This window comes from Cibotium barometz, chromosome 43 (assembly GCF_041138505.1).
Source record: "Cibotium barometz isolate CiBa-2024 chromosome 43, ASM4113850v1, whole genome shotgun sequence".
Lineage (NCBI taxonomy): Eukaryota > Viridiplantae > Streptophyta > Polypodiopsida > Cyatheales > Cibotiaceae > Cibotium > Cibotium barometz.
Window position 1 is genome coordinate 4,286,201 of NC_141088.1, and position 72,089 is coordinate 4,358,289.

Consider the following 72,089-nt stretch of genomic DNA (forward strand, 5'->3'; position numbering starts at 1 on the left):
GGCCATTCGGGATTGTTAAGAGGGGGGTTGGGGATCTCTTCTAGCTTGCCGAATAAACCTAGTTTTTTATCTACAAAATATGAGTGAGAAAAGAAAAAGATATTGTTCTATGTACAAGATCACTTGGGCTTTGAGATACAAACATTGCCTCTCCAATGGATGCATGCATAGCATAGAAAACTCCAGTGAGGCTTTGGAGTGGTTGTTCCTCAACATAATTAGAGGGGAAAATATCTGCAGAGAGACATAAGAAAATGGAGAATCATAAGAAAATTTGAAACAAAAAATCCAATATTAGCATGTTGTTAAAGCTGTGTTTATGTTACACTGACAATTTGAAGGAAACCTTGGTCGTTGGCCTTAAATGTACAGATCTCCAAGGGTATACACATGTTACACTATGGCAACCAGCCCTTCCTTCTTAGTATGCTTGAAGCCTTGTAGCGGCCCCTTCCAATGATGTAGCATATTCCCTAGTTGTTGACACACTCAATGTGGTCCCTTAGAGCTTGGCTGCATGTAGACCCAAGCCCCAACCCTGAATCTTGTTGGAGCCCAAACTCCATTCTCATCTCTTGTGTTATGCAGCACAATCTCTTCCACCTTCTCCCTAGGTCTTCTCACATTACTGGAAGAGGCCATGGTGGTAGAAAAAGAGAAGAAGGAGGGAAAAAAAAAGCTTGTTTTACAACAAAAGAGTGGAGAGGAGAGAAAGTTCAGGGTTTTCAGTGCAGCAATGGAAAGCTTAAAAGAGGGTTAGAGTTTGAGAATGGGCTTCCTGAAACCTAGAGTAGACTAAAGAGGGATAGAGTTTCTACAGCAATGGAGAGGGAGGGAGCTTGAGAGAGAGAGAGAGAGAGAGAGAGGGAGATTGAGAGGGAGGGAGCTTGAGAAGGAGGGAGAGCTTGAGAGGGATGGAGTTTCTGCAGCAATGGAGAGCTTAGAAAAGGAAGAAAGAGGGAGAGGGAGCTTAAGACTGAGGGAGCTTGACAAAGAGGGAGAGCTTGAGAGGTATGGAGTTTTTGCAGCAATGGAGAGCTTAGAAGAGGAAGAAAGAGGTTCAAAATGAGCTTTCCAAACCTAGAGTATGTTGGGGGGAAGTTTGAGAGGGAAAACACACTTTTGGGAAAAATTTAAAAGTTTTCAATTTTTAGGGTTTTTCATCTACGCGATTCTAAGTGGGGGGACCTCTAAGTTTGGGCCCAAGAGGTAGGGGGACAAGAGTAGTAAGTGTTGAGAAAACGTGGTGCTCATGCTAGATCAAGTGTGTGGAGAGGAGAGACTCACAAAATACAAGAATAATATCTTGCTTATTAAGTTGCTTATACATACAACTAGGCCTTGCTCACATACAAAATGCCTCATGGCCTCACCTTTAAATAGATGAACAAGTGGACCTCAAGTCCATTCACACTCACACCCTTCTCTCACCCTTCTACATAACCTTAGTCTCTTAATACCCCCCCTCAATACCAACTATAGAAGGATGGAATAGGTGGTATTGGACATAGGATGCCTTTATAACATTAGGCGTACAAGGCTTGGAATATAGGTGTGGTAATCTAGGATTTACAACTTTGTTCCTAGAGCCTTAGAGGCTATTACATTGATGCCATCTAAGTCTTTATTTGTTGTCGATGAAGATGTACACCTCAATGATGGTGCACCCTACTCTTTGTGTTTGCTTGGCTTCTTGTAGATGACATGCTTGAGAGATACATGCCATTGCTTCCACCATATGCTTTCCACCTTGATCATTCTCACACAATGATCATAAGTAGGCTACCACCATTGCTTAAGTGGTTTGCTTTTAGATGGTCCTCCAACATGCTTTATTCTTCCTTGAATAATATATCTCCTCCATGAGTAATGAGGTAGATTTAAATAGGGAAGGGAAAGGGAGGGTCTTACCACTTGCCTTGTGGATTGGTCAAGGGCACTGTCTACTCCACAATTACAATAGCTTTTATGCATGTTGGTTAAATGATACCCTTTAGGGTTTGAAGTTACAAGCTTAATGAGTAATTGGTTGAGGTAAATACTCAAACAAATAAGGTTAATCATTTTTGGCTCAAGAAGGAGAGGACATGGCTCATAATGTTGCCAATGCCTCTTACAAAAGTAATGCCAAAAAATGCTTAAAATCATGACAACCAACAAGGTAGAGCATTTAGGGATTCTATGCTCAACCTTACAACTCATCTTATACGATGAAAATGCAGAATATGCAACGGAATGAAGTGCCTTGGGCTTTGGAAACGAGAACATATGGCTTATGGCATGCCTATGCCTCTTACAAACAAGGGCCTCAAGGGTAATACACATAAACATTGAAGATGAACACTTAGTGTACATGTGTTCAACTATAAGACCACTCAAAAATCTGAGTTTGATGATGAAAAAACCAGAATTCTTCAACCTCTTTAGCTTATGAGATGAAGACAATTGGTTCATGGTTGTACCATTTCTTTTTAGAAGAAGCGGTTTGTCTCGATGAAGACTTGAATGTGGCACTTATGGTGTGTGCCCGGCCTCCATGTTGGTGAAGAAGAGCCTTCTTAATGTAAATGACCTCCTCCTTTGATGGTTAAGACCACCTTAGTGTTGAGCAACACTTTAGTTGATGATTAATATCACCATTAGTGTGTATAAAACACAATTAGTACTAAAAAGCATATTTTTAGTGTCAAATGATACTTATTTTGGTGATTAACCTACCATTAGTGTTTAATAACACTATTAGTGTTTAAGAACACTTTTCCTTTGCTAGATTAATAGAGTAATTAGTGTTAAACAACACAATTAGTGCTTAAAAGCACACTTTGAAAGCTTTGAAAGCTTAAAGTTTGATGTTGATGTTGAAGCTTGACGGGCATAAGGCTTATGGCTACCTCATGTGGATGGAATCTCTTCAAAACCAAGAGAAATCTCAGCAACAAACATTTACTTCATCATATGATTAATTAGAGCAAAGGGGGAGATGATATGAGCAAGAAAAAACCTCCAAAAATCAAGCTTTAATGGAGAGCTTGAGGGGAAAAAATGGCGCCTGGTCTTTTAGCCGACGCTACAGTGGATGGTTGAAGCTCAAAGTTGAGCTGTGAGTCCTCCACTCTATGTGCTACCATAGCCCTAAGAGAGATTAGCCTATTGTGGTCTACAGCCGGGCTATGGCTGTACGACCAGCAGCAGGCGCAACAGAAACTGCAGGCGACTCCTTCCGTGGGCAATGCCATCGCAGCGCCAGGATAAATCATGCAATTAGTCGTACAAATGGTAATGCCCGGGTGTGCTCTCCATCTCCCATGAAGAAAGTTTTGAGAGAAATGGCTTCTACAGGCTGCTATAGCTCCTCCACCATGAGAGGGTTGAGCTCCACACAAGAAAGATAAGGAAAAAATGGAATTTTTTTGACCTAATCTACACCACAAGTGGTTCAAGTCACCTAGGCTCTAATACCATGTTGAGAAAACGTGGTGCTCATGCTAGATCAAGTGTGTGGAGAGGAGAGACTCACAAAATACAAGAATAATATCTTGCTTATTAAGTTGCTTACATACAACTAGGCCTTGCTCACATACAAAATGCCTCATGGCCTCACCTTTAAATAGGTGAACAAGTGGACCTCAAGTCCATTCACACTCACACCCTTCTCTCACCCTTCTACATAACCTTAGTCTCTTAATAGTAAGTAGGCCCCATTAGCAAACCAAAGCCTAGGCCCCCTAGGGTCAAAGAAGTCAAAAATATGCACCCAGCCCTCTTCCTATTGGTCCATTCCTAATCAAAAGTTAATCCAAGAGGCCCTCTTTGGGTCCAAAAAATTCCTAATGTACCTGTAAGAACTTATGCCAGTCGTTATACTTCAAGCCACTAAGTTTATTATTTTTTATGAAGGAACTTTTAAGATGATGCATGTGACATGTTGGTGCACAAAAGGATGCAATCACCTTCTTCACTTTCGTCTCCTCACTCTTAAACAAAATACAAGCTGTTGGCAGAAGGATTACTTTGTCGTCTCGATGACCGATTGTGGCCACAAAGCTTCCATCTTCTCTACTTCTTTCAAATCATCTCATGCACTCTTATTGTATTTCTCACCAACCAAACGTTCTCAAAAAGTACTTCCCACATATTTAAATATGTACAAATGATCTAAGAGATGATTAGCTAAAGGACCGTTACAATTGATGAAAAATAGAGAGTCTCTTTGTCCTTTGCAATAAGGCAGTTGATGAAAAACCGAGACTCTCTTCATCCTTTACATATCTTCTAAGAAGATGATTAGTTTCCTCTCCCAATGACATTGTCTAGCATCAGTGATGATGATTGCACCAGTCTTATATTGAAGAGAACCTTCAAATCATAGTCAGCTGATTGCAACTGATTGACTGTAGATTCCTCTTGATGTTTGGCATATACTAGACAACTTCTTAGTATCACCATTACTAAAGAAATAGAAGTAATAATACATTAACCCATAGCTCAGCGTTTGGCATCATTCTTGACCATTACCAGGATGGACAAAAAAATTATAAAAATCCACTGTCCATCTTGTCAATCTTACAAAATTTCCATTGCTCTATATATGGAATACACCCATTGATCTACTATCATGCTTTTGTCCATCCAACCAATATATTGTCAATCCATTTCTCTTATGGTGTTCAGCTCAACGTTTGTGTTTTCAAACTTTGGGAAAGACATTAGTGAAATAGAAAGAGACCCTGTTAACAAAATTAAAATTTTGGCACACTTGCCAAGGACTTCCAATTGATCACAAAAGTAGAATAGAAGCAGATCGAAATTTGCTAGCACTACAAGTTTATATGGCTAAATCTATAGATCTATGATTGATTGCATGATGAAGAGATTTCTATGAAATGAGTTCAACATTGGCTATGTTCCAAGGTGTAAGGTGCCTAAAAACCCAAGTATACACTTAGGGAAAGCCCACAAGACAAGGTCTCTTATAAAATATTGAAGTTGCAAGCTTCTTCCCAAAAAAAAAAATTTGTGCTTATCTTTAAGCGACGCTGAAGTTTTAACCCGTAGTTCAAAGCTCCAAGCTTTGAGTAAAACCTAGGACTCATTCCACTCACAACAAAAGAACATCTTGGCCGAATGTTTAACAATAAAAAACTCAAGCTTAAGCAATTAAAGGCCAAAGTAATGGGAATTTAACATTTTCTTGGGAAGATGAAAGGAGAGGAGAGAAAATATAATATCTTTATGCATTCTTTTTGGTTCAAATATAAAAACTTTATGTGTTCTCCTTTGTGGCTCGGTCCAATTGATTTATTCATGCCAAACTTTTATTAAGCAAGAGTGCTTGGAAATTAAATGTTAATAAGGACCACTCACTTTTTTAAATAGAAAAAATGAAAAGTTTGCTCCTCACATAATGATAATGAATGTCAACTTGTTCTCTTATTCTCAATCTTGTAATGTCCATTACTCTTGTGTGGTGTTGAGTTCCAGGTTTCTATAGTCAACTATAAATAAGATACTTGCAAAATCCAAAGAGAGATCGAGTTGGAAAAAAAAATTGGTACAGTTGTGGTTGATTACAAAGGTAGAGTAGAAGAAGCTTAAACTTTGATAAAATTACAAGTTGAGATAAATTTAATATGGCTAAATCCATAGATTTATAGTTGATTACATGCTAAGCTCCCTTAAAGTGAATTGGAAAAAAGCTATAAAATGAGCTCCATAATGTTTGGTAAGTTCCAAGATGTGTGAGGCGCATGAAAATCTCAAAGGTAAACATAGGGAAATATCACAAGACAAGGTCTCTTAAAAGATTAGCTCTAAGCTAGAAGCTCTTAGCTTTAGGAAAGAGAGCAAAGGACATCTTAGCCAAATGTTTAACGATACAAGACTTGGGCTTAAGCAACTAGGAAAGAGAGAAAAGGGAGTTCAACGTTTTGTTGGGCAAGGTGAAAGAAGAGAAGAAGGAAAACAATACCTTCATGCATGCTTCTTTGTTTCAATACCATCGTTCCATGCATTACCAAATACGTAGGAGTTCATTTGCAAGATCAGTAAAGAGAAGATTATGGTTTCTAGTGTGTGCTAGTGAATTTAGACAACTAGTAGCCTTCTTATGGTTGCTAGTGCTTGCTAGTGAATGTATACAACTACTAATAGCTAGAACCAATAGACCTAATATGACAAAGTGTGTGCTAACACTACAAGAGGTTCGACTGATTCCGATGCTTTACACCAATGGTTTTAGAGAGAAAATTTTAATTCTTGATCAAAAGTTAGGGGCTCAATACAGCATAAACCTTCTCCTTGTGGAGGGTCTAGTAGCATGCCTCCACTTTCTCTCATCTTTATAAAATGCAGTTCTCCATTTGTCTTCAAACCCATATGTTGGCAAGGTATCTACAGGGGGGCAATCTCTCAGGTGGCAGCAAGGTACTCATCCTATATTTCACAAGTTACTACATTAGTATGACAATATATAAATGTTAATCATATATTGCAAATGTTAGAAGATAGGAAATTGTACCTAGAATACTATTTGGGATAGTTATAAAAGTTCACAGTTGTACCAAGATGGGCGACCCTTTTTTTTCATCGAGGCATGCTTCTCCATTCATGCCTTCTTCATCACCCTTGTGTGCTTCATAATTGTTTCTTTATTTGTTGATCTGAGCGCCCTAATGAGGCACACTTTATCCACAAGAGACGACAAAACATAGCCCACTTCATTCATCTTATGACAAACAAATTATAAGTTATGATAAAAGATAAAAGATACTGCACTTGGACCATCCTAAGTCAAATAGATTTAGGACATATATCCTCATAATGTGTATGTTCCCTTACCTGTTTAAGTGAGCTATGACTGTGAGGACCTCCCCCTCGCTATCCTCATTAAATTCAATAAGGATAACATGAACACATGGATATCTTGATACAACATTCTTAAATACTACATTTAGTGCAAATCTAATTAGTTCATTTTTATATTTTAAAAAACTTAACATGGCATTCACACTCACATTTACTAATCTCCTCCATTCACGCCACAATGCGATGATTGCCATCCCACACATAAAACATCTTATTGGATAAGAATTTCCACTCCATGTCTTAGATCATAGTCTCGAACTCCTCATTTTTCATTTGCCATATATCATCCCATCTACTAACATCATCATCTTGTGATACTTCTCTAACAGGATTGTGGGATGAGGAGATAGAGCAAATGAACCTACATTGATCGACAACATAGCCATTTGTGTATAATTCCCTTGCAAGCTTCTTATGCCTAAATTGCACTCTTCTTATAGAGGGGGTTAGGCATAAGTTTGCACAAGGAAATAGGTGGCAAAGAAGTTGATCTCTTCACTTGCAATGTATACAAAGAGGTTGTGCTTGCCACTCGTAAAAATAAGACCTTATGCAAGATTACTAAAAAAGTGGATAACCTTAATTACTCTATTTAGCCTGTCTTATAGAAGTTCTAGTCTCAAACGAGTTGCATTTATGACCATGTAGTGATCTTCATTCTCACCTTCTTTTTTAGTTCCCTCTTCCACCTCTTCTACTTCCCTTATTTATTTCATGGATTTCAAAGAAGCAACTTTTTTTATAGACTTAGAAGATCAACTTGGATTTCTTTGTGGAGGTACCCAATCGTCATCTTCATCTCCTTGCATTGTTTTTCTCATCTTCTTCATGCTTTGTTACTTCCTGGCTTACTTGTCTGGTAGCGGTGCTCTTTAAGCATTGTCCACGCTTTGGAGATTTAATTACATATTAGGTTTCCATTGAGTGTGGGTCAATCTAAATACAAAGAATTATACAAGATACATTAATTTAAGTAAAACAAAAAAATAAACAAAATTACCAAGGAAACAACAGATATAAAAAACACTTACCTAATCTCTTACTGGCCATTCAATGCTGTAGCCTTTACTTTAATGTGGAGACATAACCATCTTCAAGAGGAAAAGAAAGTGGTACTTCTCTCCCACTTCGACATCTTTCATCAACATGCCAACATACCCAGATGGCAAAGGAACTCCATGCATAGTATCAACATTGGAGTTTACATGCAACCCGATGCCAGTAGCTACCTTCGTATCATTAAATGTTAAAAACAACTATGCCCCTTTTTCGAGTTGAGAAATCACCATATCCGAGAGAAACGAAAGAGAAAAAAGCAAGAGATGAGAAACAAAAGGGAGAAATTTAAGAGATTGATAAATAAAATGGAAAGGAAGGAGATTGAAAGAGAAAAGAAAGAGGACGAGCAAACAAAGTGAACAATAATAGGGAGATCAAGAAAAAGAGGGAAGAGAAATATATAAATAAAGAAAGTGAAAGACAAGGAAGAGATATAAATAGGGAAGCACAACAAACTTTTAGGTTTTTGAAAAAAAAGTTTTTTTTTAAGAGAGAAAGATATAAATAAGAAAGCAAGACAAACTTTTAGGGTTACTTATATAGACAAAAGATAGAAAAGAAAAAGAGGAGAGAAAGCGATAAGATTTGCAAAAGAAAGAGAAAGAGAAGGGAAAAGAAAGAGAATAGCTTTTCAACAAGAAAGAGGGGAGGGAAAAATAAGGAAAGACAAGGGAGGGGAGGGGGGCGAGAGAGGAGAAGCTAAAAAGGGAGGCAATATTAGGCTTAACATCGGATGGATACAGCTCTCTGGCTTGTTTCTAATGCAAGACTAGACCTATGTAGTGCATGTGTGGTGCTACAATGTACTATTGTATGCCTGATGACCCACATATGACTAGATTGATGATACATCAAGGAGGGGAACATTTGCATGAGATGCAAAGGGGCACATCAAGGCAAGCATTGCAAAAGATGAGAGAACTTGTGCAAGAGATAGTTTTAGAGGTGGCTACAAGTGGTCTAAGGAAGATACAAATGGATAACACCAAACAACTTGTATTGGATACAGTTGTTTAGGAAGCATATGAAGGATGGATCAAATATTAGCAACATGGAGTTGTCACTATTATTGGAACATATGCATCCCCTAATTCAATGTCAAAAGTAATTTTAACTCCATATTGATTTTATTTTATTTTTATTGTGCTTTATCAACTTAATTTTACGTAGATTGTTTTATTTGTATTGTGCTTTATCAACTTAATTTTACGTAGATTGTTAAGTTGTCCAATTTCTCTTGCAGATTCAAAAGGATGGTAAGTGCTTCTAGAAACAACAGTACAATGTAAGGTGTAGAGTCCAGTATCCTAGATTTGAAGAAACAATGTGCTTTTAAGTTCTTCCATGGTAGTCATTTTTCTCGGGGTAAGCTTTGGACAAGTCGGAGTGGTGTTGCATGCTTAAAATGTCAACCACAGTGCCCACATTGGGCCTAGACCTGAACCATATGTGTCAAATAGGAGACAGTGATTTGAGAAGGGCTTAAGTTTGTTTTGATCACATTAAGGCATGTGCAGGGGTGGACAACAATAGCTGCACATGTATATGATCAAAGGTATAGTTTGGTCTTATAAAATTCCTTAAAAATTTGAACTTCTTTACAACTGTTTTGCAACTATTATATGATGGCATGCACCTTGCAAGAGCTTATAACAATTGCTTCTTGCAATGTAAAGTCGTTGTGATACAAACTTACCAAGGATAGATTGTTGGCTTAGTTAGTGGCATAGTAGATATCCCCATTGGAGGAAACACCTTGTAGGGGTAAGTATTTCTTTCTTGGTTTTGAAAATGCGTAGCTTGCATTTGGATTCTCAATTGTTAAGTTAATCTTTTATTATAGAATGTGGTTAGAGCTTACAACTTGGATTCTCATCAATTAACTTAATCTCATGTTATAGGATGTCGATGATGCCACTTTGTCACACATGCCAACCACCAATCTAGCAAAAACTAAACATGCAAGTTGGTTAGAAGGAGAGGGTTTCAATGGAACCATCTCTTTATATGATGCTACTGTTTCAAATCTTGCTAATGTCCTCATGCAATCCACAAAAAAGCATGCATTCATGTAAGGTAAATCACAAAGTAGACCCTACAATAACAAAATTGATAGAGAAGGCTAGATCATCAAAAGCTCCAAGCCCGTCAACCACTAGCAAATTGGTAGGGGAAGCAGTGAGTGGCACACCAATGCATAAACAATATTGGTGATAACATTACAGTTAGCCGGTGTCAAAAACCCATAATTATATACCTTGAGGATGACAACTCATCACATCATCTGGAATATGTCACAGAAAACCAACCACGCAAGAAACAAGGTAGAAGATTAAAATTTCCACCCACTATTCCTAAACTTACAAAAGGTGGTTAGCACAATGCAGAGGGATTTGCAACTGAAGCAAATGTGTAAGAAATTATGCATAATGACATACACGACTCAATGTGGGCTATACATCAAACACATCTACACAATAAGGTCACTTGCCCAAGGATGGTTAGGTGGCCAAGATGGCAAGTGTAAGAAGAGCATCAAGAACTGCAACCAAGGTGTTCCTGGTCCATCTTTCTATGGTATGAAAGAGTGGCCAATCAGGGGACCAGAGGCATCAGTTCATGTAGTTTTGTAACAACATGGATCATACTTGGAGAGTATGTAATACTATCTGTCAATCACCTGTTGCTGCTAGACCCCCGTTTGTATGGCTAGTTGAACGAGGTACAAACCTTGCTGTGGATGAGATCTGAGCATTGGAGGGCTGGTGGATTTGTGTTGCAACAGAGACTGCATGAAGAAGCTAATGATGCATCCCATCGGTCTCAACAAGTTATAGAAATGGCATATCGGATATGGTAGCAGCCAAGAGAATAGATTCGACAATTTCAAACACAGCTTACTGTCTTTGAGCATTTGGTCATTAAGGCTAGGCAGATGGAAGTGTTTGTAATTGAGACCGCGGAACCACTACTACATAGTGAAAAATATAGGGTGACTATGGAAAAGAATCCATCATGCACATGTCCCGATTTTCAAATCAAGGTAGGGGCTGATATACCATATTGTGCATGCAAGCACCTTTATATTATTTACTTGCGTATTTTTAGGTTAGATGCAAACCATAATATGTTTAAATATCAACCTACTCTAAAATAGAAGAACCTAATGAGAATGTTCAGTGTAGGAGAACAATCTGAAACGGACCTCTAGGTTGACGACATTGTATTGCTGTTTTGATAATGTCCTTCATTTTGTGATAGTAAAATGTTCTTTATATCATGGTCCTATCAACTCTCTATGAAGGTCTTTTTATTTTTTATTTTTTATTTTTTTTCGTGCAACAATCAATATGGTTATGTGTCAATGGTTGGATTATTATTTTAAGGTCTTCTCAATGTTGATGTCAACATCGTATTATATACTATCAATTATTAGAATTGATTTTCTTAAATATAGCATTTATTCATGCAATTACTTTTCCTACACAAACCACTTATCCATACTATCACTTTTCTAAATTTAGGAAATATCCATGCAAATCACTTTTTCCTTTTAGCATGTTGTATCTATATATGACCCCATGGCTCCTACTCTATTCCTCACTTCCATATCTCATTGCCTCCCTCTCTCACACTATAATTCTCTCCCTTCCTTTTTATCCTTCTTTACTTCTCTCTCCTTCACCATCATTCTCTACCTCACCTACCCTCATTCTCACCCTCACCTTCTCCCTCATTCTCTATCTTTGTCGATCTCATCATGTCTTCATTAAATGCCCCCAACTCTCAAGGATACAGCATGCAATGATATGTCACATGAAAAGGAATCCAATGACACGTAAATGACATGTGCAGATGCAATACTCCTAAAGTGCATACGATGACATGAAATCACATACAACACTATGCATTATAAAGTAGTACCATGCAATGAAATGCAATGACATGCATATGTAATAACATCCCAATGCTATGACATGACATGAAATGCAATGCATTATAATGCTTCATACATGCATTGGCATGTAGGATAGAGTAAGTAGACAAAGAGATAAGAGCGAGAAAGTAAGATGAGGAGAAAGAGAGAGGGAGGATGGGAGAGTGAAAGAGGATAGTGGGAGAGTGATAGGGAGAGGGAAAGGAAGGAGAGAAAAAGGAAAGAGGGTGGGAGAGGAAGAAAAAAATGTTGGGAGATAAGGAGAGAGAGAGGGAAGGAAAGAGAGTGAGAGGGAGGGTGGGATAGGGAGGCAAAGTGAGAGAGAGGAAAGGAGAGATTATGTATAGAGAGGGTGCAAGAGGGAGAGGGCAAGGAAGGATTGACGGTAGAGGATGGGAGAGGAAGGAGAGAGAGAGAGAGAGAGAGAGAGAGAGGGAAGAGGGTGGGAGAGGGAAGAGGGAAGAGGGAAGAGGGAAGAGGGAAGAGAGGGAGAGGGAAGAGGGTGGGAGAGGGGGGAGAGAGAGAGAGAGAGGGAAGGGAGAGAGAGGAAGGGAGGGTGGGAAAGTGAGAGAGAGAGAGAGAGAGAGAGAGAGAGAGAGAGAGAGAGAGAAGGAGACATTATGCATAGGGAGGGTGAGAGAGGGAAAGGGAGAGGGCAAGGAAGGAGAGAGGAAAGAGGTGGAAGAGGAAGGAGAGAGAGATGGAGACGGAGATGGAGACGGAGAAAAAAAAAAGCGAGGTTAGGAGAGAGAGAGAGAGAGAGAGAGAGAGAGAGAGAGAGAAAGAGAGAGAGAGAGAGAGAGAGGGAAGAAGAGATTATGCATAGGGAGGGAGAGGGAGAGATTATGCATAGGGAGGATGGGAGAGGGAGAGAGCAAGGAAGGAGAGAGGGAAGAGGGAGGGAGAGCAAGAAGGAGAGAGAGAGAGAGAGGGAGAGGGGGAGAGGGGGAGGGGGAGAGGGAGAGGGAGAGAGATCCTGTTTTACCCTATTTTGGCCTGGAGAGAGAAAATGTCTAGAGCGAGGTAATTCAAAATTGAGATATTTTTTAATATAAAAATCCTCCTAGTGTCTAAAATGGTTTCCCCTGAAACAAAAATTCAAAAAGAACTTTCTAATGTGCAATTGGAATTAATTGAAAATAGGTATAAAGGACCTTAGCCTAAGGGTCCAGATTTTCAGAAATTTTTGGATTATGGTCCAATTAAGGTTCCTATGGACCAATAAGATTAATCCAAATGTAGGGAGGAGATAAATTGAAGAATAAAAGAAAAACCCCCCAAAAATGAGTAAATGCTCACATAAGATGAAGAGTGGAGTAAGGACCAAAGAAAAGAATTTAAAAAATTAAATTTTGACACCTCAGTGTGGGGATCTCCCCTCATGAAGTAGGCACCTTTTTCTCATCATTACCCCCAATTTTTAATCAATAAAATGAGATATTTTCATCTCTCCTCTCTCCTATTTCAAAACTAGATCCAAAAAGTAAGCTAAACTGACCCAAAAATGGTCAAAAATTGACCAAACTGATCTGGAAAATTCTAGAATCAATTTTCTTGGTTAGAGGCTCACTTTTTCCTATAAATAGAAGCCTCCCCCTTTGTATTAGCTTAATGGTGTTTATGCATTGTTACTCTACTCCTGTCCTGAGCCATCTACATTGAATTTTTTAATAGTTCAATTGTTTTTGGCCTAATCCTCTCCAAAGTGAATTGGTGGCCCACTATTGCTTCAAACAATAGTAGAACCCTCAATCCGTCAAGCCAAAGGAGAGCTTACAAGCTCCATGTAAGCTAAATTTCTTACTTGTTTACGAATTTTAAATGAAAAGTCTATGGTTTTCTTGATTTTTATGTTTTGCAAATGCTTGAATGAAATTCAAATACTATGCCTTTAATGAAAAGGTCACCCCCTTCTCTTCTTTACATTCCAACCTTTCTCAATCCTAGAAAGATTAACTAAGGGACTAATTAAACTCTTCTTATTGTTTACTCTCTTGAATTTAGAAAATTGTGTAGATTAGAGTTCTATAAATCTAATTTGGGTTAATTTAAGTTAAATAAAGAATGATAAAAATGAGAAATGGTCAGCCATACAAAGGAGGTTATGGCAAAGTTTTCCAGAATTTTGTGGAAAAGAAAGTTTGTTCTTATGTTATTCCAAAAGAGTAATTCCCACCATTTTTGCATCTAAAAGAAATATTCTAATTACTCCATGTACATATTCACCTATGAATATGCATGGATATCACTGATATTATTATTAAAATTGATTTCTATGCATAGAAAAATGCATAAAGAAAATTTTTTTATTATAAAAGTGTTATTCTTATTAAATTTGATTTTATGCATAAAAGATGCATAAAGGAATTTTTTTATTATAAAAGTGTTATTCTTATTAAATTTGATTTCTATGCATATAAAGATGCATAATGGAATTTTTTTTATTATAAAAGTGTTATTCTTATTAAATTTGATTTCTATGCATAGAAAGATGCATAATGAAATTTTTTTATTACAAAAGTGTTATTCTTATTAAATTTATTTTCTATGCATAGAAAGATGCATAAAGGAATTTTTTTATTATAAAAGTGTTATTCTTATTAAAGTTGATTTCTATGCATAGAAAGATGCATAATGGAATTTTTTTACAAAAGTGTTATTCTTATTAAATTTGATTTCTATGCATAGAAAGATGCATAAAGAAATTTTTTTTATTATAAAAGTGTTATTCTTATTAAATTTGATTTCTATGCATAGAAAGATGCATAATGAAATTTTTTTTATTACAAAAGTGTTATTCTTATTAAATTTGATTTTTATGCATAAATATATGCATAAAGAAATTCTTTTTATTTTAAAAGTGTTATTCCTATTAAATTTGAATTTATGCATAAATAGATGCATAAAAAGATTTTTTTAAAAAGTTTTATTCCCATTGAAGTTGATTTTTATGCATAAATAGATGCATAAAGAATTTTTATATCAAAATTAGAATTCTCTTAAATTCTATTTTTAAATTCTATGAGTATTTTATAAATGAATAATTAAATACTCTAAGAGAGAAATTTCTATCGTTTTATATTCACACGGATTGTAAAAAGAAAATTCAGGAAATCTATGGAGATCGAAATATTCAGATAAATGATTAATTTATTCCTCATTGGAATTCGTAACTAATTTAGAAATCAGTTAAGAGAATATTCAAAGAAAGAAATTCAGTAAAATAGTAACTGAATTACCAAACCTTTTCGAGAAAGATAGTTCAGGAAAAATCTTATCCTACTCGAACTTTGAATCAGACTATGACCAAGACCAAACTCTTTCGTCAGTTTCGAGGAAAGAAGGTGTGACCAGTTTAGAAAAATACACTCAAAACTCCCACCAAATCTGAAACTAAGTTTGAGACCCTTCAAATTGATCTGTGGATCAAGGTTATAGAACTCAAGGAATTCTAGTATGAAATTCAGAATTCCGATCAAGAAGTTTTGGGGATACTGATTCAAGAAATACTCCTTGTATTCAAAAGAAAATCAAACTGAAAACTTGCATAGAAACCCTGTTTTCTTAAAGGACTGTCTTACGCCAGAATGCTGGAGGGGGCAGAGGGGTCTCACAGCTCATCTCCGAGCCACTAGACTCTCCATCAACAAGAGAATGCCCTATAGAAATAGCAGGCATACCAAGGGGCTCCGAACCACTTTCTCTTTACCTTTATGTGATGTCATGTGAATCGGGATGTTAATGAATGATATGGATGTGAGTCAGATAGATGTAAATGAATGATATGGATGTGAGTCAGATAGATGTGAATCGGGATGTAAATGAATGATATGGATGTGAGTCAGATAGATGTGAATGAATTGATGGATGGGATGTGATGTGAATCAGATATCTAGATGTGAATGGATGGATGGATGGATGTGACGTGAATAGATGTGATGAGATGTGATGTGAATCAGATAGATATAAATGAATGGATGGATGGGATGTGATGTGAATAGATGTGATGAGATGTGATGTGAATCAAATAGATGTGAATGAATGGATGTGGATGTATGTGAAGAATGGATGTGAATGTGTATGTGAAGAATGGATGTGAATGTGTAAGTGAAAGAATGGCTGTGGATGAGTATGTGAAAGAATGGATGTGGATGTATGTGAAAGAATGGATGTGTATGTGTATGTGAAAGAATGTGATGTGATGTAAAGAGATGTGATGTGAGACATGAATATATGTGGATGTGAAGTGATAGATATAAATGTATGGATAGATGTGGGTAGTCGTACATGTGAACGATTGGATGGATGTGGATGAATGAGATGAGATGTGTATGAATGAGATATGATGTGGATAGAAGTGATGTGATAAAATGTGGAAAGAATGAACATTGTGATGGATATGAATGAATGAATGTGATGTGATGGATGTAAATGTATGTGATGTAAATGAATGTGATGGACATGTGATGTGAATCGGGATGTGAGATGTGATGTAAATTGGGATAGATGTGAATGGATGATATATGATGTGATGAGATGTGGATATGGGTAGATGCGAGTGGATGAGATCTGATGCGGATAAATGAGGAAAGATGTGATGAGATGGAAAATGATGTGATGAGAATGGGAATACATATGAAATAAATGAGGATTGATATGGAACAATGTGGAAAGACGAGAGTTCGTTATAGAAACTGTATTTATGACCTGTTTTTAAATGATTGTTTTATGTCAAGAATGCTGGGGAAGCATTTTGACCGTCTTGTGAATGAGGTCGTGGAGACCTAACTGATAAAGTTGTAACAGCTGACGGAGAGTCAACGGATGATGTCTCGCGTAGCAAGGTCGGCCGCCGAGGTCTTGACCAGCCCTCGGCTCGATTTAAATGGTGAGCTTCCGGTACGGTGGATGAGGGACTAAGGAAGCGGCCTATGAGTGAAGCGCTAGGTGACCTACAAAGTGACCTACAAAGGATCCTAGAGGGTGCTGACCATACAGTGCTCGGGCTCTAGGTTGCCGAAGATATTCACACGTGCATCGTGGAAGATATTGGAACAAGGAGTAAGAGTTGTTTTCTGAATTTGGGCATGGATCTAGTTGATTGACCTTGCTGGTCCTCAACGGATGAGTCCATGGCTCTTTTATATGGATCTATTGGTTAATCTTGCTAATCTTCAAAACGGAGATTCTATTTTGATTTTTTTACGTGAATATATTGCGAGGTACTATGAGCTAGGAACTATCGAAAAGGCCCCTGGATAGGTAGTGCGTTTTGGTTGCCAATGATGCCATAGGTACATCGATGAAGGAAAAATAGGAAATTAGGATTCAACCGGATATTTTGGAGGATTATGATCAGTGATACTATAGTTTCATTAAAAGATTATTTTAAAGACAACTGAATCTATGAAAAAGGCAATTTCATATTGGTGGGTGTGTAAGTGGTGTGACTAGTTTTAAGTTTGCATGAATATCCAGTTAGGGGGCCTGGAAACTGTTTTCCCTAGTACTTGGGACAAAACCTAACCAAATTCTTAAATGGATCCCATCACTACAGTGGTTCGCTAACCCACGAGAATGGATGGGGTTAGGCTGGACTGATGGATCCCTAAAATGAGACTCAATTCTGTTATGGTACGATAGATGAAGTAAATCCCGAAAAAAATTTGTTCTATGGAAAAGAATCAACGGCTATGCCTCTCAATGAGGAAAAAAGAGTTGGTCTCTATGATCCAAGTGCAAGACTTTTCCTTGATCTGACTATGGGACTTACGGGTTCGGTCAAATCAGTTCAGTTAGTTAACGCTCTTGACTACGTTAGAGTAAAAATATCCTGGAGGAATCGCCCGTGCTTTCCGGGCGAAGAAAGTTTTTCTGGGTTCGGTTTTGGAAGAACCGAGGGATTAGTCTCTTGTCCGAATATATGTGGGCGAGGCCCTGAGTGAGGGACACTGCCCCATGCAAGAAGTGCTACTTCCGCTGCTAGCACCCCTGAATTCATTGCACGGAGGGGGCAGGGATCTTTCATAGTAAAACACGTACAAGTTCTCATCACACATCTCAGGTTGACGTAGGTTATGCTCTTATTGCCAGTTTATGTAATGAAGAGGAACCTGTCTCCTTTGATGAAGTAAAGGAATCTAAAAGTTGGATGAGTACTATGCAATATGAGTATGATTTGATACTCAAAAATGATACATGGGATTTGGTAAACTTGCCTCTTAGCAAAAAGACTATTTGTACTGAATGGGTTTACAAGCTCAAACTTAGAGCGGATGGTAGTGTTGAGCAATACAAATCTAGGCTTGTTACAAAGGGTTATGCAGAAGAGAAAGGCATTGACTACGGTGAAACCTTTGCACCCACATGTCGTATGACTACCATGCGGAGTATCATTGCATTAGCAGTACATTAAGGTTGGAATGTACGTTAGTTGGATATCAAAATTTCTTTCTTTAATGGAGACTTGCATGAGGAGGTCTATGTATCTCAGCCTCATGGTTTTGTTCAAAAAAGTCAGGAATCGAAAGTATGTAGATTGGACAAAGCTTTATATGGTCTTAAGCAGGCTCCTAGGCATGGTACAAAAAGATACATGTATACTTAGTTGCACAAAGTTTTTGCAATAGCCCAACTAAAAATATCCTCTATATTAAGAGGACTAAGGATGTTTTATTGGTCATCATGTTATACATTGATGACATGCTGCCCACATATCCTAATGATAATCAATCATATTTTAGCTTTTATAGTTAATTTAGAGAAGTCTCTTAAGATGTCAGATCTTGGACTGCCATTCCACTACTATTTGGGCATTGAGTTTTGGTAGCGCAATGATGGCATTATTATGCTGTAGAGAAAATACATAAATACATAGATGCATTGTTGAAGAGGTTTGATCTTGAAGACTGTAAACTTGTGGCTACACCTATGGAGTTGGGTTTACGAAAGGTGCAAGTGACCCTTTTGATGTTGACTTGTATCAAGGTGTTGGATGCCTTATCTTTTTTTATAACACTAGGCTTGAAATTCAATATGTAGTCTCAATATTGAGCAAATTTATGCATAGCCCACAAAGCATTGGTAGTCTATAGGTGTTCCATTACCTAACACCAGGCTTGACATTCAATATGTGGTCTCAATATTGAGTAGATTTATGCATAGCCCACAAAGCATTGGTAGTCTATCAAATAGGTGTTGCATTACCTAAAGGGCACCAAGAACTTTGGGTTATTCTATCCCAAGTGGGGTAAATCATAGCTACATGCATTTATAAGACTTGGCTGGATGTTATGACACACGAGTATCCACCACAAATGGTTTTTGCTGTTGCCTTGGTGATTCATGTATATCATGGCTCAGCAAGAAGCAACCCAATGTGGCACTTCTAGCTGTGAAGCTGAGTCTAGGGTAGCATTTAACAACTATAGTTAAGGATCAATTGAGGGTGTTTGGCTCAAGTGTCTTATTTTGTTGATTTGGGTATTGGAGCAAGTCAGCCACTCACACTGAGAGTCAGGTGCTATGGAAATTGCAAGGAATTCGCTTTTTCATGCTCGCACAAAGCACATTGAGGTGCAATATATGGCATGGAGAGATGCTCCACAAGGAAAATTAGCTTGGCTTATGTGCCAACACATGACAACTTGGCTAGTTTGTTCATGAAGGCTCTCCCACGAGAGAAGTTTGAAGCTTTTTATAAAGCTTTAAACTTATCCCTTTGGGGACTAGTCTGGGCTTCTTATCATAGTCCAAAGAGCCTGACCCATCTCTATACTTCTAGTGCCAACTCACCCCTTGTTCACATCATCGGTCCAAGGGGGGTTTGTGGCCATATTTGGTAGTAATGTGTGTGAACACACAAGGACCGCCGACCGGGGCACGTTTTTCCTCTTTATGAGGGTTTTTCCCCCGTGCTAGTATACACCTATCTTGAGGTATACTTATTATCTTTGTATAACACACATTCATGATCTATCTATCATCTCATTGTGTGTTCCCTTGAGCTTCTCCATTGTGTGTGTGTGTGTGTGTGTGTGTGTGTGTGTTTTTGCGTGTGCATTCTTGAAACCCTATTTCCAACATTCAATTCCACTTTGGCACTATTTCTATACTCCTTCTTCCAACGCTTTAAAGTGCCATTCTATCTACTTTCTTTAGACTACATGATTTGACCACATGACCAAGCTTATCGTAGTAAAAAAACTTTCTTTTTGATGTTTTCTTCTTCTCACAAGTATTGAGGTTACTGGAGTCCCTCCCCTTGCCTTTCTTTGCATTTATGAAGAATGTAGCATAACTACCATCTCTAACTTTGAACGCCAAACTCCTCAAAATTAAGACGTAGGTTGCACACCTACATGTTAAGTGAGGTCATCAAACTATCATATTTCAAGGGCAACACTCTAATGTACCTACATGCCAGTTCCTCACTAGTCTTAGTTATCCCCGCTACTACCATCTAAACTTATATATATTTTATATGTGATAAATTTATATGCTAGATCTCCATCAGAAATTTTTTATCTGTGATATAAATTGATATGCTAGATCTCCATCAGAATGCCTTTCTGCTAGATCTCCATCAGAATGCCTTTCTGATATACAAGCTGATTCTCTAGGTTTTCAATCCTTGTTTGATTTCTCCTCTCATACTGGTTCTTTAGAAGTTTCCATGCTTCAAAAGCTAAGGCCGCTAAGTCAATGGGGGCAACACATTCCTACTAAAATGTTTCATTATCATGTCTATAGTATTCTAGGTGGATGGAAACTATAAATTATGGCTTGAAAAATTTGCATAAAAATGTTGAAGCATCTAGATATTTCCCTTTCCATCAATTTAATTAACTCAGACTATGTATCTGCTTGCTCTTTCAATAAAGCTTTAGAGTGTTTGACAATGTTCAGCTCCTTCTGCATGCTCTATCTTCAATTGATATATTGTTGCTTCATATTCATTCATTATCCACTATAGCTCACAGCTCCACACTAAAATAAGCTTCTTTAAAGCCTAGATCTTTTCTTCATCTAATTCTTCTACTCTCAATCATTTCAGCTTGACTTTTCTCAAGCTATTGGTTAGCTAACTTCAAACCTAAATTTAACTCTTTGACTCTCTTAGCATACACCTATGCATGCTCTTGGGTAATTATGATTTCCTAATGCCTAGCATGTAGTTCCAAGGCAGTTGGTGGTTTTCATTAGTAGATTGTTTGCCTTTATCTTTGTGCATGGTCAAGTATGGTTTGGTGGTAACCTTAGTAGTATGAGAAGTTGGAGCAGACTAGGCTCTAAATGTCTCTCTAGATCCATCAACACCATCACCGCATCCAATTTTTTCTTTGGTAAGCTATCATGTCGACATACATATCTTCCATGAGCCGGCAAACATTGGCCTCATAAGCATCCAATTCTATATCTTAAGATCTCATAAAATCCAATTTCCTTCATAAGGCAACAAGTTGGCTTTAGAAAGCTCAATCCTCTCTAGCTAATTTAGCACAAAAAGGTGTGTTTCTCTAGTATACGTACTTCATACAAAGCTCCCTAATGTAAAACATTTCTTCTAGGAATCTAGAAGGTCTTTTTGCATCCTTTCTTGATCTATCTTTTCTTGCTTCTATGTCTTCTTTAAGGGTAAGATTTATCTTATGCATGCTACCTTACTAGGACTCCATGTCGGCGGCGTGGTCCGGATGGTGAGAAGATTTGCTAATTCTTCATGAGCCAAATGTATGGTGGCCTCAAAGTCCTAACTTCAAATCCCAAGTTCAAAGGCACATCATCTAATGTATTGGCAAGTGGCTTGTAATAACTATGCATGCAAAATCTCTAAAAATATAAAAGAAGATATTTCTATAAAGTTGTAGGCTGCTATCTTTACTGTCTCCTTGTCTATTTTACAGCTATATCTATTGTAGTAGTCTTTTGTGCATAAACTTATTTTCTTTCTTCTTTTTGTGGCTTTTTTCTCCATATTTTTCTTTCGGCCTCAGTTTTTTCTATAATGGCATTCTGTGCTTTTGACTTTGTCATTCGTGGCCTTGTCTATTGTTGCCTTCTTTTTACTACTACTTTCTTGGCTTCGTTACCCTTGCTACCACTTGTCATTTTCTTTATATATGGAGTCTTGCTCTCTGTTATTCATAGGATACTCTCATGGGAGGCATGGGGCTTACAAAGATCCTCTAATATAAGAAATAAAGGTATGGGGCAATGTTGGTTTTCCCTAGAGTTTATTTATCTCCATGTGCATCTAGTTATAAAGAATGTTTGCCCAAAAAATTAGTTTTCCCTCTCTACATAGTGGAACAACTCTAAAGCCCACTTTGGCATGTAAGTTTTTTTATGTGTTAGCATGACCATTTCTGTCAAAAACCGAAAGTGCAACAACCTATTCACTAAACGATGTTATGGCAAGAAATCTTGTATTCCTTGGTGTACCCTTCGGTCAAAAGAAACGTTCCATCTCACCTTTAGAAGCAAGAGGAAATTTGTTGCAACAAAATGTACTTAGAGCATAGCATATAAAAAGTCATTGGCTAGTCTTCACATCTCCATGTTTAATAGCAACAGCTACCAACTCTATGACTACCTCATAACAATTACCCAAGTCATAGAATCACATACCAACTACCCTTTTGGAATTAGTATTCATATCAAAGGTGGTGGAGAGTTTGTCAAATTCCACCATGGTTGTGGGTGCAAATAGCTAAATAAAGGAAGAACATGCTAGAAAGCACATTGAGCAAAAACAATACACATAAAGAACAAACTTGAAAGGGATACATTATAATGAATAGTAGAAAAAAAATGGTGGCAAAAATAATTGAGAAAAATCCCATCTTTGTAATTGTGATAATTGCATGTAGATTATGATTTGCACAAAATCGAGGCATCACAAGTGATACATGCATTTACATTGTGTGGTGGTAGGGTCTACTACACCAACTACAGGCACACAAGAAGAAGATAGTGGGATCAGAACTAGGGGACACTTAAATCTCAGCTCCAAGGGCTCCAACCAACCTTGCAAGTGTCCCCATCCCTCCAACTATCCCCATCCCTCCAACCAACCTGGATACCTGGCAACTGTCCCCATCCCTCCAACTATCCCCATCCCTCCAACCAACTTGGTGTGAGGCAGCTCAGGAACACAAGAAGGCCACTATAGCTCGCCGACTCACCACCTTCAGAACACTCACAAGCACAAGGGGCATCACCAGCTTCTCTAGCTGGAAAGAAATCTCTCTAAATACCACACAGAGATACCCAAAGAAAGGCAGTTTCAACAGCTCACATATCTCATTATAAAAGCCTTTTATCTGTTAGATTTTATTAATTGACAAACTTCAACCCACTCTTCCTCGCACTCTCCTTTTATCACACACTCACAGCAAACAACTCACACACACACTGCCCACAGCTTCTCTTGGTCTCACACCAGAAGTCTCGAAACAAGGCAGCTACTACTTCTCTTCCTCTGCAGCTGTGCTGTCCGCCAGTTACCACAAGGCTCTCCTCAATTTTTCCAGAGCTCCCGCTCTCTGTGCCTGCAGACCACCAGCTTCTCTGTCTACCCGATCACTCGCCAGGCCTCACTTTACTACAAGGCGGTTACTTCAAACCTTCTTTCACGCCTGTAGAGCCTCTGCAAGGTGGCTACTCACCACCAACTGCTCCAACGCCAAGTCCCCGTCTCTTTCCCACAGACAGCGCCCCACCAGCACAGCAGCTGCGCCTAGCCACACGAACCCTTGTAGCTCCTCTACATCACGCTTCCTTCACACCAGCCCGTCGCCTCCCGCAAGTCGACGCCTTCTATCAGCCACCAGCCAAACACGTCTTGACGCCAGCTGTCTGCTGCAGCATCTCTCCAGGCGGCTACTCACCACTCCAGCCAAGCCTGACTTCCTGTAACACCAGCCTTTGTCGCTTAACGCCAGCCCTTGTCGCTTAACGCCAATAGCTACATTAGACGCCCGTCACAGCTGCGCCCTCTGCTCTCTATCACCAGCTCTCCCACACACGGCAGCTTCGCCTACGCTGGCCTTTGCAGCAACTCCACCACACGTTTAGGTTTGTGCAATCACCCGCCAGCCCTTCACGTACAAGCGGCTCCTTGACCTTCTCTGCTCTTTCTGCAGCGCCACAGCAAGCCACCTTCTCAAGACCCCGGGCTTTTTCTTCGAAGCGGCCAACTCGAATCAACAGCCTTTCCTCTCTCTCGAACAAGGCGGCTATGCTCCTCCTCGAACCTTCGGCCAGCTTCTAGATGCTGCGCTGGGGCAGCCACAAAGGCAACAAAATAAGGCTCCACGTGGTCCCTTAATAGGGTGGCCACCTTGTATTATATTTATTATTATTATTTTAAAGCTCTAAAGTGATGGCCACACTAGCAACAAGGCTCCTCCTCTCACACGACGATCCACCACTTTCCAAAACCATATGAGAGCTGCCCACCGCTCATCATCATCAGCATCAACTTACCAAACACATCAATTCCCAGTCGGTGCCCTGCTTTTAGCAACCATCTGCACACCATATTATTGCAATAAACTTCTAAATCCCAGCATTTGCTCCCAAAAAAAGACACGTGCATATACCGACTCACTGTAAAACCACTCGGCCTGTACACTTGCCAGGGCATTCAGGGCAAAGTTTTATTGCACACCACACATCCCATATGTACACGGACTCAAAACACCTTTACAAAAAAATGCCTGACATACTTTGCCCAACCCCCAGCCTGCTAAATCATTCATGATCAGCAGTAAAAAGCATTTCAAGACCTAATTCCATATCCAAAAATTGCCCTTCATCTGAAATCACATCTTCTGACACTGCATCCCGCACAATCACCATTAAACGTGCATAATACTTCTTCAGCCTGTATCCATTTACCCTGGAAGCATGCAAAGTCCCATCTAAATCTACCAATTGATAGGTACCATTTGCAAATCCTTGCATCACCAAGAAAGGTCCTTCCCACTTAATTTGAAACTTTTTATGAAAGGCATTATCCAGCCTGCTGTTATAACGTAATACCAAATCATCCTTCATAATTCCTTTGCTTTTAATCTTCTTGTTGAACTTCTCCAGCGTCCTTGCCTGCATATCTTCATAATGCTTCAAAGCATTATCCCTGTTCAGCTGTGCTTCTTGTAAATATAACAGCCGCTCTTTAAGGGCATCTTCAGGTTCTTCCAAAAGCTTTTCCAACATTTTCACAGCTCGTATCTCCACCTCAATAGGCAATAAGGCTTCTTTCCCATAAACAAGATGAAATGGAGTGAAACCCGTACCAGTTTCAATTGCTGTCCTGTATGCCCACAAGGCAGCAGGCAACTCCAGATCCCAATTCTTGCCTTGTTGCTCTGTCACCTTAGATAAAATTTTGATCAATTCACCATTGAAACGCTCATTCAGGCCATTACACTGTGGATAGTAAGGTGTGGTAAAACTGCGACTGATCTTCATCTTTGTACACAAATAGTCCATAAGCTCTGCTCTGAAACCTGGACCCTGATCAGAAAGTAATTCCAATGGCACACCAAATTTATAACAAATATCCTGATATACAAACTTTGCCACCTCCTTAGCAGTAATTTGTTTCACTGCCTTTTCTTCTGCCCATCTAGAAAGGTAATCAACTGCAGTCAAGATGTAGCACTTCCCTCGGCTAGTAATAGGCAATGGTCCCACAGCATCAATTCCCCATTTTTCAAAAACATCATAAGCAAGAATTGTCTTCCTCATTTCAGGCTTTAATATCCGTCTACTGTGAGCTTGGCATTGTTTGCATGACCTGCACCAATGATTAACATCCTTATGTACACTTGGCAATACATAACCTTCCTGCAATACCTTATGCAAGGTAATCTTTGAGGCGAAATGTCCACCGCATGCTCCTTCATGGTTTTCCTTAAGAATTTTGTAGATTTCTTCCTTCCAAGGTACCCGTCGCATTATCAAATCAATTCCTTTCAAATACAAAGCATCACCAACCATCACATACCTTGCAGCTTTCCTGATGAAACCATATTTTTTTGATCTTTCAATACCATTAGGAATCATCCCTGTTAACAAGAACTCCTCAATATCCTGTAAATTCTCCCTGCCACAATAAAATGATGCATGAGCTTTAAGAACAAAAACTTCACCAATCATTCCCTGGGCTGCTTCATGAGCCTCCTCATTATGGCCTCGATCCACATGCTTAAGACTCCAAGCTTCAAATTCCTTCAACAAACCTTTAATCTTAAAACACATTTCTTTGAGTAACATATTCTTTGACTTCCAAACTCCCAATACCTGTTTTACCACAAGCAATGCATCTCCTCGAATGCGAATCCTGTGTACACCATGCTTCAAACATATTTGCAATCCAACTTCCAGAGTCAGATACTCTGCTTCATTGTTGCTATGTGCATCCACCTTAACACCCTACTTAAAAACAAGGCAACCCTGTGGATCATAAAGCACCAAACTGTTACCATATTATAGTAGTGATGTGTGTGAACACACTTAGGACCGCCGGGGCACTTTTTCCCTCACTAGGAGGTTTTTTCCCCCGTGCATTGTATATACGCCCATTATCTTCTAGGGCTAGTTATCTTTCATTTTTGGCACTCATAATACACTACTGTGTTGTGCTCAAGCTTCCTCATCTTCTTGAAGTTGTGTGTGCATTCCTGCAACCCTAATTCCAACAATTGGTATCAGAGCAGGCTTCCTCCTCCCGGGCAGCATCACCGGCACCTGCCGCTTCATCTCCTCCGATTGCGACGAGGTTTCACGAGCGTCTGCAGGTTAGTATATGCCGTGGGCGAGCCCGTAGGGCTCGGTCATTTCAGAATTTTGATCTGAGGTCATTTCGCCCTCCGTTTTTGCATTCCAAGTACTGCGCAGGCAAAATCGTCCTACTGTGCAGATTTTCTGTCAAGATTAAAATCTGCAGGACAGGTGCCCATTCGTCTGTTTTGGGCTGTGCTACATAGCACAGGTCGATTTTATACAGGTTTACCTCTTACAGACAGCATTTACATCTAGTAGTACAGTCATTGGCCATGGCTGACAACAATGATGTATTCCGCATGTTGGCTGCTGAGGATAAGTTGGATGGCACCAACTATCCATTGTGGGCATATATGATGCGACATGTATTGGTAGCAAAGGGGTTATGGAATATTGTGCAGGGTATTGATGCACGTCCTATTGTGGCTGGGAATGCTGCAAACACATCAGAAACAGGTACTGTTGATGATGGTGCAGGCACAAGTGCTGTAGCAGCTGTTCGAGAACCACCACTTTCAGCAGAGCAGATTCGTTGGGATGGTAGAGATGCGCAGGCTCATGCCTTGATTGCGCTGTCTGTCAAACGTACCATTATCCCACATATTCGCTCCTGCAGGACTTCTAAGGATGCTTGGGATGTACTTGCCACATTGTATCAGGCAAGAAATGAGGCTCGTGTTGCTTATCTCCGAAAACAGTTGGAGAGTGAGCATATGAACGAAGGTGATTCTATGGATAGCTTTTTGACAAAGATCAAGGATTTCAAAGAGCAGCTCATTTCTGCAGATGAAATCCTGTCTGACAGTTCACTTGTGCAGACTGTTTTGAATGGTCTACCAGATTCTTATCAGGGTTTTGCTTCCACTCTTCGCTTGATGATGAAAGGCAATCCCAATGCCTTATCATTTGAGGAGTTAGTTTCTGTTTTGCTGCAAGAAGACCAGTCAAGGCAAAACAGGAATATTATGCGTGTCGCAGATCAAGCTTTCGTTGCTAGTCAGAGAAGCGGGAAAGGTAAAGCTGGCTTTTCTTCTAGTAAGCAGAAATCTGCAAATGCTGCGCAACCAAAGAAGGAAGACAAAGATGAGAAGAAGGGTGACAAACAGAAGACATTTTGCAAGTACTGTAAGGGAAATGATCATGTCATCAAAGCGTGTCCTAAGCTGGCTGCGAAAGAGGCTAAGAAGAAAGAGGCTGGTATGGCTGTTGCAGATGCCTCTCCTTCTAACAATGAATCTGCTAATGTTGTGCTAGATACAGAATGGGCATTCAATGCGCAGTGCAGTTATGACCCATCTTTGCATGACACATGTATGTCTGCAGTAGATTCAGATGTATGGTACTTTGACAGTGGTGCCACTAAGCATATCACCTCGCAGCGCAGTTTATTCACTTTCCTTGAGTCTGCTCCCACAGGGAATACTGTCACTTGTGCCAATAACTCCTCTTATCCCGTTGAAGGAGTTGGACAGATTGTGCTGAATGTTGCAAATGGCAACACCTTTACACTTTTTGATGCATTGTATGTGCCAGGGATCAAAAAGAATCTGCTGTCAGTCTCCGCATTTGCCAAAACAGGTTTGGTTATAAAATTTGTGGATGACAGATGTACTGTTCATGATCTCTCTTGTGGTGACATCATTGTAGCATCTGGTTCACTATGTCGAGGGCTGTATAAGCTCAATATGGATGGCAAATGTGTAGAGGATTCAGCATGTGCTATTATGGATACGCAGGCTATTTCAAATGCAAAACTGTGGCATGCACGTTTTGGTCATCTGAATTTTGCAAGTTTGCTGCGCCTGCAGAAATCTGAAATGGTGTCTTCTTTGCCTAAGCTTGAGGCACCTGTCAAGCATGTTTGTGAGGGCTGCATATTGGGTAAAATGCAGCGTGCTTCCTTTCCCAAAGATGGATCAGTGAGAGCTGAACGCAGATTGCAGCTTGTTCACAGTGATGTTTGTGGTCCCATGCAAACTCCATCATTTGGAAACTACCTTTACTTCGTGACTTTCATTGATGATTTTACCAGGCATGCATGGGTATATCCTTTGAAGGCAAAGTCCGAAGTGTTTTTGTGCTTCAAACAGTTTTTGGTTATGGCTGAAAATGTGTCACAAAGTAAGATGGGCACCCTCCGTTCAGATCGAGGGGGGGAGTATATGTCTTCAGAATTTAATGCATTTCTAACTGAGCGTGGGATAAAACACCAATGTACAGTGCCGTATACACCACAGCAAAATGGTGTGGCTGAGAGAAAAAACAGGTCTCTCATGGAAATGGCAAGATGTATGGTTAAGAGTCAAAGTCTACCACATGGTTTTTGGCTTGAGGCTGTCATGTGTGCCACTTATGTACTAAACAGGTGTCCCACCAAAGCATTACAGGTTGTCACTCCATATGAGGCTTGGCATGGCCGCAAGCCATCTGTTGGCCATTTACGTGTTTTTGGTTGCCTGGCATATGCATTAGTGCCTGTGCAACATCGCAGAAAATTGGATGACAAAGCTGTCAAATGTATTTTTGTTGGATATAGTGCTGAAAGCAAAGGCTATCGTTTGTATCATCCACAGACAAAGCGCATTTTGGTTAGCCGTGATGTTGTATTTGTGGAAGATGCAGTTCAGCCCTTGGTTTCATGTACTAAGGAGACAGATATCAGCTCACGTGATGTCTATGATACATTGTTGCCTCTTTTCAGTGGTGCACAGTCAAGTGCAATACCTCATGAGGCAGTTTTTCAGCCTATGCAGGTTTTAAATGATGGCACAGATCAGCCTATATCTGATGCAGATGTGCATGATGCACTTGAGGATGAGAGACAAGAGATTGAGGGCTCTAGGAATATGCCTAGATGGCTGGTGCAGACTTTGCGTGACAGCAAGTTGGATGCCCCTTTGTCTAGTCGCACTCGTTCTGGCTCTCATGGTGCCTCTTATGCGTCAGATTGTTATGCATTGGCTGTTTCTAGTATGTGCGATGAAAGTGAGCCTGTTTCATTTGATGAGGCACAAAGTTCAGAAAATTGGATGGCTGCTATGCAAGCAGAATACGATGCTATTATGAAGAATGGTACATGGTCTTTATGTGACTTGCCCCCTGGCAAGAAGGCCATTGGCACTAAGTGGGTATACAAATTGAAGCGTAAGCCTGATGGCACAGTGGATCGCCATAAGGCTAGGCTTGTTGCAAAAGGTTATGCTCAAGAGAAGGGCATTGATTTTGATGAGACTTTTGCTCCCACATGTCGTATGACCACTGTTCGTAGCATCTGTGCATTAGCAGCTCATAATGGTTGGAATGTACATCAGCTGGACATAAAGACTGCGTTCTTAAATGGAGATTTGCATGAGGAGGTGTATGTATCGCAGCCTCGTGGTTTTGTTCAAAGAGGGCAGGAAAACAAAGTGTGCAGGTTAAAAAAGGCTTTATATGGTTTAAAGCAAGCTCCACGAGCTTGGTATGAAAAAATACATGCATATTTGACTGCACATGGGTTTCAGAATAGTCCAACAGAAAGCACTTTGTATGCTAAACGTGTGGATGGTGTACATCTAATCATTGCTCTCTATGTCGATGACATGCTGCTCACAGGACCAAATGAGAGTCATATTGCTGATTTTAAGGCTGATTTGAATGCCTCTTTTGAGATGTCAGATTTGGGGCATTTGCATCATTATTTGGGGATACAATTTAAGCAGTGTGATGGAGGTATTGCTTTGTGTCAGACAAAGTATATTGAAACATTGTTGCGGAGATTTGGCCTTGAAGACTGCAAGCCTATTGCTACTCCAATGGAGACAGGTTTGAAATTGAGTCTTCATGATGCTGGAGATCACTTTGATGTCACACTCTATCAGACAGCTGTTGGTTGCCTCATTTATGTATGCATTACGAGGCCAGACATTCAGTTTGCAGTCTCACAGGTGAGCAGATTTATGCATAGCCCAGGCATTAAGCATTGGCAGGCAGTGAAGCGTATCTTTCGCTATTTGAGTGGTACTCGGCATCTTGGGTTGTTTTATCCCAAGGGGGGATCATTGCCGCCAGATTTACATGCTTTTTCAGATTCTGACTGGGCTGGTTGTTATGACACACGCGTGTCCACGAGTGGTTTTTGCTTCATGCTTGGAAGCTCATGCATATCATGGTTGAGCAAGAAGCAGCCTACTGTGGCCACTTCTAGTTGTGAAGCTGAGTACAGGGCAGCTTTCACAGCTACGGTTGAGTGTGTGTGGCTCAGACGCCTTATGGCTGATTTGGGTGTTGGGCAGCCATCTGCCACCACCATCTTCACTGACAGTCAGAGCGCATTGGCAGTTGCGCGGAACCCAGTGTTCCATGCTCGTACGAAGCACATTGAGGTGCACTACCATTATGTCAGGGAGAGACTCTCTGCAGGAGAGATCAGTTTGGCTTATGTGCCAACACAGGATAACCTTGCAGACCTTTTCACAAAGGCTCTGCCTCGTGAGAAGTTCGAAGCTTTTCGCAAAGCTTTGGGCTTACTCCCTTTTGTGGATTCGTCCACATAGCTAGACACTTCCCTATACATGAGTGCTAGCTCTTGTTCACCGCATCACTCCAGGGGGGATTTGTTACCATATTATAGTAGTGATGTGTGTGAACACACTTAGGACCGCCGGGGCACTTTTTCCCTCACTAGGAGGTTTTTTCCCCCGTGCATTGTATATACGCCCATTATCTTCTAGGGCTAGTTATCTTTCATTTTTGGCACTCATAATACACTACTGTGTTGTGCTCAAGCTTCCTCATCTTCTTGAAGTTGTGTGTGCATTCCTGCAACCCTAATTCCATATTATAGTAGTGATGTGTGTGAACACACTTAGGACCGCCGGGGCACTTTTTCCCTCACTAGGAGGTTTTTTCCCCCGTGCATTGTATATACGCCCATTATCTTCTAGGGCTAGTTATCTTTCATTTTTGGCACTCATAATACACTACTGTGTTGTGCTCAAGCTTCCTCATCTTCTTGAAGTTGTGTGTGCATTCCTGCAACCCTAATTCCAACACAAACCTCTTGAGGCTGCATCATGGCTTTTCCTGTAAGAACCATCAAAATATAATAAGTGTGCATTCACCAATTCAGCCGCATCCTCAACTGGCTTCTTGATGGTCTCCTCCTTTATAAGAAGAGGACTCTCCTTATATGTCAGTAGATCAGCTAAGGTAGCCCTGGTACTCTCCTCCACCAAGAATGAGAAAGTAAACTCCTGCAGCTCAACCACCCACTTCATCATAGCCTTAGATAAATTTGTGCCATTTATCAACTGAAGCAAAAAAGTGTAGCTCGTCAAAACCACAAAGGGACGAGGCAACAAGTAATCGCGGAACCGCCTACATGCATACATCACACTAACCATAACAAGTTCTACCTCTGATAACAACCTTTCTCTAGCAAGTTTTACTCTGCTAGCACAGTAGACTGGTTGCATATAATGTGATTCTCTCCCCTTCTGTAACAGCATAGCTCCAATTGCATCTTCGCCCACTGAAGGGTTGACATAAAATACCTGTTCCCAGTTAGGCGCCTGCATTGTAGGAATAGCTCCCAACACCTCTTTCACTTTCTGGAAAACTATCTCACACTCCTCCGTCCAATGTAAAGGATCATGCTTTGCTGCTTGCTGCAAAGGATATAACAACTGTGAAGATAGAGAGATGAATCGAGCCATATACTTCACCTTTTGCACAAAAGTAGCCAGTTGCCTTGTATTCTTTGGTGTAGGAAGAAGAAGAAGAGACTTGACTTTATCAGGATCTGGATCAATACCATTCTCTGAAACAACATGGCCCAAGAGCTTCACCCTCGGTTGAGCCAAAAAACACTTTTTTGGATTTAATTGACCACCACACTCATCATAACGCTGAAAAACTGTAGCCAGCCTATCACAATGCTCTTGTCTGGAGCTGTATATACAAAAATCATCAATAAAATCTTTCACAAACTTGTTCAAAAAAGGAGATAATACCCAATTTGCCCTTTTTTGATAGTAGGCTGGTCCATTCATCAATCCAAAAGGAAGAACTTTGTATAGCAGAAACACCCCCACGGTGTAATGAAAGTCGTCTTGCGCTGATCTTCTTCTGCAATCTTTAACTGGAAATAACCTGAATACCCATCACAAACACTATACCTTTCATATCCAACTACAGTATCCAAGATCTCATCCAAAAAAGGTAGGGGGTAAGAATCCTTCTTTGTAGCAGCATTCAAAGGCTTGAAATCCACACATATACGCCACCTGCCATCCTTCTTTGGACTCACCACTGTAGGACTTACCCACTCAACTGTATCCACTGGTGTAATGAAACTTGCACTCAACAGCTTATCAACTTCCTCTCTCAGGGCCTGCATTTGTTCTCGTCCCATCCTGCGAAGCTTTTGCCTAACTGTTTTTACACCTTCTTTCAATTCAATCCTCAAGTCTGGCCCTTTAAATCCTCGGATCTCCTTATAAGAAGTGATGAACAATTCTGGAAAATGAGACAACATATTAACATATCTAACCTTTTCTCCACTCGAGAGATCTGGACTCAGCATTCCTTCAATCAGTTCCTGCTTCTTCTTCACTTCTATCTTTGGCTGTAATAATTCCTCGATCACTTCATATGACCCCATAGTATCTTCTCCCTCAGCACCCACTTCTTGCATTTCTTTATCTTCATTACCTTCTTGCTCTGATATCAGGAAAGCCACATCTGCCTCTTCTTCACTAGAAGCAATAGTCGATGAATCCATCTCTGATTCAGAAGTACTGGTGGTAGTTTCCTCTACACTCGAATCCTGTGGCCTCTCCCACACATCATTCAAAGATCTCCTACTATGCATCTCAAAAGATTTTTTATTACCCCACTTATTATGCAAATAAATGGTCCCATACCTCCAGTCTTGTACTGCACCCACCACTCGCAACCAGGGTCGTCCAAGAATAATTGGAAAAGCACCAAGACCCGCAGGCATCACATGAAAATCTACAGTAGCTTTGACATTAAAAGCTTCAATTTCCAATTCATTTATTATACCAAGACATTTTACCTTTTGATGATTAGCCATCCTGATTCGAAAACCAGAAACCCCAGACACCCTCAAGCCTGCCTGCTCCACACATGATTGGGTAATCACACAGATTTGAGCTCCTCCATCTATATAGGCCTGACCAAGGTTCCTACCTTTACTCCACACCTCCACAATAGGGCAAATATCTGGAAGCTCTTCTAAAGATAGTACTTTGACTAACCTCTTCTCTGACTCCTTTTCCATTGGATTCACAAGTCCCTTCCATTGCCTTCTCAATTTTGGTACCATCTCTACCAACTGCCCAAAGGTGATGTTTGCCTTCCTGTTCACCAAATCAGATGTCAAATCATAGCTGGTTTGCCCATCCCCCAGTGGGAAGTCTGACACCTGGAACCTTCTACGAGGCTTCCGTTTCCTTTTAGCTTTCACATCTTCTCCTTCCTGCTGCTTCCCCTTCTTACGGCTGGGTCCAGCCACCCCTTTTCCTTCTGTTTCATCCGTTGTGCGCTTGCCAACAGGCATCACATCCCCTTCTTCTCTCACCTGAACATTCTCCAGAGTAACAACATTCATGACCTTTGCCTTCCCCTTCTCCTCAGCTGTGATTCCACTGGGGCCTGCTTGATCCCTGATATCAATACCATAATCATTTAACCTGTCAGGTAACTGTGAAGGTAGTAAGTACATATCACCACCCATTCACTGAGGCTTATCACAATCTGTACTCAGATGACCAAGCTCACCACAGTTCCAGCATGTAGGGATGAAACGATGGCCCCTACCGCGACCACGTCCATATCCTGCTTGTCCATCTCCCCCTTCATCATTTTTGCCTCGGCCTCTGCCACGTCCACCACCTGTACTTCCCATTAAATTTAAGCTCAAATTCTTCATAAGATCAACCATCTGTTTCATATCCTGTCGCAATCCCTCATCAGAACCTGCAGGAACCATAGGTACTCCTTGACTAGCTTGTGGCACCATCTGCATAGCTTGGGCTTCAGTGGGCTTCATCCTCTCAATCACTGCATTCATGGGTGTAGCCTCCACTCTACGAATCTTCGGCTGTGCTACAACTGGAATCATCCCCAGCTGATTCATCCGCTGCAGCTTCCAGTCTTTTGATTTAGCAATTTCTACTGCATCCTCATAAGACCTGGGCTTCTTCAATTCCACTTTCCAGCGAATACTCCTCTTAAGCCCAGCTACAAACTTGTTTTTCTTCATCATGTCAGGGGGTACCTGGTCTTCCCCTAAAGCCCTGCATAAAGTCTCCCATAGCAAAGAAAATTTCTTGACATAATCATCTATTGATTCAAACTCACCTTGTGTCAGAGCTTGCACCTCATGCCAAACCTTGTCGGGATCTTCTACCTTCTTGAACCTGTTGCTTAGTGCTGTCTTTAATCCATTCTCAGTCATATCAAGATGTGGAACAGCAACCCTCAATGACTCCTCATAAGTCCTGTACCAGGTCCTTGCATCCCCTTTCAACCAAATGCTCAGTAGCCGCAACACCTGTGCCGACTCGTTAATATGGTTGCTTATGCATGCAACCTCCATTCTTTCCAAGAAATCTGCCACATCCTCATTAGGGCTACCATAAAACTCTGGATAAGACATCATTTTAACCCCCAAAGTTCACCTCAGATCCAAGAAAACTCCTTCCCTGAAACTCTCAATTCCTAGGGCCTACACCTTAGTAAACTGAAGAAATTAGCAGAGCTATCCTCAGTCAAACAATGCCAGAGCAACTCCTCAGTGGGGGGCACCAGAAAGATGTGAGGCAGCTCAGGAACACAACAAGGCCACTATAGCTCGCCGACTCACCACCTTCGGAACACTCACAAGCACAAGGGGCACCACCACCAGCTTCTCTAGCAGGAAAAAAATCTCTCTAAATACCACACAGAGATACCCAAAGAAAGGCAGTTTCAACAGCTCACATATCTCATTATAAAAGCCTTTTATCTGTCAGCAAGGCTAAGCCACTCACATATCATCAACACAAACCCTATTTGTCCATTTACAAGGGGTGATTCATCACCATAGATTTTATTAATTGACAAATTTCAACCCACTCTTCCTCGCACTCTTCTTTTATCACACACTCACAGCAAACAACTCACACACACACTGCCCACAGCTTCTCTTGGTCTCACACCAGAAGTCTCGAAACAAGGCAGCTACTACTTCTCTTCCTCTCTGCAGCTATGCTGTCCGCCAGTTACCACAAGGCTCTCCTCGATTTTTCTAGAGCTCTCGCTCTCTGTGCCTACAGACCACCAGCTTCTCTGTCTACCCGATCACTCGCCAGGCCTCTCTTTACTACAAGGCGGTTACTGCAGACCTTCTTTCACGCCTGCAGAGCCTCTGCAAGGTGGCTACTCACCATCAACTGCTCCAACGCCAAGTCCCCGTCTCTTTCCCACAGACAGTGCCCCACGAGTAGCTGCGCCTAGCCACACAAACCCTTGCAGCTCCTCTACATCACGCTCCCTTCACACCAGCCCATCGCCTCCCGCAAGTCGACGCCTTCTATCAGCCACCAGCCGCAAACGTCTTGACGCCAGCTGTCTGCTGCAGCAGCATCTCTCCAGGCGGCTACTCACCACTCCAGCCAAGCCTGGCTTCCTGTAACACCAGCCCTTATCGCTTAACGCCAGTAGCTACATTAGACGCCCGTCACAGCTGTGCCCTCTGCTCTCTATCGCCAGCTCTCCCACACATGGTAGCTTCGCCAACGCTGGCCTCTGCAGCAACTCCACCACACGTTTAGGTCTGTGCAATCACCCGCCAGCCCTTCACGTACAAGCGGCTCCTTGACCTTCTCTGCTCTCTCTGCAGCGCCACAGCAAGCCACCTTCTCACGACCCCGGGCTTTTTCTTCGAAGCGGCCAACTCGAATCACCAGCCTTTCCTCTCTCTCGAACAAGGCGGCTATGCTCCTGGCTCCACGTGGTCCCTTAATAGGGTGGCCACCTTGTATTATATTTATTATTATTTTTTTAAAGCTCTAAAGTGATGGCCACACTAGCAACAAGGCTCCTCCTCTCACACGACGATCCACCACTTTCCAAAACCATATGAGAGCTGCCCACCGCTCATCATCATCAGCATCAACTTACCAAACACATCAATTCCCAGTCGGTGCCCTGCTTTTAGCAACCATCTGCACACCATATTATTGCAATAAACTTCTAAATCCCAGCATTTGCTCCCAAAAAAAGACACGTGCATATACCGACTCACTATAAAACCACTCGGCCTGTACACTTGCCAGGGCATTCAAGGCAAAGTTTTATTGCACACCACGCATCCCATATGTACACGGACTCAAAACACCTTTACAGAAAAATGCTTGACATACTTTGCCCAACCCCCAGCCTGCTGAATCATTCATGATCAGCAGTAAAAAGCATTTCAAGACCTAATTCCATATCCAAAAACTGCCCTTCATCTGGAATCACATCTTCTGACACTGCATCCCGCACAATCACCATTAAACGTGCATAATACTTCTTCAGCCTATATCCATTTACCCTGGAAGCATGCAAAGTCCCATCTAAATCTACCAATTGATAGGTACCATTTGCAAATCCTTGCATCACCAAGAAAGGTCCTTCCCACTTAATTTGGAACTTTTTATGAAAGGCATTAATGCATCTCCTCGAATGCGAATCCTGTGTACACCATGCTTCAAACATATTTGCAATCCAACTTCCAGAGTCAGATACTCTGCTTCATTGTTGCTATGTGCATCCACCTTAACACCCTTCTTAAAAACAAGGCAACCCTGTGGATCATAAAGCACCAAACCTCCTGAGGCTACATCATGGCTTTTCCTGTAAGAACCATCAAAATATAATAAGTGTGCATTCACCAATTCAGCCGCATCCTCAACTGGCTTCTTGATGGTCTCCTCCTTTATAAGAAGAGGACTCTCCTTATATGTCAGTAGATCAGCTAAGGTAGCCCTGGTACTCTCCTCCACCAAGAATGAGAAAGTAAACTCCTGCAGCTCAACCACCCACTTCATCATAGCCTTAGATAAATTTGTGCCATTTATCAACTGAAGCAAAAAAGTGTAGCTCGTCAAAACCACAAAGGGACGAGGCAACAAGTAATCGCGGATTCGCCTACATGCATACATCACACTAACCATAACAAGTTCTACCTCTGATAACAACCTTTCTCTAGCAAGTTTTACTCTGCTAGCACAGTAGACTGGTTGCATATAATGTGATTCTCTCCCCTTCTGTAACAGCATAGCTCCAATTGCATCTTCGCCCACTGAAGGGTTGACATAAAATACCTGTTCCCAGTTAGGCGCCTGCATTGTAGGAATAGCTCCCAACACCTCTTTCACTTTCTGGAAAACTATCTCACACTCCTCCGTCCAATGTAAAGGATCATGCTTTGCTGCTTGCTGCAAAGGATATAACAACTGTGAAGATAGAGAGATGAATCGAGCCATATACTTCACCTTTTGCACAAAAGTAGCCAGTTGCCTTGTATTCTTTGGTGTAGGAAGAAGAAGAAGAGACTTGACTTTATCAGGATCTGGATCAATACCATTCTCTAAAACAACATGGCCCAAGAGCTTCACCCTCGATTGAGCCAAAAAACACTTTTTTGGATTTAATTGACCACCACAACACTCATAACGCTGAAAAACTGTAGCCAGCCTATCACAATGCTCTTGTCTGGAGCTGTATATACAAAAATCATCAATAAAATCTTTCACAAACTTGTTCAAAAAAGGAGATAATACCCAATTTGCCCTTTTCTGATAGTAGGCTGGTCCATTCATCAATCCAAAAGGAAGAACTTTGTATAGCAGAAACACCCCCACGGTGTAATGAAAGTCGTCTTGCGCTGATCTTCTTCTGCAATCTTTAACTGGAAATAACCTGAATACCCATCACAAACACTATACCTTTCATATCCAACTACAGTATCCAAGATCTCATCCAAAAAAGGTAGGGGGTAAGAATCCTTCTTTGTAGCAGCATTCAAAGGCTTGAAATCCACACATATACGCCACCTGCCATCCTTCTTTGGACTCACCACTGTAGGACTTACCCACTCAGCTGTATCCACTGGTGTAATGAAACTTGCACTCAACAGCTTATCAACTTCCTCTCTCAGGGCCTGCATTTGTTCTCGTCCCATCCTGCGAAGCTTTTGCCTAACTGTTTTTACACCTTCTTTCAATTCAATCCTCAAGTCTGGCCCTTTAAATCCTCGGATCTCCTTATAAGAAGTGATGAACAATTCTGGAAAATGAGACAGCATATTAACATATCTAACCTTTTCTCCACTCGAGAGATCCGGACTCAGCATTCCTTCAATCAGCTCCTGCTTCTTCTTCACTTCTATCTTTGGCTGCAATAATTCCTCGATCACTTCATATGACCCCATAGTATCTTTTCCCTCGGCACCCACTTCTTGCATTTCTTTATCTTCATTACCTTCTTGCTCTGATATCAGGAAAGCCACATCTGCCTCTTCTTCACTAGAAGCAGTAGTCGATGAATCCATCTCTGATTCAGAAGTACTGGTGGTAGTTTCCTCTACACTCGAATCCTGTGGCCTCTCCCATACATCATTCAAAGATCTCCTACTATGCATCTCAAAAGATTTTTTACTACCCCACTTATTATGCAAAGAAATGGTCCCATACCTCCAGTCTTGTACTGCACCCACCACTCGCAACCAGGGTCGTCCAAGAATAATTGGAAAAGCACCAAGACTCGCAGGCATCACATGAAAATCTACAGTAGCTTTGACATTAAAAGCTTCAATTTCCAATTCCTTTATCATACCAAGACATTTTACCTTTTGATGATTAGCCATCCTGATTCGAAAACCAGAAACCCCAGACACCCTCAAGCTTGACTGCTCCACACATGATTGGGTAATCACACAGATTTGAGCTCCTCCATCTATATAGGCCTGACCAAGGTTCCTACCTTTACTCCACACCTCCACAATAGGGCAAATATCTGGAAGCTCTTCTAAAGATAGTACTTTGACTAACCTCTTCTCTGACTCCTTTTCCATTGGATTCACAAGTCCCTTCCATTGCCTTCTTAATTTTGGTACCATCTCTACCAACTGCCCAAAGGTGATGTTTGCCTTCCTGTTCGCCAAATCAGATTTCAAATCATAGCTGGTTTTCCCATCCCCCCAGTGGGAAGTCTAACACCTGGAACCTTCTACGAGGCTTCCGTTTCCTTTTAGCTTTCACATCTTCTCCTTCCTGCTGCTTCCCCTTCTTACGGCTGGGTCCAGCCACCCCTTTTCCTTCTGTTTCATCCGTTGTGCGCTTGCCAACAGGCATCACATCCCCTTCTTCTCTCACCTGAACATTCTCCAGAGTAACAACATTCATGACCTTTGCCTTCCCCTTCTCCTCAGCTATGATTCCACTGGGGCCTGCTTGATCCCTGATATCAATACCATAATCATTTGACCTGTCAGGTAACTGTGAAGTTAGTGGGTACATATCACCACCCATTCGCTGAGGCTTATCACAATCTGTACTCAGATGACCAAGCTCACCACAGTTCCAGCATGTAGGGATGAACAACGGCTCCTACCGCGACCACGTCCATATCCTGCTTGTCCATCTCCCCCTTCATCATTAGTGCCTCGGCCTCTGCCACGTCCACCACCTGTACTTCCCATTAAATTTAAGCTCAAATTCTTCATAAGATCAACCATTTGTTTCATATCCTGTCGCAATCCCTCATCAGAACCTGCAGGAACCATAGGTACTCCTTGACTAGCTTGTGGCACCATCTGCATAGCTTGGGCTTCATTGGGCTTCATCCTCTCAATCACTGCATTCATGGGTGTAGCCTCCACTCTACGAATCTCCGGCTGTGCTACAACTGGAATCATCCCCAGCTGATTCATCCGCAGCTTCCAGTCTTTTGATTTAGCAATTTCTACCGCATCCTCATAAGACCTGGGCTTCTTCAATTCCACTTTCCAGCGAATACTCCTCTTAAGCCCGGCTACAAACTTGTTTTTCTTCATCATGTCAGGGGGGTACGTGGTCTTCCCCTAAAGCCCTGCATAAAGTCTCCCATAGCAAAGAAAATTTCTTGACATAATCATCTATTGATTCAAACTCACCTTGTGTCAGAGCTTGCACCTCATGCCAAACCTTGTCGGGATCTTCTACCTTCTTGAACATGTTGCTTAGTGCTATCTTTAATCCATTCTCAGTCATATCAAGATGTGGAACAGCAACCCTCAATGACTCCTCATAAGTCCTGTACCAGGTCCTTGCATCCCCTTTCAAGCAAATGCTCAGTAGCCGCAACACCTGTGCCGACTCGTTAATATGGTTGCTTATGCATGCAACCTCCATTCTTTCCAAGAAGTCTGCCACATCCTCATTAGGGCTACCATAAAACTCTGGATAAGACATCATTTTAACCCCCAAAGTTCACCTCAGATCCAAGAAAACTCCTTCCCTGAAACTCTCAATTCCTAGGGCCTACACCCTAGTAAACTGAAGAAATTAGCAGAGCTATCCTCAGTCAAACAATGCCAGAGAAACTCCTCAGTGGGGGGCACCAGAAAGATGTGAGGCAACTCAGGAACACAAGAAGGCCACTATAGCTCGCCGACTCACCACCTTCGGAACACTCACAAGCACAAGGGGCACCACCAGCTTCTCTAGCTGGAAAGAAATCTCTCTAAATACCACACAGAGATACCCAAAGAAAGGCAGTTTCAACAGCTCACATATCTCATTATAAAAGCCTTTTATCTGTCAGCAAGGCTAAGCCACTCACATATCATCAACACAAACCCTATTTGTCCATTTACAAGGGGTGATCCATCACCATAGATTTTATTAATTGACAAACTTCAACCCACTCTTCCTCGCACTCTCCTTTTATCACACACTCACAGCAAACAACTCACACACACACTGCCCATAGCTTCTCTTGGTCTCACACCAGAAGTCTCGAAACAAGGCAGCTACTACTTCTCTTCCTCTGTAGCTGTGCTGTCCGCCAGTTACCACAAGGCTCTCCTCGATTTTTCCAGAGCTCCCGCTCTCTGTGCCTGCAGACCACTAGCTTCTCTGTCTACCCGATCACTCGCCAGGCCTCTCTTTACTACAAGGCGGTTACTTCAGACCTTCTTTCACACCTGCAGAGCCTCTGCAAGGTGGCTACTCACCACCAGCTGCTCCAACGCCAAGTCCCCGTCTCTTTCCCACAGACAGCGCCCCACCAGTAGCTGTGCCTAGCCACACGAACCCTTGCAGCTCCTCTACATCACACTCCCTTCACACCAGCCCGTCGCCTCCCGCAAGTCGACGCCTTCTATCAGCCACCAGCCGCACACGTCTTGACGCCAGCTGTCTGCTGCACCATCTCTCGAGGCCGCTACTCACAAGTCCAGCCAAGCCTGGCTTCCTGTAACACCAGCCCTTGTCGCTTAACGCCAGTAGCTACATTAGACGCCCGTCAGCTGCGCCCTCTGCTCTCTATCGCCAGCTCTCCCACACACGGTAGCTTCGCCAACGCTGGCCTCTGCAGCAACTCCACCACACGTTTAGGTCTGTGCAATCACCCGCCAGCCCTTCACGTACAAGCGGCTCCTTAACCTTCTCTGCTCTCTCTGCAGCGCCACAGCAAGCCACCTTCTCATGACCCCGGGCTTTTTCTTCGAAGCGGCCAACTCGAATCACCAACCTTTCCTCTCTCTCGAACAAGGCGGCTATGCTCCTCCTCGAACCTTCGCCAACTTCTGGATGCTGCGCTGGCAGCCACAGAGGCAACAAAATAAGGCTCCACGTGGTCCCTTAATAGGGTGGCCACCTTGTATTATATTTTTTTTTTTTAAAGCTCTAAAGTGATGGCCACACTAGCAACAAGGCTCCTCCTCTCACACGACGATCCACCACTTTCCAAAACCATATGAGAGCTGCCCACCGCTCATCATCATCAGCATCAACTTACCAAACACATCAATTCCCAGTCGGTGCCCTACTTTTAGCAACCATCTGCACACCATATTATTGCAATAAACTTCTAAATCCCAGCATTTGCTCCCAAAAAAAGACACGTGCATATACCGACTCACTGTAAAACCACTCGGCCTGTACACTTGCCATGGCATTCAGGGCAAAGTTTTATTGCACACCACGCATCCCATATGTACACGGACTCAAAACACCTTTACAGAAAAATGCCTGACATACTTTGCCCAACCCCCAGCCTGCTGAATCATTCATGATCAGCAGTAAAAAGCATTTCAAGACCTAATTCTATATCCAAAAACTGCCCTTCATCTGAAATCACATCTTCTGACACTGCATCCCGCACAATCACCATTAAACGTGCATAATACTTCTTCAGCCTGTATCCATTTACCCTGGAAGCATGCAAAGTCCCATCTAAATCTGCCAATTGATAGGTACCATTTGCAAATCCTTGCATCACCAAGAAAGGTCCTTCCCACTTAATTTGGAACTTTTTATGAAAGGCATTATCCAGCCTGCTGTTATAACGTAATACCAAATCATCCTTCGTAATTCCTTTGCTTTTAATCTTCTTGTTGAACTTCTCCAGCGTCCTTGCTTGCATATCTTCATAATGCTTCCAAGCATTATCCCTGTTCAGCTGTGCTTCTTGTAAATATAACAGCCGCTCTTTAAGGGCATGTTCAGGTTCTTCCAAAAGCTTTTCCAACATTTTCACAGCTCGTATCTCCACCTCAATAGGCAATAAGGCTTCTTTCCCATAAACAAGATGAAATGGAGTGAAACCCGTACCAGTTTCAATTGCTGTCCTGTATGCCCACAAGGCAGCAGGCAACTCCAAATCCCAATTCTTGCCTTGTTGCTCTGTCACCTTAGATAAAATTTTGATCAATTCACCATTGAAACACTCATTCAGGCCATTACACTGTGGATAGTAAGGTGTGGTAAAACTGCGACTGATCTTCATCTTTGTACACAAATAGTCCATAAGCTCTGCTCTGAAACCTGGACCCTGATCAGAAAGTAATTCCAATGGCACACCAAATTTACAACAAATATCCTGATATACAAACTTTGCCACCTCCTTAGCAGTAATTTGTTTCACTGCCTTTTCTTCTGCCCATCTAGAAAGGTAATCAACTGCAGTCAAGATGTAGCACTTCCCTCGGCTAGTAATAGGCAATGGTCCCACAGCATCAATTCCCCATTTTTCAAAAACATCATAAGCAAGAATTGTCTTCCTCATTTCAGGCTTTAATATCCGTCTACTGTGAGCTTGGCATTGTTTGCATGACCTGCACCAATGATTAACATCCTTATGTACACTTGGCCATACATAACCTTCCTGCAATACCTTATGCAAGGTAATCTTTGAGGCGAAATGTCCACCGCATGCTCCTTCATGGTTTTCCTTAAGAATTTTGTAGATTTCTTCCTTCCAAGGTACCCGTCGCATTATCAAATCAATTCCTTTCAAATACAAAGCATCACCAACCATCACATACCTTGCAGCTTTCCTGATGAAACCATATTTTTTTGATCTTTCAATACCATTAGGAATCATCCCTGTTAACAAGAACTCCTCAATATCCTGTAAATTCTCCCTGCCACAATAAAATGATGCATGAGCTTTAAGAACAAAAACTTCACCAATCATTCCCTGGGCTGCTTCATGAGCCTCCTCATTATGGCCTCGATCCACATGCTTAAGACTCCAAGCTTCAAATTCCTTCAACAAACCTTTAATCTTAAAACACATTTCTTTGAGTAACATATTCTTTGACTTCCAAACTCCCAATACCTGTTTTACCACAAGCAATGCATCTCCTCGAATGCGAATCCTGTGTACACCATGCTTCAAACATATTTGCAATCCAACTTCCAGAGTCAGATACTCTGCTTCATTGTTGCTATGTGCATCCACCTTAACACCCTTCTTAAAAACAAGGCAACCTTGTGGATCATAAAGCACCAAACCTCCTGAGGCTGCATCATGGCTTTTCCCGCAAGAACCATCAAAATATAATAACTGTGCATTCACCAATTCAGCCGCATCCTCAACTGGCTTCTTGATGGTCTCCTCCTTTATAAGAAGAGGACTCTCCTTATATGTCAGTAGATCGACTAAGGTAGCCCTGGTACTCTCCTCCACCAAGAATGAGAAAGTAAACTCCTGCAGCTCAACCACCCACTTCATCATAGCCTTAGATAAATTTGTGCCATTTATCAACTGAGGCAAAAAAGTGTAGCTCGTCAAAAACACAAAGGGGCGAGGCAACAAGTAATGGCGGAACCGCCTACATGCATACATCACACTAACCATAACAAGTTCCACCTCTGATAACAACCTTTCTCTAGCAAGTTTTACTCTGCTAGCACAGTAGACTGGTTGCATATAATGTGATTCTCTCCCCCTTCTGTAACAGCATTCGCCCACTGAAGGGTTGACATAAAATACCTGTTCCCAGTTAGGCGCCTGCATTGTAGAAATAGCTCCCAACACCTCTTTCACTTTCTGGAAAACTATCTCACACTCCTCCGTCCAATGTAAAGGATCATGCTTTGCTGCTTGCTGCAAAGGATATAACAACTGTGAAGATAGAGAGATGAATCGAGCCATATACTTCACCTTTTGCACAAAAGTAGCCAGTTGCCTTGTATTCTTTGGTGTAGGAAGAAGAAGAAGAGACTTGACTTTATCAGGATCTGGATCAATACCATTCTCTGAAACAACATGGCCCAAGAGCTTCACCCTCGGTTGAGCCAAAAAACAATTTTTTGGATTTAATTGACCACCACACTCATCATAACGCTGAAAAACTGTAGCCAGCCTATCACAATGCTCTTGTCTGGAGCTGTATATACAAAAATCATCAATAAAATCTTTCACAAACTTGTTCAAAAAAGGAGATAATACCCAATTTGCCCTTTTCTGACAGTAGGCTGGTCCATTCATCAATCCAAAAGGAAGAACTTTGTATAGCAGAAACACCCCCACGGTGTAATGAAAGTCGTCTTGCGCTGATCTTCTTCTGCAATCTTTAACTGGAAATAACCTGAATACCCATCACAAACACTATACCTTTCATATCCAACTACAGTATCCAAGATCTCATCAAAAAAAGGTAGGGGGTAAGAATCCTTCTTTGTAGCAGCATTCAAAGGCTTGAAATCCACACATATACGCCACCTGCCATCCTTCTTTGGACTCACCACTGTAGGACTTACCCACTCAGCTGTATACACTGGTGTAATGAAACCTGCACTCAACAGCTTATCAACTTCCTCTCTCAGGGCCTGCATTTGTTCTAGTCCCATCCTGCGAAGCTTTTGCCTAACTGTTTTTACACCTTCTTTCAATTCAATCCTCAAGTCTGGCCCTTTAAATCCTCGGATCTCCTTATAAGAAGTGATGAACAATTCTGGAAAATGAGACAGCATATTAACATATCTAACCTTTTCTCCACTCGAGAGATCAACCTGGGCAGGGTTGGGGAGCCCTAAGATTAATCCATGGTTACTATTGGATGGTTATTTATGGCAGCAGATAAAATAGACCACTTCTATCTTTGGCTGCAATAATTCCTCGATCACTTCATATGACCCCATAGTATCTTCTCCCTCGGCACCCACTTCTTGCATTTCTTTATCTTCATTACCTTCTTGCTCTGATATCAGGAAAGCCACATCTGCCTCTTCTTCACTAGAAGCAGTAGTCGATGAATCCATCTTTGATTCAGAAGTACTGGTGGTAGTTTCCTCTACACTCGAATCCTGTGGCCTCTCCCACACATCATTCAAAGATCTCCTACTATGCATCTCAAAAGATTTTTTATTACCCCACTTATTATGCAAAGAAATGGTCCCATACCTCCAGTCTTGTACTGCACCCACCACTCGCAACCAGGGTCGTCCAAGAATAATTGGAAAAGCACCAAGACTCACAGGCATCACATGAAAATCTACAGTAGCTTTGACATTAAAAGCTTCAATTTCCAATTCCTTTATCATACCAAGACATTTTACCTTTTGATGATTAGCCATCCTGATTCGAAAACCAGAAACCCCAGACACCCTCAAGCTTGACTGCTCCACACATGATTGGGTAATCACACAGATTTGAGCTCCTCCATCTATATAGGCCTGACCAAGGTTCCTACCTTTACTCCACACCTCCACAATAGGGCAAATATCTGGAAGCTCTTCTAAAGATAGTACTTTGACTAACCTCTTCTCTGACTCCTTTTCCATTGGATTCACAAGTCCCTTCCATTGCCTTCTCAATTTTGGTACCATCTCTACCAACTGCCCAAAGGTGATGTTTGCCTTCCTGTTCACCAAATCAGATGTCAAATCATAGCTGGTTTGCCCATCCCCCAGTGGGAAGTCTGACACCTGGAACCTTCTACGAGGCTTCCGTTTCCTTTTAGCTTTCACATCTTCTCCTTCCTGCTGCTTCCCCTTCTTACGGCTGGGTCCAGCCACCCCTTTTCCTTCTGTTTCATCCGTTGTGCGCTTGCCAACAGGCATCACATCCCCTTCTTCTCTCACCTGAACATTCTCCAGAGTAACAACATTCATGACCTTTGCCTTCCCCTTCTCCTCAGCTGTGATTCCACTGGGGCCTGCTTGATCCCTGATATCAATACCATAATCATTTAACCTGTCAGGTAACTGTGAAGGTAGTAAGTACATATCACCACCCATTCACTGAGGCTTATCACAATCTGTACTCAGATGACCAAGCTCACCACAGTTCCAGCATGTAGGGATGAAACGATGGCCCCTACCGGGACCACGTTCATATCCTGCTTGTCCATCTCCCCCTTCATCATTATTGCCTCAGCCTCTACCACGTCCACCACCTGTACTTCCCATTAAATTTAAGCTCAAATTCTTCATAAGATTAACCATCTGTTTCATATCCTGTCGCAATCCCTCATCAGAACCTGCAGGAACCATAGGTACTCCTTGACTAGCTTGTGGCACCATCTGCATAGCTTGGGCTTCATTGGGCTTCATCCTCTCAATCACTGCATTCATGGGTGTAGCCTCCACTCTACGAATCTCCGGCTGTGCTACAACTGGAATCATCCCCAGCTGATTCATCCGCTGCAGCTTCCAGTCTTTTGATTTAGCAATTTCTACCGCATCCTCATAAGACCTGGGCTTCTTCAATTCCACTTTCCAGCGAATACTCCTCTTAAGCCCGGCTACAAACTTGTTTTTCTTCATCATGTCAGGGGGTACGTGGTCTTCCCCCATAGCAAAGAAAATTTCTTGACATAATCATCTATTGATTCAAACTCACCTTGTGTCAGAGCTTGCACCGCATGCCAAACCTTGTCGGGATCTTCTACCTTCTTGAACATGTTGCTTAGTGCTGTCTTTAATCCATTCTCAGTCATATCAAGATGTGGAACAGCAACCCTCAATGACTCCTCATAAGTCTTGTACCAGGTCCTTGCATCCCCTTTCAAGCAAATGCTCAGTAGAGCCGCAACACCTGTGCCGACTCGTTAATATGGTTGCTTATGCATGCAACCTCCATTCTTTCCAAGAAATCTGCCACATCCTCATTAGGGCTACCATAAAACTCTGGATAAGACATCATTTTAACCCCCAAAGTTCACCTCAGATCCAAGAAAACTCCTTCCCTGAAACTCTCAATTCCTAGGGCCTACACCCTAGTAAACTGAAGAAATTAGCAGAGCTATCCTCAGTCAAACAATGCCAGAGCAACTCCTCAGTGGGGGGCACCAGACAGATGTGAGGCAGCTCAGGAATACAAGAAGGCCACTATAGCTCGCCGACTCACCACCTTCGAAACACTCACAAGCACAAGGGGCACCACCAGCTTCTCTAGCTGGAAAGAAATCTCTCTAAATACCACACAGAGATACCCAAAGAAAGGCAGTTTCAACAGCTCACATATCTCATTATAAAAGCCTTTTATCTGTCAGCAAGGCTAAGCCACTCTCACATATCATCAACACAAACCCTATTTGTCCATTTACAAGGGATGATCCATCACCATAGATTTTATTAATTGACAAACTTCAACCCACTCTTCCTCGCACTCTCCTTTTATCACACACTCACAGCAAACAACTCACACACACACTGTCCACAGCTTCTCTTGGTCTCACACCAGAAGTCTCGAAACAAGGCAGCTACTACTTCTCTTCCTCTGCAAGCTGTGCTGTCCGCCAGTTACCACAAGGCTCTCCTCGATTTTTCCAGAGCTCCCGCTCTCTGTGCCTGCAGACCACCAGCTTCTCTGTCTACCTGATCACTCGCCAGGCCTCTCTTTACTACAAGGCGGTTACTGTAGACCTTCTTTCACGCCTGCAGAGCCTCTGCAAGGTGGCTACTCACCACCAACTGCTCCAACGCCAAGTCCCCGTCTCTTTCCCACAGACAGCGCCCCACCAGCACAGCAGCTGCGCCTAGCCACACGAACCCTTGCAGCTCCTCTACATCACGCTCCCTTCACACCAGCCCGTCGCCTCCCGCAAGTCGACGCCTTCTATCAGCCACCAGCCGCACACGTCTTGACACCAGCTGTCTGCTGCAGCATCTCTCCAGGCCGCTACTCACCACTCCAGCCAAGCCTGGCTTCCTGTAACACCAGCCCTTGTCGCTTAACGCCAGTAGCTACATTAGACGCCCGTCAGCTGCGCCCTCTGCTCTCTATCGCCAGCTCTCCCACACACGGTAGCTTCGCCAACGCTGGCCTCTGCAGCAACTCCACCACATGTTTAGGTCTGTGCAATCACCCGCCAGCCCTTCACGTACAAGCGGCTCCTTGACCTTCTCTGCTCTCTCTGCAGCGCCACAGCAAGCCACCTTCTCACGACCCTGGGCTTTTTCTTCGAAGCGGCCAACTCGAATCACCAGCCTTTCCTCTCTTTCGAACAAGGCGGCTATGCTCCTCCTCGTACCTTCGCCAACTTCTGGATGCTGCGCTGGCAGCCACAAAGGCAACAAAATAAGGCTCCACATGGTCCCTTAATAGGGTGGCCACCTTGTATTATATTTATTATTATTTTTTTAAAGCTCTAAAGTGATGGCCACACTAGCAACAAGGCTCCTCCTCTCACACGACGATCCACCACTTTCCAAAACCATATGAGAGCTGCCCACCGCTCATCATCATCAGCATCAACTTACCAAACACATCAATTCCCAGTCGGTGCCCTGCTTTTAGCAACCATCTGCACACCATATTATTGCAATAAACTTCTAAATCCCAGCATTTGCTCCCAAAAAAAGACACGTGCATATACCGACTCACTGTAAAACCACTCGGCCTGTACACTTGCCAGGGCATTCAGGGCAAAGTTTTATTGCACACCACGCATCCCATATGTACACGGACTCAAAACACCTTTACAGAAAAATGCCTGACACTTGGCAACCTGGCAACTTTCCCCATCCCTCCAACTGACTCAATGGGACACGTCAACACTCCTCAAAACACCAGCTGCCTCCTCAACTTGTTCTCCAAAGTCATCATTAACCTCCAAAATCTTTAATCAATCACCTACAAGCCTCTCCTGACTCCAGCAGCAGCACAGCTGACACACCCAGCTAACCAACGCAAGTCCCAACTGATGCAAAACTATTTAATTCTACCTCCAAAATCCTCCACTTGTCCCCAGACAAAAACCTATCCTCCAAGATCCTCTACTATCCTCCAAAGTTAGCTGACCCTACTGCCATTGCCTCAGGACCTCCCTGGACCCTTTGCTGACCCTCCTCTAACTTCTCTTCTGACCCCCCTATGAACTGCCTCAACAGTCTGACAAAGAACCGGCTAACTTAGAAGCCTACACTAAGACAAAAACCTTCTCCAAATTTCTCTGATGTTGTCCACAAGCCTTGAGGCACCTCTAAGTTCAAAGAGACACCACACATTGGGCTCTCTACAGATAGTGCTGATCCACAGCTGCCATAGATTTGACTGAACCTAACCAAACAAACTAAATTGACACAGCTGATGTAGGTTCTCTCTCCTCTGTGTCTGTCTCGACACTTCTAGATGCTCTGAACAATCAAACCAAACCTGGACCCCACCTTATAACCACTTGGCTCTGACAACGGCAGACTCACAGCTGCCACAGAAATCCCATCAAACCATAAAGCCTTCTGACTACTCACAGCTGACTTCAAACTGTCAACTTTGACCCACAAGTACTTCCCTTCAAACTAGACATATCAAACCAAGCAATCTACACAAACAACTGACCATTTTGATGCACAACTAACACATAGCTGACTCAGAACCTTCACTTCTCAACTGACACAAACTGAGTCAGCACTGACTCAAAAACAAATCCCCAGTCTTTAGACTCATACTTACAGGAGCTTACCTCCATAAACTCAAACAAAAAACACCAAAACATCAAAATAAAAGATAAAACCAAAACTCTCTTTCTGCTACAGATATACAAGAAAACCCTTCACTGTCTTAACCACTATGAGACTTGGGCACTAAGAAAAGAAGAAAACACAAAGGAAACTGAAGGATCCCCTTAGGTATATCCTGGTGACAACACTTCCCAGCATAGGCTTCAACAGCCAGTCGGAGAAGAAAATGAATTGGGTCAAGTATCTAATAGAGAAGCTGCTTTGAGAACCCTAGGACACTCCCCTTGGCCAATTCTTCAGTCTCCAGCTCTCTCTACTCTAATCCACGAACAAATCTTTTCACACAACATTGTCTTTTTTGTAACTTGAAAATATGCAAGTGCTCTAGCCTACATCCTTCACAACGAAAGCAGACCTGCAGGAGACACACTCCACTACAGTCTCAACTCTACTCTACTCTCTGGTGGTCTCTCTCAGACCCATCGCTCTTGTATAGACCCAAAATAACACAAAATTATTATTCTTGAACCTACATCCGCCACCCTTGCATCCTTGAACCCACGTTGCCCAGCTCTTTTGACTGCCCATGTGCTTTCTATTTTGGATTTGTGTACCTGCTCTTATCTGCTCGACATCACGCAGTATTTTTGCCATAATGGATTCTTTTCACATCAGCATATACACTTTGTTTCTATCTAACCATCATGCTTTGGATGGGCTTGAGATTCTCCTCACAACATTTAATCATAGAATATGAGGGAATGGATACAAGCAATTTTCCAAAATATGGTTTAAGACAAAATCCATTTATTAGCTTTACCAACTACACACTATCAAGCGTTATAAGCTCAAAATTTTTGGATCCAATTCTTCAGGTATTTAGAATGGACCGCTCTAGCATGAAGGCCCAAGTTTTTAAGATACAAACCCATCCCACAAATTGAATAACAAAATAAAATCACCAACTTTGGAGATCCAAAATTTGGCATTCCAATCTACTCAAAGATTCCACTTGCATTGTGGATGACATTAGTAATCCAAAGACTCCAGATCTACTTTTCACCTAGAGTAAGTAATTGTTAGACCTAGGGCTCTACGAATTCCCCTTAAGATAATCTAATTGCTACTTGAAGACCAGGGACCGCAAATTCCATGGGAACCATTGCTTCTAGATCGAATACCATGAAAAATGCCCCCCTCCCCCCGAGCTGACTTGTAAAGCAATCTAGAATACGTAGAGGTTTATGGTCCTAATTTGTCTCAATTCTCATTAACAACCATTTGTGTGTCAAAAATATTTGGAGAATTATGATGGTGGATTCCCAACTATGTGTACTTTGGATGACTCATGCAAGGATGGTGGATTCTCAACTATGTGTACTTTGGATGATTCATGCAAGGATGGCACTTTCTACACATTGCCACATAATGCCCATGTGGGGTGCAAAAATGATCAAACTTTAAGGCTTAAAGCTTACATCAAAGGTAGAGTTGCACACATCCTTATGGATAGTGGGAGTACAGCTAATTTTGTCAACATTAAGTCCTTGCAAAACCTGAAACTATAACCCACATCTTTGGACTCGTTACATATGGTGTAAGTGGCCGATGGGTCAAAGACACAATGTGCAATGTCATGTCAAAATGTGGGGTTAATGTTTGACAAGTATTATGCATGCAAAGCTGAATTATTGGTCATGGATATGGATTTATTTAACATTACCTTTGGTTATGATTGGCTGGCCACTCTTGCCACATTCACACCATGAATATACAACAAGGGTTTATGTCATTTATGCATGGTGGAAAGATGGTTATCTTGAGAGGTTCATGTGCATCAAATATGGTATTGATAAATGCCATGCAACGCAAGGGAGAGATGAGAAACATGGGCCAAATCTTTGTATTATAGCTTTGTAACGATGAAGGCAATGAAGAAGATAAGAAGATTTTACATAATGGTAAAACTTTTGTAGGAATACAAGGATGTGTTTGACATGCCAGAGTGCCTACCACCAAAGAGGAATTTAGATCATGCTGATTTGGATCCAAATGCAAAGGTTGTCAATAAACCTCCATATAGGCTTTCTAGGGTGAAGAAAGATGAAGTGGCTAAAGTTGATTGACATGGGTTTGGTCAAGCCAAGCCACTCTCTATTTTGCTTCACTCATCCTACTTGTGTGAAGAATAAAGATGACACATTTTGCATGTGTATGGATTTTATGGATGTAAACAAGATTATGGTTGAGAATCATTATTCCATTCCAAGGATTGACGATATCCTTGATGAGCTCAAAGATGCACACTTATTTTCAAAAATTGAATTGAGATCCGGCTACCATCAAATTAAAATAAAGAAAGGGGATAAAATCAAAATGACATTTAGGACTAAGAGAGAGGTTTATTTCACTACATGGTGGTGTCTTTTGGTTTATAAAATGCCCTTGCTACTACCTTCCAAGCATTAATAAATGAGATGCTTTAGCCCTATCTATTAAAATCAATTTTGGTCTTCTTTGATGACATATTGATATATAGAAAGAGTGAAGAAGATAATGGGAAGCATGTATATGAAGTTTTAAAGCTTTGAGGACCAATCAATTATATGCCAAAGAGAGCAAATACACATTTGCGTCACAAGTGGTGGAATATATTGGGCATATTATTGGCAAGGACGGTATAAGGGTGGATCCTAAGAAAGTGGAGTGTGTTAAGAATTGGCTAGTATCATTCAATATCACTAAATTGAGAGGTTACTTGGGTCTCTTATCTTTATATCAAAGCTTCATTTGAGAGATATGTATAAATTGCAGCCTCATTGATGGATGAGTTGAAGAGGGAGTCCTTATTTTGGGATGCACAATGGAAAATAAGAGTTTTAAAGATCTCAAAAGAATGCTTACTTCATCCTCTATTCTTGTATGCTCGGATTTTTCTAAGCCTTTTACCATAAGAGTAGATGCATGTGGAAGAGGAATTGGGGCTTGTTTATATCAAGATCATGGAGTGATTGCTTTTGAGAGCCAAAGGCTAAGTGATAAAGGGATGGAGATGGATGTGTATAATCAAGAAAAATGATAGCCATTTTGCATGCAATTAAGAATTGGCATTATTGTCTTTATGGGAGAAAATTATATGTTTGAAGTGATCATCAAGTGCTTAAATTCTATGTTTGAAGTGATCTTATCAAGTGATCATCAAGTGCTCAAATTATATGTTTGAAGTGATCTCACCAACTGCTCAAATATTTCTTGTCATCACAAACCGCAAAGAAGATCATTGGTACTCTCCAAAACTATGACTTTGAGATCACATATATAAAGGGGAAAGATAATGTGGTTCCTAATTCATTATCAAGAACATGGGCACTATCATTGCAAACCATATCAAAAGTGTACAAAGAATAGGCATTTTCATTACAACCACATGATAAGTGCATAAATATTAGATTAGGGACATATAAGAAGAGTGCTTATTGGATGAGAAATTAGCTCTATGATTCAAAAAATTATAACATGGTACATGTGAAGAGCTACCTCATTTTTGTATGAGAAATGGTCTCATATACTTCAAAGATAAATTCTACCTTTTTCCCACCTCGGCCCCTTCAGGCAAAAGGTGATGTTAGATGAAATGCATTATTTTCCCATGGTGGTCATTTGGGACTCTACAAGATAGATGATGACATGAGAAAGAGTTTCCATTAGAAAGGGCTATGGAAGGATGTGCATGCTTATGTTTCCAAATGTTTGGGACTCTACAAGACAGATGATGTAATGAGAAAGAGTTTCCATTAGAAAGGGCTATGGAAGGATATGCATGCTTATGTTTCCAAAGCCCTATGTATAAAGAGGATGGTTTACTTTAGCCCTTACCTATTCGAGAGGATAAATGGATGCACATTGTAATGGATTTTGGTTTTCCTATTACCAATAAGAAAGGACCAGATAATGTTTATGTGGTGGTGGATATGTTAACAAAGGCATCCCACTTTATGCTAACAAAAATGATATATTCGACATCACAAGTGGCACATAAATTCATGGAGAATGTTTATAGATTGCATGGGGTGCCACAAGTGATAGAGAGTTGAAGTTTATGAGTAGCTTTTGGTGCACTCTATTTGTGAGCATGTGAACATAAAGTTTACATATAATAATACCTATCATTCTAGCATTGGGACGCCACCAATTGAGGCCATGTATGGATACAAAGTGAATTTTCCAATGGTGATTTTCATGAAATATGGTATGAATCGAAATGCAAGAGATGAGGTGGAAAAGATTGAAGTCATACTCCAACAATGCAAGAACAACCTCAACAAGTCTTATGGGAGGATGAAGTTCTATGAGGATGCTCATAGAAGGCCACTATCTTTCAAAGAAGGGGATTTGGTGTTTTTGAGAATTCCCAAGAGTAGATATGATTCACTCAAAGTCAACACATGCATGAAGCTTGCTTACCGTTATTATGGACTATTCAAAGTGCTAAGGAAAGTTGGATAAGTTGCCTATCACTTGTTTGCTCCCTTCTACTACTAGGATACATTAGCTTTTCCATGTATGACATTTGAGGAGGGTATTATTGAGAATATGTGCTAAGAGAGTATATTGCATAAGAGGAAAAGAGTGCTTTTTTTCTTTAGTGAAATACTTGGTGAATTGGAAAGATTTACCCCTTCATTACATAGGTAAGTCACTCTAATCAAGTTGTATTACATATGTAAAACAATCACCTTGTTTTGGTGTGATGATTGATGAATCAACTAACACTGCAAATTGAAGAGCACTTGATAGTGTATGTTACTTACATTGACACTACAAATTAAAGAGCACTTGATAGTATATGTTACTTACATCGATAGCCATCAACCAAAGTATCATATTGGGACTAATTAGAAGTACATGATCTTACTTCTTATGGGCTATTTGACTACCATCTCCCCCATGCTTTCAAGAGTCGATGTCTTGATGTCACCTACAACACCAAGGAAGGGAGCACTCTTGTCTATTTTTTTCCTTTATGTCTGTTGGTTTCATCACCTTCTTGGTTGGATATGGTCTCATGTTATCACATAGTCGTAAACATAAGTAATATCTTCCTCTCAATCAATGTATGCCATTCCTTTTTAGATGTAAACATGCTTAAGCTTTCTCTTTCTCATTCAATCTATGTTTTTTTCTCTTTCTAACTCAGACCTCAAAAAGTCTATCTTGGTCGTACATAATAAAGACTTTCTTGGTTGTACTTGTCAGAGGGAGAAAAAACCCCAAAAACTAAGTTCTAAAGTTTTTCATGCTATCATGTCTTATCCTCTGACTTACACTCTCATTCACCCCCAAAAGAACTACAAACTTGACTATCTAAATTGTCAGATTCATTTTCCATGCCAAAAAACCTTCTCCAATCAAGGGGAAAACACATGTACTTGCACATTCACATCTTCCTAAGCACATCCATGTACTCCTTATCCAATTTTGTGATAAAACATTTGACGTAAATATCTTAGGATATTCACGGCCATGGCAAATGACCAAGCTTAATGAGTTAGGATTTAAGACTGGGCATCAAAGTGTCAATAAGGGCCTATTGTATATAAGTAAATTTCTCATAATACAAACATTTGTAAAAACTTCTCCTTATGTAGGACGTGGGTTTCTTGTGATGTGACTAAGAACTTTTGTGAGAAGACATTACCACCACTGAGATTAGAAAAGATTACAAGAATTGATTATTTCCATAGACTCTAGCTTAGCATGAAAAACCAATCTAGATTTTCAGCTTTTCTCATAAATGTACAATGTTTATAGTGTTGTTACATAACACTTATTGTGCTACTCGCATTTGTAGTAGGGAGTGCCTTTGTTAAGCCCAAAATGGGGTTAACAAATGTTGTCCTTTTCATATTTATGTTAAGAATAGATATGGATATGGGGGGTGGCATAGCTATACAAACATCCCTAAACCCCAACTTTTTTGCACCCTCAAATATGGAGAATTAAATGCCAAAATAGCCACTTATTATTATGGCTAGACAGGTTTCAAAGTGTAAGGATCTTACTGAAGATCTCACATGACATACTAGAGGTTTCAAATTATGAGGATCGTATTGAAGATGTCACATGACATACTAGAGGTAGCAAGGGTCAAGTGAGTGGCTCCAATCCACTCCTATCAAAGCACAATTGTATCTTATATAGCACTAACATAGATTATATAGCACTAACATAGATTAGGTGAGTGGCTTCAATCCAATCTTATTCAAGCATTGGCATCAATCCAATCTTATTCAAGCATTGGCATCAATCTTATTCAAGCATATGCATCAATCCAATCTTATTCAAGCATTGGCATCAATCTTATTCAAGCATATTTATATCTTATATAGCATTGGCATCGATCCTCAAAATTCTACACTTTTCAAGATTATGACCAACGTATATTATATGCTCAAATTTACCAATACAAGGCATATTATATGCTCAAATTTACCAATACAAGGCATATTATATGCTCAAATTTTCTAATACAAGGTACTTTTTCATGATCTGAAGCAGTATAAGATTCACAAGTATTAAACACTGGGTCTATCCATGTTTCCTTAAACATTAGATTATTCTCGAGTCTACAATGGAGCTTACCATGGAAATTCTAGCCACACCATTGGTGCAATAGATTTAAGTCTTTCTTCACCATTGGGTTGTCTAGTTGTGTAACATACCCATTGTAAATAACAATGTACTTACTTCAGAGTTGAAAAATATAACTTAGTTTGTCATTTTTACGATCAAAAAAACTTCTATTTTTGAAAAATGAGCCATTTTTACTTAGAAATTTGTAATTTTGAATCCAAATTTGAAATCTACGCGTAATTTTACGCTTAAAATAGTTTTTTTTGAACTAAAAACGGGCACCCGGAATGGGTTTAATTAAGCTTTTAAGCCTTTAATCTGCGAACTTCCGACCAAAAATAGTAACTATCCAGGCGTCTAATCAACGAACGGAATACGCCCCCATGGTCACGGGGCAAGGCCGGACATTTCCGTCAAAAAATATTTTTTGACCCCACGGACGACGGCGGGCGGCCGGCGTGGGCCCCACCCCACGGGCGCCGCCCGTGAAAAAAACCGACAATCCGCCCGGGACACCCAAGCGTGTACACGACCTAGACGCACCCTCCAGCACACCCCTACACGTACCCCCTCCTCCCAGAACCCTCTATCCACAGGTGTCGCGCTCTCTCTCTCTTGGGGACACCTCCACCCCCATGTGTCACACTTTCTCTCTCCTCGAGACACCTCCACCCCCAGGTGTCTCACGCCCACACCCTCTCCCAGACACCTACACCACCCAGGTGTCACCTTCCCGCACCCGGACGTCCACCCTCCAGCACCTATAAAAGGACCCTCCCAGCCCCCTTCTCCAAACAAGCCCCCAGCAAGCCCCTACGCGCAAGCCCTCTCTCAAGCTCTAGGACATGTCCTACACTCTTCTCCCCCCCCGTGTGAATAGACTTAAAGTGTGCCTCTCCTCCAACCCTTACCTTACTCTTCCCTAGGCCTCCCTAGACGTACACTCTTCTCAAGAGCTCTCCAAGTTAAGGACACCCTCTCAATTCCCCCCCCCCATATGCGGCGACTTAAACTTAGGCTAAGAGGTCGTTTTCTCTCTATCCTCTTAAAAATCTAGTGCTCCTATGGCCCCGAAACACCGTCGAATTGAAGAACCACGCGCTGCCCAAGGAGGGAATGAAGCAAATCGCGTCCTCTTGAAGTGAATAGGCATGAAAACAATAACGAGGTTGGTCATTTAACAAGTTTAAGTAAAAATTCTCTCTTATGAAGCTTAATACAAAGATTCGAAATAATAGGAAAGAAACCAAGGTTAAACCCCTAGTATAGATGGCCTAAAGTACCTTATGGTTACTCTTAAGTAAAGTTATAGGAAAATAATCTTGCTTTTGAATCATTGTCTTTCCAAAACGATGGTTTTTGTTAATGTGTGAATTCGTTAAATAAAGGCTATGTCTTTTTTCTATTGGATATACTGCTGGTTTATTGCTAACATGCAGGTACAGCTTCTCCCCCCCTTAGCTAACTCCGTGCTTGCCTGTGTAGACGGGCGGAGGATATAGCGAGGCCGGGAGTCGGCCCAGGGCAATCCCCTCCTATGCCACTGGGAATTGGTTTTCACCACCAGGGTGATGTATATATGCTGCCTAGTTCTGTGGGTCCAGGCTAGTGCGGTGACTTAACCCCCACCTCATGAGGAGACGTCCCCTCCGAAGAGCGAGAGGGTTTGGTACAAGCGTCAGTACCTGAGGGGGTGATAGGACGGCTTGGCCCTCGTCGGCTGGCTGACGACGAGGGGAGACGGTCCGTGAGGTTTACCCAGCTGGTTGAGGTTGGAAGATCGAATTCTAGATCATCGATGTGGTTGTGGTTGTGGTTGTGACTGTGATTGGATTGTGGTTATGGTTATGGTTTGGACATGAAGTTTGGATTGGGATATCGGCCCGGTTTCAGGGTCTTTTGTAAATAGATTACCCTAAGGAGGATGCCACTTGGGAGGAAGAGTCAACCCTCCAAAAGAATTACCCAGAGTTCGTGCCGAGATGAGGACATCTCGAGTTCTTTTAGTAGGGAAGGATGTAACATACCCATTGTAAATAACAATGTACTTACTTCAGAGTTGAAAAATATAACTTAGTTTGTCATTTTTACGATCAAAAAAACTTCTATTTTTGAAAAATGAGCCATTTTTACTTAGAAATTTGTAATTTTGAATCCAAATTTGAAATCTACGCGTAATTTTACGCTTAAAATAGTTTTTTTCTGAACTAAAAACGGGCACCCGGAATGGGTTTAATTAAGCTTTTAAGCCTTTAATCTGCGAACTTCCGACCAAAAATAGTAACTATCCAGGCGTCTAATCAACGAACGGAATACGCCCCCATGGTCACGGGGCAAGGCCGGACATTTCCGTCAAAAAATATTTTTTGACCCCACGGACGACGGCGGGCGGCCGGCGTGGGCCCCACCACGGACGCCGCCCGTGAAAAAAACCGACAATCCGCCTGGGACACCCAAGCGTGTACACGACCTAGACGCACCCTCCAGCACACCCCTACACGTACCCCCTCCTCCCAGAACCCTCTATCCACCACAGGTGTCGCGCTCTCTCTCTCTTGGGGACACCTCCACCCCCATGTGTCACACTTTCTCTCTCCTCGAGACACCTCCACCCCCAGGTGTCTCACGCCCACACCCTCTCCCAGACACCTACACCACCCAGGTGTCACATTCCCGCACCCGGATGTCCACCCTCCAGCACCTATAAAAGGACCCTCCCAGTCCCCTTCTCCAGACAAGCCCCCAGCAAGCCCCTACGCGCAAGCCCTCTCTCAAGCTCTAGGACATGTCCTACACTCTTCTCCCCCCCCCCCCCCGTGTGAATAGACTTAAAGTGTGCCTCTCCTCCAACCCTTGCCTTACTCTTCCCTAGGCCTCCCTAGACGTACACTCTTCTCAAGAGCTCTCCAAGTTAAGGACACCCTCTCAATTCCCCCCCCCCATATGCGGCGACTTAAACTTAGGCTAAGAGGTCGTTCCTGCCCATAAGCCCAATAAGCTTTTCCTACCCCAAACGGACTCCGTTTTCGAATCCGTTTGAACCAGTAGAATTCTCTCTTTTCTCTCCACGCTCCCAACCTCTTATATTCACCTCGTTTTCTCTCTATCCTCTTAAAACTCTAGTGCTCCTATGGCGCCGAAACGCCGTCGAATTGAAGAACCACGCGCTGCCCAAGGAGGGAATGAAGCAAATCGCGTCCCTGCAATCGACTTCGCCCCTCTTGAAGTGAATAGGCATGAAAACGATAACCAGGTTGGTCATTTAACAAGTTTAAGTAAAAATTCTCTCTTATGAAGCTTAATGCAAAGATTCGAAATAATAGGAAAGAAACCAAGGTTAAACCCCTAGTATAGATGGCCTAAAGTACCTTATGGTTACTCTTAAGTAAAGTTATAGGAAAATAATCTTGCTTTTGAATCATTGTCTTTCCAAAACGATGGTTTTTGTTAATGTGTGAATTCATTGAATAAAGGCTATGTCTTTTTTCTATTGGATATACTGCTGGTTTATTGCTAACATGCAGGTACAGCTTCTCCCCCCCTTAGCTAACTCCGTGCTTGCCTGTGTAGACGGGCGGAGGATATAGCGAGGTCGGGAGTCGGCCCAGGGCAATCCCCTCCTATGCCACTCTGGGAATTGGTTTTCACCACCAGGGTGATGTGTATATATGCTGCCTAGTTCTGTGGGTCCAGGCTAGTGCGGTGACTTAACCCCCACCTCATGAGGAGACGTCCCCTCCGAAGAGCGAGAGGGTTTGGTACAAGCGTCAGTACCTGAGGGGGTGACAGGACGGCTTGGCCCTCGTCGGCTGGCTGACGACGAGGGGAGACGGTCCGTGAGGTTTACCCAGCTGGTTGAGGCTGGAAGATCGAATTCTAGATCATCGATGTGGTTGTGGTTGTGGTTGTGGTTGTGACTGTGATTGGATTGTGGTTATGGTTATGGTTTGGACATGAAGTTTGGATTGGCCCGGTTTCAGGGTCTTTTGTAAATATTTTTCACTGTAAGTATGCTCGTTGATTTCAATGTTGTGCTAAGGAAGATTTTCTTTAAGGAATCAAGTGTAATTAATTAACAAAGGAATTTGTTTTTAAGTGTTTCACAGTGTGGTAGGACTTAATTAGGAAACAATTGAACGGGTGAGTGTGTGGAAAGTGGGAGAATGGATGCCCTGACGGTACCATTCTAAGGATGGGTGGACCCGATCAGTCGGGTAGCTTTCTACTAGTCGTAACCTACGATATTTAGGGAATAGTAGAGTCACGAACAAGACTTGTTTTAGGGGACCGAGCCAGCGGCCGTGCCTCATGAATACGGGGGAAAAAGGCGTTGGCTTCCTTGAACCAAGTGTGGGTCTTGTTCCATCTCCACGCACATTTCGTGCTGGGGATTAGAATTTCCTTTAGGATGACTACGCTTCCCTTGCGAGATAGAGTTAGGTCCGTCCGTTTGCTCGTAACCTCGTATTTCTACGAGATCGAGGTGTCATCAATCGAAAAATAACATGAGACTTAACCGCCTATCAAAAGGATTCCCCCGCCCTACGGGTCGCTCGGGGGCCTTACAAGTTGTGTCTATTGTTGGCAATGGATTGGTAGCAAGGGGATTTGTGGATCAAGCACTTACACATATAGCAAAATAATGGTCCTTTCTTTTAGCTTTATTTTTGCACTCTTTTATTCCAATTGATGATACACTTAGTCTCCTCCATCCATGTCTCTATATGAGGTATCACCCACTTATCATCATCGAGAGTTCCTTCTAGTGTAGCAAAGAAATTTATGACTAAGCAATCATATCCAATGCGAATATCAAGATAAATGCAACAAACAATAAAAATAGTTTGTCCATTAATACCCTTAAATCATAATGAGCTCAAGTTTATCCAATAACTCCCACATTTCACGTGTAAGTATATTATGACTACATCATGTAGCAATTAACACATCAATCCATCAACTCATCAAGCAGGTTATTCTACCTATAGTCTACCTCATTTAATGGATTCCTAATCAACCTTTATTTTTTCTCTAAACTTAGCTTGTTATGGCTATTTTTCTCTAAGCTTGTCTTGTTTACTATTGAGCAGCTCTAATTTCCTCAGCATTCTTCTCTTTAACCTTTCTTTTATAGTGCAACTCTAATTTTCTTAGCATTCTCTAAGCTTATCTTGTTAACGATTGAGTAGCTCTAATTTTCTCAGCATTCTTCTCTTTAGTCAACCTCTAATTTTCTCAAGATTCTTCTCTTTAGAGCAATTTTTTTATAGTGCATGTGATTAAGCATATCACTTGTCAAATGTCTATAATATTGATGAACATTGTGGTGTCAGTTTAGTGACTCTAAAAGGTCCAAGTCCCTTATAATTTAATGTATGTTTAACTATGTTTACTTTTTTTATGAACCTTGTACTTTAATGTGTGTTTAATTTTTTCTATTAACCTTGTTCTTTAATGTGTGTTTAATTTTTTCTATTAACCTTGTTCTTTAATGTGTGTTTAATCTATGTTTAATTTTTTGATGAACCTTACACTTTAATGTATGTTTAGATTTTTTATGAACCTTATGCTTTAATTTATGTTTAGATTTTTTATGTCCTCCTCCATCAACCCCACTTCATCCTCTCGTGGTACCCTAGCACCCATCACACCAGCCATCTCCTTACAAACAAGATGAGAGAGAGAGAGAGAGAGAGAGAGAGAGGTGTGGAAGGGTCTATGGCTCAACAACTAGAGAGGGGTGCATGCCAGAGAGAGGGCATGTGAGAGAGAGAAGGGGGGAGAGAGAAGGCAGGAGGAGGCCGCACACAGAGAGTATGCAAGCAAAGTTAATATTTTTTTAAATTTAATGCCATCAATTGCATGCCTGATAGAATACACACTTGCCAAATCGTGATTTAAAAAATATTGGGAACCTAAAGTTCAAAACAATAATCCTTAAAATCCTTACTCTCTTAACTAAGGTGGATAAGAAAAAATAATAATCCATATGACTAATTAACCTAGAAAAACAATGTTGGGTGCTTATTCAAAATATATACCACCTAACTCTATGGCCGAAATATACAAAATGTGAAATGTACAAAGGGGCATTTCAAGTGCTGCTTAGGGGCACACAATAAGCTCTTTTGCATAGTGCAACACGATAAAGCACCCAACGCCTACTTTTGCTATTAATTAATTTTAGTAGCAAAAGTGGATGCCTTAGGTTTGTTAAGGTTGGGTGGAAAAAAAACACCTTAGGAGGTTTATTAAGGTTCATTTGATTAGATATTTTGCATTGTGTTTTGACACATGCCCCTCCCCATGTCGTGATGGCGTTGTTCAATAAAGCAAGTAACATTTTCAACACTCGGCCCTCTACTCGTGTCATGATGGCGGTGTCCTTGATCTCGTGCTTCTCCGCTTCCTATTTGTTGTGGATTCGTTGACCTTGTATTGCACCTTGTGGTCACCATCCCCGGCTTTCAATTCTAGGTGGTATTCGAGATGGATGTCCCCGGCTTCCGATTGCAAGTGATATGTTAGGATTTCATCTTCTGATTGTGCTTTAGTTCTCTCTCTTTGTATCAAGTAGCCATTGGGTGCTTTATGTATCATGTTGATATGGTTCCTTGTCTATGATCATGTGCTAATCTTGGCCTTCGTGTTTAATCATGGTGGGTGCTTAGTCATGTTGATTAAGGTTATTCCATGGGCTTTTGACACTTGCTCCTCTCTTGTTTCACTTGGTCCTTGCTCCTAGCTGCTCCTTTTGGCTATGGTGTTTGGGTCGTGTGCTTGACATGTCTCCTGGCTAGACATGTGTGCTATTGGCCAACAGCATGAAGGCATCAATCAATGATGGGATTTTCTTGGACCTCGTGCTCCCCGGCCGGTTTCGAATTGTTACAGCTTCCTTGACCTCATGCTAATCCTTGCTCGACTTCCCAGGCTTCCAATTGCAAGTGATATGTTGAAATTTCTCATGATGTGCTGTGGTTTAATCATGCGCCTCTACTGTGTTTTTATGACCATACTCTAATTTTTGTCCCTTTGTCTCTCAATTCTAGGTGATTAAGCACCCATCGTCTACTTTTTCTCTAGTTTAATCTGGCACCTTTGTTGTGGTCTAATTAGGGTTTACATTTGATGTGTTGGGATTTAATCTAGCACCTCTGGTGTGGTTTAATCGATGCACTAAAATTTGGCATGTATGCCCATGCATCCATGCAATATGCTTTGAAGATGTCTTGCATGCATTAAATTTTCCTTCTCGTTTTGTTTTCTGTTTTGCCTTATGGTGATTTCCACTTCAAGAGCATGTGGTAGCAAGTTAGGATGATGTCCCAAGTGATGTACTTCATGGATATATTATGAGAATAGTCATTGTAATAGCATTAGGCCTCTTATGAGTCTAAAATGTACGGTTGAACACTTATCGCCATGTATATAAGTGAATATCTCTCATAATACAAGAGACTCTCTCATTGTGCAATAGAGTCTTGCTCTGTTAATCCTCTTGCTACTCTCTCTCTAATTCATGCTAATAATGAGTGTGTATGAGTTAAGTGAGGTGAGAGGAGGGACGAGTACACGTAGTACAATGCGGCAGTGTGACAACGCTCCTCGCGGGAGGCGCGGTGGAATTGCTTCTCAAGGAGTTGTAGAGCTTGGAGACCTCAAGGGTTACAAGCTTAGCCATTGGAAAGATCCTCCCACAATAGTTGTGGGTCACTAGGTAATCTTCTTGTTGGATGTGTTTCAACGAGAGTTTGGGTGAGCCATAACATTTTTGGTGTCAGGAATCATCCCTTGGCTTTTTCCATCATTTTTCTCTAATTTATACATTACCCATTGCCCATTGTCTTGATCAGTGGTTTACCATGAAAAAGATATGGTTTTGATGGAGATTTGTGTGTGATTTTGTGAGAAATAGCTCTCTTTTTTGTTTTGTAAAGAATGCTTTTTGCTTAATTTTTAGCTTAAATCATTATTTTTTTGTTTGTTAATCTAGTTTTTAATGTTCCTAGGGCTTGCACATAGAGTGTATTAGGCTTTATTTGCTTCCATTGCATCAAAAATGCAACATAATGCAATTTTTAGTGACTTTTAGCTCTCTTTAAAATTAAACATAAAGCTAAAACCATTAATTTTTGTTTGATTTGTGTGTTTTTTGTTTGATTTGTATGCATTAGAGTGTTAGCAAGTATTAGGAGTAGCTTAATCCTTTAAAAAAATTCACAAAAACTATTAAAAATCCTTGAAATCGACTAATCTTCCTTAATTGGTTGGTTTTTGTCATTAAGGAGTGATTACTCCAATTCAAAAGACAAAAAACTAGAAAATGTGTTTTTTGGGGTCAAATTTGATCATGTAAGAGGTTGAAATTAGTGTTTTTGAGTGTTTTGAGAGTATCTAGATGCATCAAAACACCTAATTACATCAATTTCTTGATCAATTAGAGGAAGTTCCCTCTCTTTTGCTTAATTTTGCATTAAGAGAAAAGACTAAAATTAAGAGTTTAATTAATCTCTAATTATGAACTAGTTTACACATTAGTTGATGCACATAGCTTAGCAATTTCATGCCCTATCCAATGATGTGCTCAATGGTGTGAATTAATTTACAGTTAGTGGTTAATTAGAGCCCTTACTACTTAGTTCAACAAGAGGAAAGATTAGTGGAAGGATTAATCTTTGATTAATTCTTAAGTACTTTTTTCATAACTCATTAGTGGCTAATGAACATTGAATGAAAAGATGCCAATGAGTTGTCAATTTGTCCATTTTGGGAGTCATTTATGAAGGGTGTAAGGGGTTGTCAAAAAGTGTTAACTTTTTAATTCCCACTTATCTTTTTGGGAAAAGGCCCATATCTCCCCAACTTTAAATTCCCTCCTCACGCAAGGAAACTCAAATTTTCCTTTACTCCAAAAAAAAATTAATTAATTAAGTCCGTGAAGTCTAGTTCACGTCATGAACCACACCTACTTCACGCCGTGAACCAAATCCCCACGTGAAAAGAAAATTTCGTCAAACGCCATTTTGTAGCGTGAAACGCACCCTGCTAGTTCACGTCGTGAAACAAGCCCGCACACAAAAAAAATTCGTGAACGATCCATTTCACGTTCATGAAACAAGTTTGGTTCACGTCGTGAAACAGGCCTCGTGTGAAAAAAAATATTAATTTAATTAAGTCCGTGAGATCCAATTCACGTTCATGAACCCCTTTGGTTCACATCCTGAAACAGGTTCGTGGGCAAAAAAGAAGTGTCTAGAGAATAGCCCTATCTGGAGGCTCATATATCTGGAGAATAGCCCTATCTGGAGGCTCATATATCCTAGACCATAAGTCTGATGAACGCATTCTAGTGCTCATCAGAAAGATGGCATCGAGCTCTTCGAAATTGGTCTTGAGCGTCTAATGGCAAAATCTATCATTTTGGCCTCCGACCAATAGCCTCAAAATTTAACCCAAAAATCAAGGCAAAAAAACGGGCCTTAAAGCACAAAATTGCCCAAAATAGCTTGAAAAATATTACGTACCATATTCGAGCTACTCTTTGAGTGTCTAAATGACAAAATCATGAAAAAATCTAAGAGATAAAGTTGTAGTACTCCCAAAATACTACAACTCCCTCATACAGACTTTTTTCAAATTCCTTTTGGAACACATTTAAAAATGGGCTGCCAAACACGAAAAATCTTTCCAGAAAAAAATTTCATCTTGACACAGTGATGGAAAATAGGTTTTGAGACCTCCTCTTTCATTTGGGATGCTAATAGCATGCACTTTTTTCAGAAAAGTTCATCCTAGTGGCACGCACTTTTTTGAAAAAATATCCAGAGGGTTCACGTGCGCTTAGCGCCTAAGCAAATCAAGGCAAACGAACACTCGTTTAACCTAGAGAAGGGTGCGCCAAGCCTCCTAAGGCTATACAGGTTATAAGAAAACCTAAAAAGCAAACAAAAAAAAAACACTTGTGCTTGCTCATTAAGGAGAAATTGACAACGTCAAGATATGGCAACGATAGAGGGATTACATGGACTCACACCCAGACTAAACCCAATGGCTAAAATCTTCAAGCCATTGAGATCCATGCCCCAAATACAACTCCCAATACCATTTGCCATGCCGACAACAAGTGTGTCATCGGGTTTTACATCCCCTATCACATCAATCCCTCCGGGATTTGGTTCCTTGCCTAGCACTACCACAAATCCTAAATCTTTAGAAATGCTAGGAACCAATCCTTTGCAACCCCTAAATGCCCAAACCTTGGACATATTGACTAATCTAAGAAGGAGGGTTGCCCAAGGACTAAATGAGGTCCTAACCACATTAGCACCCACACATGGCCTTAGTGACTCATCCAACAACACGACCGTATAGATTTCCAAAATCATGGACAAATACGATAGAACAATTGATCCTTTTCAATTCATGCAAATGTTTGAACATAGATGTGAAGCCTTTGGAAATCCAAACTGCCAAAGCAAGGTACATGCGTTGAACCTTTGCTTTGTAGGAAAGGCTAGTCAATGGTTCATTACATTGATCCATGTGATTAAGGCGAATTTCAGGACCTTGAAAACAGCCTTTATCCACGGCTTTTCAAGACAAGGTGATCAGTGGAGCGTAGCAAGAGAACTTTATTTGATTGAGCGAAAACAAAATGAAACCATTAGAAATTTCATCCTTCTGATAAAAATCTTGGACTCATGATGTGAGCCATGGGAGAAACTAAACGATGCTCAATTGAAAAGATGTTTCATGATGGGCATTAAGTAAAACAGCTTACACAATGTAAGATTCCTCCCCAGCCTCTCAAAATGTCCAGCATCTTCCCCTGTAATCAATCCCTCTTCAGAAATATAAAAGACTTGTTTCTAACTGTTTTAACCTAGAGAGAGAAAATATTCTAGAGAGAGTATATTCAGATTTTTAATATTTTTGGATAGAAAATTATCTCATCTTATTAAAATAAGTTCCCCTAAAACAGAAATTCAAAAAGAACTTTCCAATGTGCAATTGGAATTAATTGGAAATGGGTATAAAGGACCTTTGCCTAAGGGTCTAGATTTTCAGAAATTTTTGGATTATGGTCCAATTAAGGTTCCTATGGGCCAATAGCATCAATCCATGTGTAGGGAGGAGATAAATCCAATTTGTAAAAGAAGATACCCAAAAATGAGTAAATGCTCACATAAGATGAAGAGTTGAAAATGTACAAGGCTTATTAGTAAAAAACTATGAGCAATATTAAAAATATGAGATATTTTGGGTATCCAAAAATGAGTAAATGCTCACATAAGATGAAGAGTTGAACATGTACAAGGTTTATTATTAGTAAAAAACTATGAGCAAAATTAAAAATATGAGATATTTTGGGTATAATGATTCCATTTTGACACATATGTAAGGAAGGGGAGTTCTTTAAAGGAGGTGCATATTTCACATAAGATGAAGAGTTGAAAATGTACAAGGTTTATTAGTAAAAAACTATGAGCAATATTAAAAATATGAGATATTTTGGGTATAATGATTCCATTTTGACACATATGTAAGGAAGGGGAGTTCTTTAAAGGAGGTGCATATTTCACATGCTTGAATGAGTTTTAAACTCATAAAAATTGAGATATTTCATCTCTCCTCATTCAAGTCTAGTTCCAAAAAGTTAGCTTAACTGACCTAAAAATGGTCAAATATTGACTAAACTGATTTAGAAAATTCTAGAATCAGTTTGTTTGGTTAGGAGCTCAATTTTTCCTATAAATAGAAGCCTCCCCCTTGTTGAAAAATATATAGTGTTTATGCATCATTACTCTACTCCACCTAAGCCAAGAACTATGAATTCATTAATAATTCACTAGTTTTTGGAGCTTCCCTCCATTGGTGGCTCCATCAACATACTTAACCAATTGATTGGTTGGGGGCCTCTACCGTGAACAAATTGGATCCCATCACTACAGTGGTTGGGCGGTTGGTTAACCCATGGGACTGGATGGGGTTAGGCTGGACTGATGGATCCGTAAATCCAGATTTAATTTCTATTATTACGATAGATGAAGTAAATCCCGGATATAAATTTTTCTATGGATAGGAATCAACGGCTGTGCCTCTTGATGGGGGAAAAAGCGTTGATCCCAATGATCCAAGTGCAAGTTTCTTCCTTGATTTGACCAAGTACCGTTAAAGGTGCAGTCAGATCAGTTTGCTCAGTAATGATCTTAATTACGTTAGAGTAAAGAGTTATCCTGGTGGAATCGCCCGTGCTTTCCGGGTAAAGGAAGTTTTTTCGGTTTCGGTTTTGGACAAACCGACGGATTAGTCTCTTGTCCGGATATCCGTGGGCGAGGCCCCAAGTGTGAGACCCCTACCCGCGGACGATGTGCCGCTAGTACCCCGAATCCGTTGCGCGGTGGAGACCGGGATCTTACACACAACTTGATCATTGTATCCAATTTAGAAACATTCGATTAATGTTATAAAAAAGAAATACGTTTAAATGACAACATGATGGAGGATGATCACGATACGAGATGTTCCTCATCTAAACCAAGTGAAGCAATGGCTAAAGAAAAATTGATCTCAGAATTGTCATTCCCTGAATTCTACATAGACTTGCTTAAAAGCTTTGAACTGGCATCTCCAAAAGAGGATGAGCTCCGTGAAAACCAAACATCCTTAATGCCTATCAAAGTGATGGGTGAGATGCCTTGTGTTCATTGCCATCACTACATCCATCCCAATCCTCACTGTGTGTATAATAGTCCTATCTTTCTATACCGCATATATTATGAAACCTTTGGTCACGACCCACCCCAGTGTCCTAATTCACCTACAATTACCTCAAAACCTCAATCTCCTGCACCCCAAATGAACACAGTCCAAAGGGTAGAAACTGCTCAGGAAGTAGTTAAGCAATTTAATGTTTCTATTGTCATGGACCGCACAAAGTGGTAGACTGTACAGTTTGGAATACTTCTATACCCACCGTCTCACTGACACTTTGCAACCCATATGTGAACGATGGGGCATCGATCACATATTCCAAGATTGCCCAAGGCAAGTTTCTTCAATGCAATCTGTCTCGCAAAATACGACTCTTAACATATTGAGTGTGCAAAACGGGCAATTGTCCACGGTACCCTTGAATGTGTTTACACACTCACAAACCAAGGCACGAGAAACAGTCAAAAGGAATGCAAAAGAACACACTTTGAAATGGGTAGAGAAGCATGTTTTAAAATAGAAGCCAAAGGAGAATGCAAAACCTTCTAAACCCAACAAAAACAAGAGCCAGCAAATTGTCAAAACCAAGCTTGAAATAAAGAACAAGGAAAAGGAGCATGTGGTAGTCCTAACCCCAAAATAGCCAAAAGCTACAGATGATGCAAATGCATACACCTCAAAGGCAACCTCACAAACCACAAAACCAACATGTGCGACACATGAAACAAAAGCTCGAAAGAAAGTTCGTTCTTGTCACATGGGCAAACATAATGAAAACCTGATGATCCAAAGAAAGTCAAAAGACGAAACAAGTTCTTGTAGGTCATTTAGTGAGGACGAAACAAGTTATGACTTGTCACCATGTGCACCTCATAGACCAATCAAGAAACTAGAACCTGCCCAACCACCCCAAACTGAAAATCATGATCACATGACATATTCAGAATGCAAAAAGCAAGCTTAGGAGAGCATGCTTAGCATTGTTATGAGTGACATACAGGATCACCAGTTATGATTGAACCACATAATGTCACACCCACAAAAGAAACCAAAATATTAAAATCGGAGGAGTATCACTTCCCCTTTTAAGAGGAAGACGCACTCTCTACAGACATGAACTCATCAAGCCAAGAAGAGTCATCAGAGAAAGATTGCATGAATAATGCAGTTGAAAAAGCACGTGAGGAATTTGATGAATTCCAAAATTTAAGCAGTCTCTCAAATCCTCATTAGGAGGAGTACTCTTCTCTTGTGGTGGTGAGGCTAACATAGCTTCAACCCTTGCACCTTTAAAGGATAGCATGAGTTGTACCAAAAGCTTAAAAGCTATATATCACAGACCTCAGTTAAGGTGGTCAAAAGACCGAGTGTGCCATTGTACACATTGGACACTCTTGAAAAAGCTGAGAGCCAAGAAGAGGATAAAAGTGAATGGGAATATGAAATTGAAACGGGATCTAAAGCTGAAACAAAAACTGAAACATCTATGATTCTCCTTGAAGATTTAATCAGGGTATGGTTAGATTTTCCTATGGGCAATGATGTTAAGCACAAACGCGCATTGATTAGCACTTGAGCTAGTCATAATATCATGTGACAATAGACACTTGGGTATCATTAGGATAACCTAAAATCATCCCTAAAGACAATGG